Genomic DNA, 57,744 nt, shown 5'->3' with positions numbered 1-57,744 from the left:
TAAATAAATAAATAAATAAATAAAATTATGTTATGCCCTGTTGCATCTATACATTTACCTTGTCTGATGGAGTATCTTTATCTGATTTGCAAAACCCCATGTGCATTTTGGACAGTGCTTTATAAATGGGGTATATATAGTTTCACCACTTCAAAACATCAGCACAAGAAGATTCTTGCTTTGGAGCACAGACAGAAGACAGTTTCTGGTTTGCAGTGCTCTGACAACTTCTATTGATATACCTGTTTCCATGGTCAGCCCACTCCTCCCTATGCACTCCGGGGGCAGGCTCACACACCCAGCTTCAGCTGGGGCAGTGTCACAGGCTGATGGCACTCTGGTGCCAGGTTATATCCTTATGCACTCAACAAAACTCAGGATGATCCAAACCAGGACCAGGAAATTTGAATGTATGTCTCTGATCTTATCTTAATCTCTGTGGCTCAAGGGGAGTAAATTCTGCGGTCAAGCATCCGGAAACTCCATGGCAACATCAGTTTACTTTGTCTCCACTGAATGTCATTTGTTTGCACTCCTTTCACACAGAACCAGGCGCACACATACTATGCTCATAGATGAAATATCACACAATGTACACTCAGCCAGGAATTATTTCCCGTTCTGGGTTCACACTAACCTCTTTTCTCTACTTTGTTCAACTCTTTGGTCATTTGCAATTTCTATTGTGACTGCACAGCCAGACTTAGACCTTCCCTCTGCTTGCCTGCACTATGCACACCAGAGTGTGCACATGTGGAGGTGGGGACCTCAAAAGTTCAATATCCCAAGTTTTCCAGGCTTCTGCTCTTTTTACATGCCTGCCCAGTTGGTCTGCTTCATTTCTGGCTTCAAGCCTAGCTTACAGCTTGCTTACTTCTATTACACAGCAAAAAGAAACCACAGTTTGCAATTTATGGTGCCTAGCAAGAGGCAGTTCCAAGCAGGTCACAGCAGAGCCAAGAAACAGAAAACAAAACCAAATGCCCGACTGTAGCACATTAACACAGTCTGCAATAACAATGCTAAAAACTCTTGCCGCATCCTTGAAGAAAGAAGGGCAAGAAATGTATTTTTAAAAAATGCTGATTTTGAGACCAGAACACAGCTCTATGGCCTGGAAGTGTTTATGGGCAGGACATAGGGACACTCACAGTCTTGCAAGAGCTCACCTTGTGAGCCTGCGCAGAGCTTGTCAAGCACCCAGGTCTGAACCAGCACTTCCTGACAGTTCAATAAACTGTGCTGAAAAACAAGACATGGAACTCACTGAAGAGTTCAACTATGTGCCAGATACATAAGATGAAAAGGCGTCTGCCAACAGAACCATATCTGACATTTACAGCGATGTGGAAAAAAGTCGTTTTTCTGTGGCTCCCTCAGGAAAGATTTAGTGAACCGAAGCATGTTCACCGAGACAGCTTCTTTTGAGGTAGTGTCACAAGTTCACAGCACTGAGGTGATATATTATACCGTTGAAATAACGACACCAAAACCCATAATTCTCCATCCCTTTCTTTAACTTTTAGCTGCTGTACATGGGACAACTCACACGCCTAGTACGACGCACGGCATTACATGCCACACTGAACTACAGCTCAGCTTAATATATATACTTATTGATAAAGATCTGATTTTGCTACCGTGGTTCCATTAATAACGATACTAGTCCTCACACACTTTCACACTGAAAGTTGTTGACTTTCAACAACATACGCAAAAGAATCAACAATATTGATAATTTAAAGCACTTTGCTGGATTATGGATGTGATATTTTGCCCATTATAAGAATGAGGACTAAGAAGCATAAGTGAAAACCTAAGTAGTTTACTAAAGGTCTACTGCAAGCCAGTGGAAGACCCAAAAATTTTCAGTCTCCATATTTGACACATTATCACATTATAGCTTTTACACTGCTGTTGGTTTTAGAGTTAGAACAAGTAACTTTTTTTTTAATACATTTATTATCAAAACTATCTGAAGCATTCTCTTCTCAAGTGTTAATTTGTGCATTTGAAAACAGAGAAGCAAAGTACTAGAGGCAACAGTTTACCAAGAAGGTAGCTTTGGTCCAAAGGACTTAGCATGTAAATTACAGAGTATTTTACTCCTTCAGTACATACCAGAAATCCTGTAAAGTTAGCCCCCCGCCCCCTTCCACCATGGCTTCCTACCACGTTGCAAAGACTAGGCCTTTGAAAGACAAGGCAAACAGTTACTCTGGGAGTGAAGCTTATAAAAAATGACTTAAAGGAGCAGAAATAAGTTTGCTATTATTGGAGAGATTGGCTGCCAAGAAGGAAATCATAAACCAAGAACAGGAGGTGACAGGAGTAAGAGAGTAGAGAATATTAGTTTTCATAAGTCTTCACTCATTTTTCAGGTTGCTGCTCTGAGTCATGACCTATTTCCAGCACAAAAATAAATGATGACCCCCTAGAGCAGTACAACTTACAGCAGAGAAGGATCATTCAGTGTTAAGAACACAGGTCAGACTGTGGCTTTGTGCAAAACAACCCATGTAACCAAAGGGTACTACCAATTAAATTAATATTAAAAAAAATAAGTTAGTATTTGAAAATTCATAAACTGTATAGCAAAAAAACCTTACTTTAAACATTGCTGCTTGAGGCTCCCCTAGTTCATGAAATGGAGGCTTGCCTGTTGCCATTTCAATAATGGTACAACCTAGTGACCAGATATCAGCTGGTGCACCGTATCCTCGTGGTCCTTTATCAATGATTTCTGGAGCCATGTACTGCAAGGTTCCTAGCCAGGGCAAAAAAAATAGTGAAGTGTTACAGTCTTCGTTCTTATTAAAGAGAATTAACACACCACTAAGCAAGCTAATAATTGCCAAATGCAACCTGCATAGCCAAAATATTTTATTTCCCTTATCAACACTGAAAACTAGACAGAAACTTATGTTTTAACATCTTTTCTGTAAGCTTTTTTCCCCCCCTTTCTAATATAAGGCTTCAAAAAGCTGAAAGTATATTCACCACATAATCTAAATGCTTCTTCAGAATGTAAAATTTTATCAAACAATTTTTGCAAACACTGAATTGTAAAGATTATGCATGTAAGAGGTGATGAAAACCTGCAAAGTGACAGATAGTCTTCATGAGAATAATTTTTCATATGTTTACCCCTATGAGAACACTAGTGACAGGGAATTTCAAGAAGTCAGTTTGAAAAGAATCTACTGTTGTAAATATAAGATTATAAAGAAAAGAACATTAAAAAAATTCTCAAGTTTTACATAAAAACAATCAGGGTTGCAAGCAAGGTAAATCAATTACACGGTAACTGAAAAAACAAGGGAACCCATCATAAATTGCAATTCCAGGAAGTCTTTTGGATGTGCTTGTAACTTCTGACATCCAAGGTTAGTGAGGAGGGGAGTGATCTCTATTGAAAGTTCAATAGCTATACATGTTGGCAAAATCCTGCCTAAGCCTATGGCTGGCTCTTACTATGGCTGGCTCTTAACAGACAAATCTGAATGTCTCTAAAGTTTGCCTGCAGACAATCGGACTGTAATACCAGTTATAATGCTGATAAACAGAACAATAAAAATGAAATAAACGATGGTCAATTTGGAATCACTGATATCCAAGCATCTACTAACACCACTAACAAGAGGTCTTTACAGAGACCAACAGATTTTTGGAAATGTTTCGAACACTACCAGTACTTTCTCCACATGAATTCCTACCAGCTTTGTTATGACATCCTTAAACTAAATAATTTTTCTTTGTAAGGATGCAATAAAATTACACTGTGCTAAAGCTGTGAACTATTAAGTAAAGGACATCTGGTGAAGATAAAAGGGATTGGATACTACTATGTTCATTAAACGTGACTGTTGTAGTACAAAAGTTCAAGCCACAGCTTTGCCCTCGGGCTGCATGTCTTGAATGGAGGGATATAACGTTTAAACCACCACAAGTCTGATTCTTCAAATCATGTGATTTTATTGCATAATGACTAAAATACACAGAGTTTATGCACTGACTTAAGGAACAAAACAAATTGGAAGAGACCTTTTAAGACCCTCTGGGCTCTAGCTACCTGCTTACTGACTTTAAATCCAAAATGAGAACTTAATTAAAATATTTATTCTCATGGTAAATTACATCTCTGAGGCACAGACTGTAAACATGCAAGAGAACAAAGAAGAAGGGAACAAGAAAAGATTTACCTCTTTTTATTAAAGTATGATGACTTTTCCTCAGATACAATTTTTCCATATATCATCTTGCTTTTACTACCTTGTTGTATATGAAAGCTTTTCTGTAACATACCAGCCTAGTATTTTCGTGTAAACTGTTGTTTCTACTGCTGTTAACACCAAGTTATCCAGTTGGTTAGGTTTTATAATTATTGGTTCAAAACGGAAAGTATTTATGTTTGCGTTTGGTTTTCTGCACTTTTAGACATACCTCAAGAAAGAGTGCATGCATGAGTTACTAATATCAAGATTATTAAATGAAAAAGTTGCTGTATTCAAGTGTTTCCAGATGTAATTGCAACAAATCAATTGCTACTTAATGAAAAACACTTAAAAGAAAAACTATTACCCCATCACACTTATGAAGTTAAAAAAAGTAAAATGGAAGATAATTACACTAAAAAAAAAGGAAAGATAGCAAGCCTGTGTTTACGGTGATCATGCTCCCATTTTCACTTCCCTGAAAAGAGAGACCTCATTGTGTTTTCATCACAAATCCAAAGAGGCTCGTGGCTCTAACTCTAAATCTATCATCAAAACCCTTATAAATGCTGCTACGTTAGTCTTACCTGTAAATGTTTCAGTGCATGGATTGATTCCTGCCAGCCGTTTGGAAGTACCAAAATCAGATATCTTTACCACGCCACTATAGGTGTTCACCAAAACATTATCCCCCTGTGGTTTGGATGAGAGAGAAAGAGAGGTAGAGGGGAGACAGACGAGTACAGATTCAAAATCCCAGTGTCTAGATTCTCCTTCAAATTTGTTGTTAGCTTTGTAATATACCTTTCTACAAAGGAATTTTCCAGGAGCATCAGGGAGAAGGGGTTGTTTTATTCTTTCCTTTTGTTTTAAGCTTCCATGAAATCCTATTAAAAATCCTAGTTCAGGTTAGAGTAAGACTAACTGAAGTAAATGAGATAAAAAGCATATCACACAAGACATCCTAAAGGAAAATTTACCTTTATATCTCTGTGTACAATCTGGTTCTCATGGAGATACTTAAGGCCTTCCAGAATCTGCCTGGTGTAAAATTTAATTGTAGGTTCTTTCATTGGGCCCCATTTAGATCTTAGGAGAGCGGAGAGGCTGCCTACAAGAGTTGAGAAGAAAATATACCAAGACAGTAAAATCCTCAAAATAACACGAAACATTTAAGTCTGGATTAAGCCTTTGCTTGATATCTTAATACAACAGAAATGCAGTACGTATAATTAAGACAAATTCTTCCTAGATCCCTCAAAGCAAATAATCTGCTGCTGCTCTTGACTAGTTATTTCTTGCTTGCCAGCTCAGCTTCCACCTCCATGACAAAAATAAATGTTACAATAGGGCTGGATGCATCTCCCTCACTTCAGTCTAACAACTGTTGAAACTAGGACTATCAACCAATTAGCCCTTAATGAAATAAAGACTAAAGGTAACACTGCATGCTATTATACACTATACTTCATGACCACACACATGGGCAAAGAGAAGCTGATTTACTCGAGGTGGGGAGAATTAAAAAAGGAAATAGCCTTTTCCTTGCAAATATGGGATTAACTTCTGGAAATGTTCAGAGACAGAGGAAAGAAAGCTCCTGAAAGAAACCAAGTAATGGATGTTCACAGTAGGAGATGGGTCATCCACACTTCCCCTACTTTTAATCTTTTTTTAAATAACAGAAGTACTTTAATCATGAAGCAGAATAGACAGTTTTGCTTTTTCTGCTCATAATAAACCAAGTGCAGTGGGTCTATTTAGTGCCAGACAAATTCAGCTAAACGGATTTTTCAACTGCTTTCAAAAGTGAAATTTCCTCAAAGAATCTTGCGTAATCTGAACAGCTGGTTCCTTTTTAAGGCTGCCTGCAGAGTTTAAAATATATGAAGAAAATGTCTGAAGATCTGAAGAGCTACAGTCAACGGCTTGATGTGCAAATGGAGACCAGTGACAAGTGGTGTCAGTATTGGGACCGGTGTTGTTTAACATCTTAGTGGGAGTCATGGACAGTGGGATTGAGTGCACCCTCAGCAAGTTTGCCGATGACACCAAGCTGTGTGATGTGGTGGACACGCTGGAGGGAAGGGATGCCATCCAGAGGGACCTGGACAGGCTTGAGAGGTGGGCCAATGCAAACCTCATGAGATTCAACAAGGCCAAGTGCAAGGTCCTACACGTGGGTCAAGGCAATTCCAAACACAAATACAGGCTGGGTGGAGAACGGATTGAGAGCAGACCTGAGGAAAAGGACTTGGGGGTATTGGCGGATGAGAAGCTTAACGTGACCTAGCAATGCACGCTTCCAGCCCAGAAAGCCAACCACATCCTAGACTGCATCAAAAGCAGCAGGACCAGCAGGTCCAGGGAGGTGATTCCTCCCCTCTACTCTGCTCTCGTGAGTCCCCACCTGGAGTACTGCGTCCAGCTCTGAGGCCCCAACATAAGAAGGACATGGACCTGTTGGAGTGAGTCCAGAAGAGGGCCACAAAAAGTATCAGAGGGCTGGAGCACCTCCCATATGAGGACAGTCTGAGACAGTTGGGGTTGTTCAGCCTGGAAAAGAGGAGGCTCTGGGGAGACCTTATAGCAGCCTTCCAGTACCTGAAGGGGGCCTACAGGAGAGATGGGGAGGGACTCTTTATCAGGGAGTGGAGCGATAGGATGAAGGGTAATGGCTTTAAGCTGAAAGAGGGTCGATTTGGGTTAGATATCAGGAGGAAGTTTTTCCTGTGAGGATGGTGAGACACTGGAACAGGTTGCCCAGGGAAGTTGTGGATGCCCCATCCCTGGAGGTGTTCAAGGCCAGGCTGGATGAGGCTTTGAGCAACCTGGGCTAGTGGGAGGTGTCCCTGCCTGTGGCAGGGGGGTTGGGACTCCACGATCTTTGAGGTCCTTTCCAGCCCTAACCATTCTATGATTCTATGAATTGATTCAATAATATCTTGACATTAGCAACTAATCACAGCACACTCTACTGTGCATTATGAACAGGAAAAAAGAGGTATGTAAACAACACCAGCTGATACTTTCAACAAGTGCAGGAGAACAAGTGGCAGTACTAGTATAAACTTATCACATCTGCATGCATCACACATGTCAAAGTGTCTCAGCTTTCAGGTGAGAAGGTCACAGGATTACAAAAAATTAAACTTCCCTATATTGAATGCTTCAGATGTATTTAATTACACTTGGATGTTTGTCTTGACCTTCCCTAGAAAACCTGAACCTTTTTTCCTGGTTTTCTTATTTCTGTTTTTATTTTGCAAATTCTATTCACACAAGAATTTAACACTCATTCTGACACATCCTTGACACTGAAGAGCAAACAGCAAAAAGAAGATGGAAACATAACCTAGAGAGAATATAGAGGGACTTCACATCTTAAAATGTAGAAAATGCTAGAGGAACAAAACTGGAAATTATTAGCAAGGGAAGCATTTAGCTTTTATCTCTAATCTACCTAGGAAATAATAGTGCTCTGTATATAGCAGATACAAAATAATATTTAATTGCTCAATCACTATTAACGCTCAACAGAAACTTATCCTAAAAGCTCCAATCATCATTCAGATGGTCAGGCTAAATGGACTATACAGCTCTAACTCCACTATTTTATAACACATGAGTATTTGACACCAGATACTTTTAAGGACTTTTCTCTAGGTTTATAATTATTTTAGAAAGGGGAGAGGGTATTGGGACCTGTACACTTCAAATCTCTTCTTTATATGAGAAGAATGCCACCTGTAGTTAATGTCTCAACAGAAAAGCCATATACAGAGCACAAACATACTAGGTGCACATCTATTGGCTTTCACTAAGTTTAGAGTCCCAACTGCTTCTGATTCCTTTGCTCAGAATGATACAAACCTCCTGGCACCTGCTCCATAAAAATTTTAATGTATCCGTCTTCTGAAACAGATCCAAGATACTGGACAATGTTCCGATGTTTTAAATATTTATGCAGTGCTATCTCTTCATGAAGAGGTTGAGAATACCTATTAAAAAAAATAATAAAGGAGTATCTCATCATGCAGGAAAAGGTTCTAGGCTATGCTTAAATGCTAGTTTGCATACATAATGGATTTTAGGGATACTGATCCAATTCTCAGCATACATATTGTCCATGACTTTCAAAATGCAGTGTGAGTGGCGGCCTATTCAGAAAAAAGTACAGCAGCAGATCTCAGAGGAACCCTGAAGAAGAAACATGCCCTCAAAGAATCTATACATGCCTTTCTTCTGTATTGTTATGTAGCGTTGTCTTTGCCCCCAAAACTCCTTTTATGCTTTTCCCTGCCCCCAAAAAACACCAAATGAGATACAACTGCAATTGAAACCCCCAAATATGTTTTATTCTAGAATTTATGGTAGACATGTGGATGATCAAACTGTATTATTTATGATATACATAATATATTTTCCAAAAAATAAAAAGTCCTTATTCTGAGAAGGGTACTGTTGAATACTAGGAGGAAATGATAATTGAATTTTAGTATACTGGGATTTTATAAACTAACCACACAGAAATACACACTAAGAAGAGCAAAGTTTTCAGCAAGCAACTGCAGGTTCATTAGCAACATGTACATAACAAAAAACTAGGTCTTACCTGCTGTCTCTCTCAGGTATTTCTTTGATGGCTATTCGGACCTGATTGCTAAGGTCTCTTCCAGCATAAACTATTCCATAAGTACCTTTCCCTAGAACTACCCTGTCACCATTCTCATCGTAATCATATTTGTACTGCAAGATAAACAAAGAAGCACATAAATTATTATCATTAACATTTGATATTACAGAGACCTTTAAGAACAGTTAGGTAATATACTGAGTTAGTACAGCACAGAGTAGTTAGTACAGTACAGCTGTAGTACAGCAGGTCACCCACCAGTCTGGTGAATTATACAACTTGTATAATTTCCATGTTACTTGCTTCACAAAACCACCTTCCCTAACCAACTTTGAAAAGCATTCCCCCAAACAAGGAACACAGCATTAGACCAAACTCGATGATAGAGTGCTGTCAAAAGATCACGTTTAGGTATCACCTCTAAGAATTCTGAGCCTTCAGAATATGTAAATATATGGAACATAACCTATAATTTTGAAACCAATGATTTAATAAATAGATAACTAAGTGACATTCTCATTACAGTGGGTGGACACTGTTTTAAGACCCTGAACTCTCATTTGAGCTTAGCCACAGCAAAATTCATTTCTGACATGTTCCACTTATTATGAGCTTTTCCAAAATGCTCATCTTCTCCACAGATGATCAAATATATGAAGTGGTGGTTCCCACTGCTGTTGAAATGTACTGGGTCATATTGCCAGCTGACTAAGGCACTGCTGGTTCACTGACTTCAGTAAAGCTACACTAATTCACACCACCTCATGGTCTTGTCCCATATGGTGATCTTATCACAGAGCTCTCCTACTACAAAGGACAGTGTAAAAGCCTATTGATGAATGACACTTGATGAAAGCACATCCCAGACACTAAATAAAACCAAATTTCTTACAGAAGTTGGGTTAAGAAGCACACCCCTGATTCAAATTGATAAAGGATAATGAAAAAACACTTTTGCAAAGAGTTAAGAAAGGAACTGAACAGTTTCATAGCCTCATATATTACCATGAGTACACAGACCTTCCCCAGGATCTTCCCAAATCCAACAGGATACCCCCTATGGGAAAACTGCAGGGTATTCTCTGTGGCATCATATGATTAATTTTTCAATTCTCTATTGAAAAAAAACCAAACCTGACCCTTTTTACAATGGCCATAACTATTGACATTTCTGTCAATGACCACTTTTTCTGCTTCATCCAATAAGACTCTCTTGTACAAAATGCATCCTTGAGATCTTTTTCTTTGAAGTGTCTTGCCAGTACATATTGCAGCTCTGGTATTGCAATGTCAATGTGTCACTGACATTTCCCCCCTCTTCTCCTCAGCAAAGATGGTAACTTCTATGCTGCTGTGTGGAAGGTGCTAAAGAAAAACCATCTGTCATTTATCCTAGCAGCACATTCTGCTCAGCGGAACTAAACTTGAGTTAGCACAGCTTTAGTACAGTTTAATTTTCCATGTTTCAGCACTTCACGGTTCATAACATAATCTTGTTATATGACAGGCATAACTGACACAAAACACCATATGTAAAACTTGTCAGGTTCTTTGGTAGGAGTATATCCAGCTTTCACAGCTATCATATGACATAGAACTCTGCAGAAAAAAGACAGCAGTCACATTGCAGAATTTAAGATTGACAGCAACACTATCTGCAACAGACTGGTTCTAAGCCAACTCTATAATTACTGTGGAGAAACCTATGTTCTCTAGTCTGGGTCCCATGATATATGAAAATTGTTGAGATTTATAGTTCAGTGCTAGTTAGTAGACAGTTTAATAGACTTACATACTTGATGCCACTTTACATTTGCCTCCTGTCTTTCCAACAGCTACAAAGATTGAAAAAGTCACTACTGGTTGCCAAAAGTCTGGATATGTGATCCACTGGATGTGCAATTCAATCATTAGGTATGAGTGAACATGCATTCATAGCTGACCTTCTGTATGAACATGGTAGGGTAGAGTCTGATCTCTAGGATATCCTATTTGGGGTACAGCGGGTACTCTTAAGGTGACAGGAACTTATTCAATACCAGTATCCAGAGGTGAACACCCTAAGATAGAAAGGACTGCCACACTCAGTCTCCTTCCAAATCCTCATTAGCTGTAGAACTAAACCGTAGTTGCTCTCAAATAACACAGCAATCCAAAATATACAACTCCTTGGGACAATGTTCTCATAAGAATACTGACTGAAATCAGATTTTCTTCCCCCCAAAATGTGCTCAGGGTTATTTCTTCCTCTTCCCCAATGAGAAACAGTTGTTTTATTAACAGTAAGAACTTCTGCTTTATCTGCTTGTCAAGACCATCAAGACCATACAAAGCTGCATTTTCCATGTTCTTAAATGCAAGATCTCAGGCTGCAGAAAGACACTAACTGTCTTAGCTCATTTATAAGCCAAATTAATTAAGCCTCCTCTTCTGTATCTTGATTTCTGTTTTAATGTCTTGACCTAAGACAGTAAGTACAAGGTGATAATTCAGAAAACTTCAAGATATGTAGAATGATATAGCTCAAAGATTTAAAATTAATTTCTGTTGTAATTTCCCCATAAGTCGTTGATTCATGCAGGCTTGTTTTCTGCTGTGCATTCTCAAATTATTTTTCCAGGTCAGTTTTTAAAAGGCTCAAGCCACAGTGAGGTCACTTCCTCGGAGACTATTACACAGTTCAATAGACTGTGCTGTTTGGAGATTTTCCTGCTGTTAGCTCAGTACATACGTATGTAATGTAAAATCTGCGGCTATAGATAATACCCTGTCTTTGCCAAGGCAGAGCCCTGGCCCTATGCTGAGGCCACAGATGTATGTATTAAGCTGGGCTTAATAGACATGCATATCTTGTCCTTTTCACTTGAGGAGAGAATTCTGTGGCCACTATGCACAAACTTCAGTGCAAAAACTTGTCTTCCCCACCATATACAATTACATCCAACAGTACAGTAGAGGGTCTTCTACTTTCTTAATCCTCTTCTGAAGCCTCAGGTACTACAAAAGCTTCACTATCATAAAGAGCTGCTCTGGATTGTAAGCCTAAGAGAATTACTGGAATGAGACATGGTCAGAAAGATAGCCAGCTCAAACAAACCACAGCAGGGTTTTTACACACATTAACTGGATTGACTGAATTTGCTTGACCACAAATAAAAATTACAACGTGCTTTTTATGATGGCTTTTTTTTTTTTTTCAAAACAAATAAACAGAAGCACAGGATATATACTTAGTGCTACAAATTCAGACATTTGCTATGAGGCAGTGGGTCTTACGAAGACATGGATTCACCTACCCTAACCTGAGCCCATGTAAAATGTGAATAACTTTTTTTTTTTCCTCTCTACTGATTATAAGGAAAACCTGCATCTACTAGGTTCCTAATGTATCTGTTTCAGTGATGAATAAAAAGTACAATGGTTTAATCTGATCCTAAATATCTGCAAATCTCTGTGACAGAAAAAGCCTGTCAAATGAAATTACCTGGAGTAGTAATAGTATCAGGCACTGGATAGAAAAACCAAAGTACCTTTGCTAAATGGCTTTTTCCTGGAATTTAGGTAATATCTTATCTTTTTCATCCATTTAAGTCAGCTGATATCAGGTGATTCTCATCAATAAGTTGTTTGCAACATAAATACAAGATCAGTAACACCCTTCATTAGGGATTTATACAGTTTATAGTAGTAACAGGCTCACTTAATCAAAAATGTGTTTTTTCAAATGAAAGCAAGTCTTACATACAAATAGTTTTGTAAAAGTTGAAATTTCATATACAATTAAGGAGTTTAAATTATATTTATTATCTTTCTAGTATACTAATATGAAACTGCAGGGAAGATTGAGAAAAAGTTTCAGAGTTCTTGGATCTTTTATCCTTGACATACCTCCAATGTGTCTCCATCTATCTCTCCTTCTAGTTCCAAAGTACTGCCAACTGCATCAGACAAAATTTCTTTCACCAACCCACAGAATCTAAAAAAGCAATAAATAGCACAGGGTCAAAGAAAAATTTTCTTTTGGAAGCAGGTTAAACAGATTCTTCACAAGGTGGGCTTTGCTTTCAAGCTAATAAACTAACTAGCATGATCCTAGGTTCCTTTCATTGCTTACTTTCCCCGTGTTTGTCCTATTTTAAATGAGGAAGAACATAAAACACACACTGAAAAGCCCAATTATTTATAAAATTATGTTACTTGCTGTAGTAGAACCCAATCCTTGCTTGTTATTGCAATTGCATAGTAAAATCTTGGTAGATCCAACTCAAATATTTTTGCTGTGCCCTTTGATGGAAAGTGCTTAGTATGTCCTTGTCTTTACAAATGTAATTAAAGAAAAGGCTGAGACAATAAAAAATTAAGTATTAACTTTCAATGGTTCAATTCAGTAGTGTTAAATTTGCGACATCATATCAGGTGATTCTCCTTCTGTGTAGCAATAAGAATTGTATTACCTTCAGTTTAATTCAAATGTTGCTATGGGCTTTGGTTGCAAGTGTGATTACTCAGTATTTCTGAAAACCATATTTTGTGGTTTCTAGTCAGGCATCCAGAAATCCAAGAATGTAAAAGTAGTAACATGGTTTGAAGAACAGAGTTTTAACTAATTTCATCTAGTTCTCTGGGATGGAGATCCTTAAGTACAAGACCATCTTTTCTTGTAGTTCCCTGCCTGAGCCACTCACCTTTTCCCAAAATCTATATCAAATGGTTAACAATTATTAAAAATTATTATAAAATATTCACATCTATTTCACTGACTAAGAAAGACACATCTCTGGAACAGACTCCTGTAGTGTACTGAATAAGGCATAAAAATGTGACTGTGTTTGATAACACACAAATTGAGATGCCAAATTAAGGCTGAGCAGGCATCATTAATTTTAGTGTTTCCTATCTTTTATGCAGTGCATTCTGCAGAGCTAATAATTTGCTTTAACCTGACTTTATTCCACACAATAGATAAATAACAATTTTGCAAGAAAAATAAATATACCATCCAACTTCAAATATTAAGTGTATTAACAAATCACTCCTACTTCATTCAGAAGGTTTATATGCCAAATATCAATCACAGGAAGAATTCAGTCTGTGAAGATTTAAGCCTGAAATTCAGTTACCATGCTTACTGTTTAAAGACAACATACCATCACTAACAGGTATCTGTGACACAATATAAGCCAGACATTTCTATTAGATCTAGTTGCTCTTACTTAAATCAAACTGAACAGGTACATAATGGAACCTAAACCAATATAGTACCTCACATGACATGGCCAAGACACAGAAAAAGCAGATAATAGTTATAAATTGGAATAAGCTACCTAAGCCTTTTGTCAGATCTAATGACTTGTAGGTAAACTGATCAGAACCTGCCAAGAAGTGTAATGGGACATTGTTCTCATCACCTTAAATATCACTGAGTTTGGTTCATTGCTTCTTCATAAAGAAAAAACTAGTGAAGAAATAAATAATTAATTTCTCAAGCAAGAATGTCAGCTTTCAATCTTTACTAAATCAGTTCTATTTAGGACATAGATCTCACATGCAGTACCCACACAAACTGAACTCACCTGCTACATTGGTTTTCTGTAGAAAAGTAGATTTGAAAATCGTCAGAGTTGTCATGGACATAAAGAAAACAACATCGTTCATCAAACTTGGAAATGCTGTAAAATTCACATTAAGAAAATATTATTTTGGATGTAACTGTTACAAGATTTAGAGCAAGGAGGAGTTAATTTTTCGAATTACAAACACTTAACAAACATCTTTTTCATAGTGAATTACCTCAGAGAGGCAGTATGCAATTATATTTATTTTTCCTTACGACTAGAAGCTTTGAGTTTATTTATGTGTTCTATAATCCTATCTCTAATTTGATAAATGATTAAGTTACTGCTTACTTTGGTAAAATACTAGTTTATCTGAAGTGTCTTGAAGTTCATTTGTTGTTCGCCTCTCCTTCCATTTCTACACAGTTCTGTCAGATTTCTTGGTATGACACCTCAATGGAAAGTGAATTGCTTTGACACTAATCTAGCTATCAGGAAACCCCTTCTTTTAAGCTTGACAAGTACTTCTGGTTTTTAGAATTCCATTGCTCCTACAGTAAAACTGAACTGGGAAATACCTACATAGTGTAGCAGATCCCTCACAGTATATACTTTTTGTGGCCTTAATACTGATAAACAAGTTTTGGGATAACCAATATGTACTCCAAACGGCAGCAACAATTCTGAAAAAGTGATTATTTATTGCATAGCGTGTCTTGCCAGTGTCATATATCCCATCTAAATGTGCTGAAGCAAAAAGTGAAGCCATAAAACATAATACCAATATGAAAGTAAATATAGGAATTAATCTCTTATTCCAAACAACTGCACTTCAGTATTATTCGAAATAAATGCCATGTTGTTATGCTTGTTAAGGTATTCTCATATTTTTTGTGCATTAAATTAATAAAATTTATTAGATACTTGCCTAATCTGTTTAGTCAAACTCTCAGATTTTGCTTAGCTTCTGTTAAGCCAGTTAAAATACATGACAGTAGCCTACAGTAAAGTTGCAGAATGTTACAAGACCAACTTGCTGTGGCATCATTAACAGCTACATGAACAAATGTTCCAAAAAATCAGAATTCTGACAGAAGATTTTTGTAGAAATATGTGAAAATACACCTCTCCATTCTGTAGCTTCCTCCTAGTATAGCAATTTCTAGCCTAGCAAGGCAGATTAACACATACCTGACATAAGAACTAAGTGACAAAGCAAGATGATTCTTCTAAGGGTAAATATAGGATGGACAAGACAGTATCTAAGTAACAATACTGTATTATAAACAGTGTAATGTATGTGGTGTAATAGATGAAGTGGTTAGCATAAATACAATTTAGGGGTTTTGACAGAGTATAAGTTAACTGAGACCACTATTTTTTTTTCTAAAACTACTGCAATTTCAAAAGTATAGTGACTAAGTTGTCACACGCAAAGCAAATATCTAATACCACTGTTTAAAAAGATTGCCCCTTTGAGCTTTGTAATCTCTAGCAGTGATTAAGAATCAAAGCAAATGAATTGCTTGCTTCCATTTAATTAAAAGTTATATTTCTCAAAGGTTAATTTTTGTGCAATATGTTGACTGAAGGTAATGAATATTTCAGAAAAGTTATGCTGAGTTATGCTCAGTCAACTCCACAGACTTCAGTAATGAGAAGTTCACATCCACTCACACTGCATTAGAGTAGTAGAATAAAATAAAACATCGAAGTAATTTAAACCAAATCCTGCTTCTTTTAGAAGAAAATACTGAAGTTATGGTAGAATCCAAATCCACAACTGTAGGCATTCATAGCAATCACCACTCACCTTATTCAGAGAAATACTTTTTCACTGAGCTTGTTTGCTTAAGCAAATTATGTAAGTTCAGAGAAGACAAACTTGGGACCTATGACTTAGGTGCTCATGGTCAAAGTCACAGCCCAGAAGCCCTCTGCTTTGGGAACTACAGAACTCATTAGGTATCTGAATTTATGCTTGTACTTGAATCAGAAAGTTTTTCAAGCACGTAAGCTTATGCACTCACACAAGTGGCCCCAGCCAACAGCCATTTACGTCCCTAGAAAGGCCAGATCCACCAACACAGTGACTCACAAACTCAGAGAGAAGGCAAAAGCCCACCTCGTGTTCCCTATGCTTACGGCTCCTCTGGTTTTTAGCTACAGCCTGCCTAATGTAGACAGGAAACAAGAATGCCATAGACACACTGACAAGCTGTACAGATCCATTTCATTTTGTTTTCTGTCCTGATGCGCTGCCTCTCACCTTTCTGGCAGCAAAGCAGCCCAACTTAAGATACATAAGCTAGCTTCTAAATGCAGTAATGTATTTTGCAGTTGTTAATACCAAATGTGATTCTTTTCTACCCTTTCAGTTCTCAGAACAATCCTGTTGTTTCTATACAATATTCTGATCTTCTTTTGTAGTAATGTTTGGACTCCTTTACTTGTGACTAGTGTTTCCCTTAATATAGGCATCACAAAATGAAAATAACTATTTAGAGGCTAGTCCTCGAGAAACTCCACTAGCAGTCTTCTTCCAGATCAAGAATTCTTTCCTTAGCACAAACTACATCCATGCCTCATTTAACATTTCTCTAATAATCCAAGTTTTAGCTAGTAGGTTTTTAGATAGAGTCATATCAGAAGCATTTCTGAATTACAAACAGAAAACAGATACCGCTGTTTCTTTTTCTTAAAGAAAAACAGACAAATCCTTCTTTCACTTATGGAAGGAGGCAAGAAGAGCTAAGGGCTCTTCTTTCCTTCTGCCCTCCATGTTTTTAAAGGCAGAGATGGCAATAACTTCACTGAAAAATTTAGAAAAATCTATAAAAGGTACATGACTGAAAACAAGGAAATCTACCAGAGAATACACATGCTCACAAAGCTCTCTTAGACAAGTATTCCTACGAGAAATGTACAGCTCTGCCCATGAATGCAAAGGCAAACTCTTTTGTGTTGTCATTTCAAGGCAGGTTGGACAGAACAAGCTTTTATAATAGGCAATGCAAAGTAGAGATTTAAGGCAGAATCCAGATTTCCCACTTAAGGGAAATATAAAACATATCCAAAAAACCACTTAACTGTTTTCTGACATACCAACCTTATTCCCCTAATAGAAGAAGCTGTAAAATTCCATTCGTGAATTTGTTTCTGTAAAGAACACAGAACTATAATCAACCAACTTTGACTTATTATTGAAAACAAAGTCACAGCATGGTAAGCAAAAGAAAGTTCTTCCAACATGTCTCTTTTCCTTTCTTTCTTTCTCTCCCCATCCCCCCCCAATTTCAAATAAGATTGATGTACAGGTAAAGAAAGGGCATATGTTGCTGTTTTACTCACCTGAGGAAAAATGAATATAAATGGCACAGGGTGGAAATGAAGGCAGCATTTCTTCATATAAAATTAAATTTGAAGAATAACCTTGAAGTACCATTTACCAAACATCATATTTTGACTAAATACATCAACATTTCATATTAAACACAGAGCAGACTATGCCCTACTCTTATCTATGCTCAAAGGGAAAGGAAATTCCATACATCTTCCTAAGAGGTTTTAAGCCAGCAGCTTTGGCCCAGGGAGCACAGTGGATGCAAGACAGAGGAAGGACAGCCTGTGCCTAGGACCACAGCCCTCCATAAATCTCTAGCTAATAGCTGGATCTTAATTAGCACTGACAGATATGCACCAAGAATTTGTTCCATAAAGCAAAGCTGTGTCAGACACATTCACTTGAAGCAGTGAAGTAGAACAGTGTATCGGAAAAGAAGTTCGCAGATCTGGGTAATTATGTGGTCTTGCTCCAACATGCTTTTCTTCTACACTTTGCCTCTTACATTTTTAATCTATTCTCCACTTAGGTTGTTCTGATATCAAGAAGAGGTGGTGAAATACATTCCACATTTCAAGTCTTTCAATGTGAAACTGAAATGATTTCTCACCTTTAAGAGACTACACTGTCCATTACTGTGCCTACTCCTTTACTAATCTCCTGTGCCTTATCCAGGACACCAGGACATAATATAATAATCCAGGACACCAAATATTTCATGTCAACACTTATTTGTCACAGACTGCCATTTTTTTCTAGTTTCTAACCTTATAATTGCAAAATTTTAAAGTTTCTAGAACATTAAACACAGTACTGGGCTTTACTTCTACCTTGTATCTAGCTTTGAGCTGCATCTTAATAAAAATCACAGAAGTCTAATGAGAAATATGAGTAAACCAGATAACCCAAGCACTTCGAAGAGACATGGTCAAGATAAGTGAAATCTGAACTACAGGTCAAAACAACTTGAGTTTTAATCGTAGTCCATCCTTTTACCTTCTCTGTAAAAAGTTAGCTTTCATATCTGCACAAAAGAGATATTGAGGCTTGTGTTTCACAGAAATGTAGCAAACTTTAAATTATTGTACAGTGCTCCAAAATCTACATGTAGAAAAGTGACTTTAAGCACAATGAATCAGAACACATGAAACACATCTGCTAGTAGTTTTACCATTTCAGTGGGAGAGACGTGCCACAAAGAGAGAGATCTCTCATCTGCTTCATTGTTGATTGAAACATATGCAGGCTGGTAGACTTTAGTTGGTTCAATCACCAAAACCTGAAGAGAGAGAACACTTTTCCTTAATAAATCAGCAGCTAATACATGATAGTTATCTTCAGATGCTCTGATACAGAAAATGGGTAATCTCAAAGTAAAGCCCATAAAATTTCTAGGGGGAGAGAGAAGAGCAAGATAAGGCAGGAAGAGGCTGTGTTCCTACATACAAGACAGTCTCATCATGATTTTTTGTAGGAGACTTAAAAGTGTTTCTTAGAATGCTTTTAGAGTGGTGGGTTAAATGGTTTTTACAAAGTAAAGATTAGCAGAATACAGGGGTTTGGTTCATGCAATGAAATAACATGCACTTATGTATGTAAGTAGTGTGTTTAGAGTCTTCCAATTCTTTTTATATCCTATCCAGAAACATAAGACATAAAAAACTTTTTTGGTACATAACATCTTACTGGAAATCTCAGTCCATTAGTTGTTTCTCTCGTTGCCTCAAAAATTATATCTAGCCAGAAAGTCAATCTTTCTTGTTTAGGAGAATGTTCTATGGTGAGTTTCTTGAAACGCTGAATTAACATCACATTCTGAACTAATGATTTCAAGTACCTAGAATGTATTGAATTAGTGAGTTAACAGAGAGAAAACAAAATTTGATTAGATTCTAAAAACCACTTAACTGAGTTATCTATGAAAAAAAATGAAATGTAAATTGAAATGTACTTTAAAAGCTACCATTATGGAAATTATTGTGTTGATTTTTACAGATTTCTGGAAAGAATAGCAAATTTAGTCTACACCTTAAGTCATAAGCTCACACGGACATTCACGAACAATATCTTTTTGCAAATGGGTATAGTTACATGAGTAGTTACATGGTGATTAGACAGGATATTATGGGCTAGTAGATGGCGGGGGAGGGAAGCAGCAGCTAGCTAAACCCTGAGAAGAATGGTTTTACAATCGTTTCACAATTGTTTCAGGAGTAATCATCACTAATTTCCAAACTCTTTCTTATAAAAAATGTGCTTCAATGGGATATAAATGCAACAGTAATGGGTAACTCAATTCCTTACCTTCCCCCTTCCTTCCCAAAAATAAAAGAGTGTAAGTATAGTACAAAGTCAGATTTACAAATGATCTAAGATGGAAAAATCCAGTTAAGTTATCCAAGGGGCTACAAGATATTTTTAATTTCTGTATTTCCCCATAGTTGGGTACTCGAGCTACAGCCTCCTACCACATACCACACTGGAGGTTTCAGCTTAAAAAGTTTCTCTGCTGCTTGTACTGCTTTACCAACATCATTAGCCAGCATGCTCACACTGAAGAACTGTCCCACATCCCAGTAATTGTTCATTTTATCTAGGCTTCCTTTTCTTCCCAATAAACTGTTTAGCCGTACACCTGTAAAATTTCAATTAAAAAAACATATTTTTCTATCAGTAAAACACTAATAAGTGTTTTTTTTTACTGATAAGTCTATTGGTAAAAGACTAATAAGACTTGATTAAGCATTAGCAATAAAAATAAAGTGGAGCAAGTTTTCCCCAGAAAAAAACCATTGCCCAGCACAGGGGCTGGGTCTGCAAATAGCATCCCCAACAGATGTAAGACAGTCAGAACTCCTACCACACACACTGTTGAAAAACCTCGTGTGCTATCTCTCTGGGATATCTGCCTCCTGATTCTCAGTGTAAGCTTACTCTAACCAGAGTAAGGTCAGGGGAAAGATTTAAAGCCACCTTTGCATTCTTCCCCTTTAAGGTTCAAGTATGTGTTTAAAACAGGATCTGATTCCAAATATAATTCTCAACTACTATCTTTCTAGGAAGAACAGTATATCTGTTTCTATCATATTATTTCTTTATGGATGTGTAGCAGTGGGTTTTAGTCAGTGTCTACATGGAATATGTGAATCTAGGTAGACAAGTAGTTACTGTCCTGGTAGATCCTTCCAGGCAATACTTCCTGTGGATCTCTCAGTTCAGGGACAACAGAAACCCTATGCATCCTTCCTTGGCATCCCTGAGGAGAGCTGGGCCATGCTGTCAGTTCCTGTCATTGTCCTGTTTGTTATGCAATGGGATAATCTCTGTGGTATAGTAAAGGTAGTTTACGGGTGGTGCTGAAGTTGGTCCTTCCTTACTTCTCTCCCATCTATGGGACCCTTTAGATGGGCCAATTACTAGAAAGCTGCTCCAAGACAACAAGCAGAAAAACGGTCCTTCAAGATCCCCGTGTTTTAGCCTGCCATCCAGGACCTGACACTAAAAAGCCTCAACTGCCTTTCTGTCTATGTGACCCATCACTGTAAGTATTTTGTTTTCTTCATAGGGAGAGAGGCAGAAAACTTGTCCGTGGCACAGTGTGTGGATATTTACCTATTTTTCTCAGTTCCATTGAGCTTTCAAACTGTTGTCCTGCGACAAGTAGCAAAACTGCAAGGTTAATTCCAGAATACAGAGTTGACTGGAGTTCAAATCCTTTGCGATACCTGCAGACAAGAGTCAAGAGCTCACATCTCACCGTAAAAAAGAACTGAAATACTGCCAAGTTTTGGGAGGTAATTTAAGCTACTAATTTACTGTAAGGACTATATGGCAAGTTGGTACCAATGGAACTCGTTGCAAAGAGCACTTGAAAGAAAGTATCTTTTTGTCTTATTGTGAGAAAGAAAAACCACTTAGTTTTATGTCTGGCCACCTTGTGTAGTTTTGTGAAAATGAAATGAACTGGTTACTGCAAAACTCTTACATGCAATAGAACCTAATTTTATTACATTACTCATATGAGAAAAGCAATGAAAATAGTAGACTTACAGAGCAAGTTTTTAAAAAGGCTCCAAACCCTTTGTTTTAAAGCTTCACATTCACTAAAGATAACCGAGACAGCTGACAAAGGCTGAATGCATGCCACTAGCTGGTGCAGGATGAAGAGATCCATCTGAAGATTTTAAGTGCACTACTACCTAATCCATGTTGCACTAACCATGATGAGGCAATTTGGGGTTGGGGAGAGAGAGAGGGAGAGGGGGCATATTTCAGTTACAGTACAAACCCACATAGCTAACATATTTATACTCAGCAGTAGTTGATATGATTATACAAATGTACCTATGTGAACAGTATGTCAGTGAGAGCCTCTGTAGACATGCATGCCTTACTGTCTTAAGAAAATTCATAATGCAGTTTATCAGTATATTTCCTTATACACAGTAGATCATTGCATTTCCTGGGGATCCAGCATAGAAACTATCCTGGCACAGAGGACCAACCTAAGTCCCATGATCTCGCTTGTACTTTGTTTTTGGCCTTGAAGCAGATCAATTGTATATTTTTTCTACAAAGACATGGGTGAATCATTGTGTGTGTGTCCCCAATAAACTAAGTGTATCATTCTACATTCACAGTAGCCTATAAAGAGAAGCAAGGAAACTCATATCCAAAGATCTGGTGCTCAGTAAACCAATTACTCAAACAGAACCCTGAAAAAAAGAGGTAAATGGAACAATTGATCTTCTAATTCTTACAGCTCTGCTTTTCGTAACGAGAAGTAAAAGTCTGAAAACATTTTTAATTAGATATTTTGGGGTTTTTTCTGTTACCATTCAATGGCATGATCTCGACTATTAGTATCTTTACAGTCTGAATCAAGAAACATATCCTTGTAGATCCTCCCACATAAACAAAACATATCTGGAGCAGGGTGATCACACGTCTGCAGGACTTGAAGCATAACTTGTAGTGCCTTCTCTCTGTCACCTGCATTATTTCTTCTGAAATCAAATACAGAGAATAAAATAAATGAGTTCACATCTGAAACAGTGACTGCAAGACGGTGGAATAACATTATCTGCCATCTAACCCACAAGCCATCCATCATTACTATATACAGACTTGACTTTATTTACACTGATGTATGATTGTTGGTTGATTGATAAAAACCAAATGTATTTTATCATGGGACTCTACTTCTAGCTCACATAAGAACGGATTTAAGCGCAGAGCTCCTCTATGAAAAAAATCTGCCATCTGTTTCCTCCCCATATAGGCAGGCAGACTCTGCACATCCTGCAATGAGAAACAAATGCCCGGTTAGTGTTCTTTCCTGACAATACTTAACAAAACGGGCCATTTTCAGCATTCAAGCTGACAGCTCATTCAGCTGTGCTCAAGATTTGTAGTCTTGAATCCAGAGGATTCAGAGCCGATACCAGGCAATACTGACTAAGTACAGGAGAAGCCAGGACAATCCTATTTAAGCCAAAAGAATGATGGAGCTCAGTATGGGGCCTTTAACCTACAAGAATGAAAGGGCAAAACTGAACTTCTTCAGATTAGAGAAAAATTTGAACAGTTGTCATAAAGCTTCTTTTGACAAATATTTAACAATTGTATCAATAAGAAAACAGTGATTAAGTAACATTTCAGTTCCATATTATTATTAAACACAACAGAATATTTGCCTCCCTTTACATTGTTTTTGTAAGTTTAGAATTCACTATTTACTGTAAAAAAGCCACTTAGAACAAACAAAAAGTCTATTTGCAAGAGTAATGCAAACACAGCTTAAGAGTTTAATAGCCTCTTCAAGACATTTTCTTCATCACCAGAGAGATTTAAAATATTTACTAACCCCTTTTCAGAACTGTTTACCATTTTTTGATCCCTACCTAGGTACCCAGGAGCAGGCTTGCAAGTACTATGATTACTTTGTCAGCAATACCAGCAGCTAAGTTTCTGGTAAATTTATTATTTGCATGCTCTGAAAGGATTAATATTTACTGCAAAGCGGCTCAGTTCCTTAGGTAACCATCTGATGTAATAAGACCAATAACAACACATCTGTAGCAAAATTCAAGCTTCTGTGGATGTTAGGTGATGGAGAACACTTAATAGGATTAAACAGATTTATAGCTAGTTGTGCAGGCTTTATCCTGCCTTTGATGTCACTGGCAGGACCGGCAACTTTCACAAGCACTTCAATATTTTTTTTCAAGCATTTTTTTCTTCAGATTGACTGTTGTTCTGAAATTAATAATGGTCTTCCCTAATGAGCACACAAGGAGAAATTTAGTATCTTCTTTCAGGTTTACAAGAAATAAATAGAAGTTTAAAAGTGTGGGGGTAAATCCATTGCACAGGTCAGCGTGCTGCAAACAAAACTGTTCCAAACTAACTGGATTCTCTCAGTAATAGCACCCACGTTTCACTGTTGTTAATAAGAACACAGAGAAAGTGTGAGCTTAGACACAGAACTAGAAACAGAGCTTAGAACAAAACTAGGCCCTAAAAGGTAACAAGTCCCAGGTCACGTGTAACATGGTCACAGAAGTCAGCATGTGTTCAAGGTTTTGCTAAAAACACAAGAAATGCACAACTAGTACCTAACTTACAGAACTTTCACGTGGAAAAAGAAAATTAAAAAATCACTGCTTCCCAGACGAGAGAAACGTTAACTCAACTCTGCCTTGTATTAAAACAGGTTAAATATTAATGATAATATTAAGAGGTGTTATGTTCTGATTGAAAAAGCATAACTTCAAAGAAAAAAAATAAAGCAAGACCCTGCTTAAAATAGGACACTGTGCAGATTAACACTTCTGGACATCAAAGGATGGACCTGTACACACCAAATACAACATTAGAAGCATTTCAAAGGACCAAGACCCAAATAAACAGTGTACTAGAAGACTCGAAATAAAATTAAGGGCTTCTAATTCTTATAAAGAAAATATAGCCATTAAAAATATATTAAAATAAACAAAATTTAACACATGACAAGTATACACTAATCTAACAGAATATTATTAAACAAAAACCAATTTAGACATCTTTATATTAAACTTTTTTCTCAGCAGCAGAATTTGATGCCCACTGCACAATACAAACCCACCATACTATTTACAATAACCTACAAATTTGGGAACAGTTACTGCCTTCTAAAGCAATCCCAAAAAGAGAGGGCTAACCAAGAAAAATCCCAAGACAACAGAAAAATCACATAATTCAGGCTACAAGCAACTTCTCTAAGTCAGTATGAAAATACATTGTTGGATAATATGCAAAACCCGTTATGCTGGACCAAGGCAGATTTTGATCTCTTATTTCATACCCCACGCTTTGTCAGATCTGCATGTCTGATAGCTTGCAATTTGTTTCAAGGTATCTTGAAACAGGTCTGTGGCACTACAGTAAAAGAGATTACCTTAAACCCTCAAGGCTGTAGCACCGACTTCTATTTTTCTTACACAACATCAAATATATTAACTTCCCCACCCTCCCTAACCACCATTTAAAGCCATAGTGGAGTGAATCTCACAAATGCAGGTTGGAAGGGACCTCTGGAGGTCATCTAACAGAAATCCTGCTCAGAGTCAGGCCACCTCCTAATACTAGACCACGGCAGCCTTCGCTTTGTCTGAAAGGCTGAATCTTTTAAACCTCCAAGGATGGAAATGCCACAGCCTCTCTGGTCAGGGAAAGCTGAAGTACTGTATGTTATGACATACAGTCACGAGAAGGAAGGCAGAAAATGTCCTCTTTACGCAGCAAACCAGTGCACCACGTAAGACTGACTGTGCAAAGCAAATCCCCTGAATAAGCCAGAGCAGAATCTCAATAGGCTGCTACAGAAAGGACCCTACCTTAAACAAGTCTGCATACACATACAGCGAAAAAATGAGTCACTCTTCATGGTTTGTCCGGGTTTGGGGGGAGCAGTTTTCAAAATCATTAATCATAATCTGAAAATTCTTTCTAAATACAGTTTTACTTTACAAAATATATTTTAATGGTAAATGAGCTAGGAAAAAAGAATACTACTACAATTTATTCAGAAACTATATTAAAACAAGCAAATACTGTGGGAGAGATAGTGATAATACTATTTTTCACTGGTTTCTTTGTTAGCACGTTTTAGTTCTCTCCCTACAAACCTTGCCTTGGCTAAAACTTGCACAGCAGCCGAACAGAGAAAATCAGGCTAATTATGTGAACACAATAACTGGAAAAGCTACTGTAGCCAGTGAAGAAAGAGATCTTCAAGTTACTTCTAAATACTAGGGCAATAATGAAAATATCCTAGTGCTCAATGAACCACCACCAAAATCCCACAACAAGCAACATGCCAGGAATTAAAAGGAAATGTACAGAAAATAAAAAGTTAAAACATCATGATATCTTTTTACAAATACCCGGCACACTAATCTTCAGTACTCTGTACAGTTTTAGGCTGTATTTGAAAAAGAAACTAAACTATTAGGATTAGGGAAAAATCAAAGAAGGGAGAGAAGAATGATCAGTGGAATGGAATGGTTTCTGCATGAAAAAAGCTTCAATAAGCTAAGGCTTTTCAGACAGAAATGACTAGACAGATGGGGTGTTTTCCCCAAAAAAGGTTGTCCTGCGGGTCACCTCTGTAGCCTCTAATCTCTTCCTCTAAATTACTCTGTGTTTTCTTGCCAGTTTACTTTTGCCTGATAGTCTGCATCCTCCAGAAACTGCTCACTGATTCTCTTGACAGTTTGCTAATATTGCCACATGATTTATCTGTCTGCTTACTCTACCATGCTCTAACTGCAGAAGCAGTCTTCTCACTGCCCTGTCTATACAAGCCTCTTTTACCTGTCTCCCTATCCTACCACACTATCCACTCCTCCTTTATCTCTCTGAATTGCTCCTTAGGCCCCCGAACCTGATGAAAACAGTTTAGCACATAACAAAACTAAATATTTAAGCATGGGAATATAAATGCACATACTAAACAAGCAGAACTGAGTTACAGTCAAATTATGGCACAACTTCAGTTTTGTATCACATGTTTTACATGGCTGCTTTCCACTCCATCCTGCTGTTATATTTTGTCTGAAGTCAGGGCTGAAGTTGGACCTTCTTATTTATAAGAGGTATTCAACTCAAAAACTCTCCTCTGAAGCCAAGGGACTAGTTGTAAAATGAAGCAATATCTCTTCTTCCAAAAAGTAGGATAAATTTTAAAACTTTCTACTACTAAGTTATGAAAGGATTTTTTCCATCTGTCCCCGCCCCATCCCCACTCTCTCCTCTCCTTCTCAGAAAGAAGGTGCTATTCCATAACCCGGCAATTTCAGTGACCAGAACTGTGGCTTTGTTTGATTGTTTCCACGGGGGAAGAAATACACCACCAAGCAGTAAGTCCTAGAGGATGCACTCATGATCTCTCCTTGTGTTGTATGCACAGCATCCTCCTTAGCTATTGATAGTTAAGGGATCTGAGACATTCTCATATTGAAAATTCATAAACTGCTAATGGCACCAGAAACACTGCCTTTGCATATTGGTCCTGTCCCCAACCACCACCCCCACAGTTCTCTAGGCCTCTCTTCCTCCAAAGCTCAAGAATAATTTGCTGAGGTTTGCTTCAGTTCAAGTTTTCTCTGAATTTGTACTAATGGAGGGAGGTTACAAAAACAGCAATCAGTCGTCTTTTGCAGAAAGCAGAATCACTTTACAAATCTCTCCTCCTTTTCCCTTCCCAAATTTACTTGACAAACACAAAAATTACTAGTGCTCTCTCAGGAAGTCCCTGAACCACAAGTTGGTGGAAGCAGTGGGAATATTTTGGGAGATTTATTACTACACATTTTCCTGTCTCCATACTCTTCCCCAGGTATCTGCTGTTGACTACTGTCAAAGATAGAAATCCAGGCTGGAAAGAACTGTGCCCTGAAGCAGTACAGCCATCCTTATTGTCTCCATACTCTTCCCCAGGTATCTGCTATTGACTACTGTCAAAGATAGAAATCTAGGCTGGAAAGAACTGTGCCCTCAAGCAGTACGGCCATCCTTACACTGTTTCTCTCCCCTAGCTCTCAACCGTCATGCAGAAATCATATTCATATCACAGCCTCTCACCTGGAATAACACTTCCTTACAGCCAAAAACAAACTTTACTTCTAATTCCTTTTTGATTTCATGGCTTCACACTTCCTTCTTTCCCCTCAAATCCCTTCTCCAAATCCTTCTCTCCACTGCAGTCATTATAAGGAGTTCTAGTTCTAAATATCTCTAAACCAAAAATTCTTCTTGCTTCACAGTCTGGTTTTACTGGCTTTAAAGCATTGGCAGGGTTAAGGAGTCAGAACTACACTCGGGTGAACCAAGGCTTTGTCCAACAAAATTAACAGGAACAGCATGGATTTCACTGGAACAAGAATTAGGTCACTCTGTAAGTAACAGCTGATATAAGCTTTTTTTAAATCTTTTTAGGTCACTCTGTAAGTAACAGCTGATATAATCTTTTTTTTAATCTTTTCGTTCACATATTCCCCTGTCTGGCTTGTTTCCATCTACCTAGCTGAAGAAGACTATATACTATAGAAAAACATATGTCAGTGAAAAGTAAATTGCTCAAGGGAATCCACCTTTGGTTTCTTTCATATTTCATGTTGACTTATTGATTTGATCTTCCCTTATTATTTCAGGATCTCTATAAACAAATAGATTTATTGAAGAGCAATGTCCAGGGGAATAAATCAAACCATAATAAATAATTCTGAAAACGTTTCCCATAGAACAGTCCATTTGAAATGAGTAACCTATTTTTTCCACTTTATTCCTAGATGAATCTTGTTTATCTTCTGATTCAGCCTTGAAGCAGCTATCAATAGTTTATTGCACTTATTAGCAATTTAAAGAAACCCCCTGATCTCGCTGTCACATTGCAGAGTAAATGTCAGTGAGACAACTTAATCAGTTAGCATGAATACAACCATTCATAAAATAACTGGTCTTCATATATGTTACTGTCTTCATTTATTATAAAGTACAATACATTTGCTTACAGCAATGATATGCAATTAATAATAAAATATGCATTTAGTTTATTAATTTTCTTTCATAAAAATAGGACACTTAGGTAAGTATGATTTAATGACTCCACAGCAGATGATCTGAGCTGTTACTGAATGTAGAGAAATCTACAGCAAAAAAGATTTCAAAAACATTCTTAATTATTGAGAAATACAACAACTATTTTGAATTAGAGTTATTACACTTGCACCCTCACTTGAAACAAGAAACTAATTTGTGAGTTAAGACACATTTCACTGAGGATGCAACTTGATTGTAGAATTTTCAATATTTGAAACAGTGAATAAGGAAAACAAGACCCTAAACTGGGCTTTGAGACTGGAACTAAATTTGCAAGTCTCCCATTAGATATGACAATGAAAAAAACAGGTGGGTTTTTTTTTCCCCCGATACAATCTTCAGGTGCTTCATGCAAGCCACTCAAAAAATTATGAACTCCATGGTGTGTTTTTTTACTAAATATGAGTAATCACGGAGCAGAACATTTTAAATAATGCAGTGTTTTTCAATGGGAATAATTTCCAATGGCTACTATTATTCACAATTACTAGTGATTTTCTACTTGCACCCTGTTATACCCTTTACTTGCTAATTGTCTTTTTTTATTATTGTATTGCAATATGATGCTTGTTAAAACACAACATGCTGAGTTAAATAATGACTGCAGCTGCCCTCCTCTTTAATATAAGTGAAGATAGAACTGCCATGGGAAATGACTGAGGTCTTCACAGCTCTGGCCTCATGGTAGGGCTGGGTTTAGTTTTAAAGTCTACTCTGTTTTGAACAGAATTTGGCATACCCTTTGGCCTTTTTGCAAACTTCCAGAACTTGGTAACTCCAGTCCTGGTAAATACAGCCAATTGGAAAATACTCAAATGTAAGTGCACTGCAAATCATCAAAAACTTTGCTATGCAGACCTAAATTATTGAAGTAGATCCTAAGCAAACAGACATCTGACAAGCACACTTAGCATTTGAATTAACTATAAATATCTGTGCTTTATCTTTCTACTCTATACCACAGCAACAGGAAATAAAATAATAAAGAACAAACTAGCATCCTTTCTTATCACTCTCTTAACCTGATTGCAAGCAAGTAAAATACACAGAAACAAACTGCAAACTTTCCTGTCCCATTGGCTTTGATCATGATTTGTACTGCTCATGTGACTTGCTCACTGCTTTTAGATAATTTGAGGCAATATGAAACACAGGATAGGAAATGGTTAATTTTATTCTAAAATTATTAAATAAGAGAAAATATTCTAGATTTTTTTAATGCTTATCACAGTTATTGCTTTCTACAAACGACTTGGTAGACAGCAATAGCAGGTTTTTCCAAAAAAACTTCAAGATCTTTTTTCACTGTTTGGTTTGGGTTTTTATCCAGGTGGAGCAAAAGTTTAACTGTTGCTTACAATTAATCCACATAATACTTTAAAAACATTGAAATATTGTGATTCCAAACAAAAAAAGGCATTAATATATGCACATACAATACATTAATTGAATCACTTTATATGTCAATCTCCCTTGAGAATAATCTTGGATTTTTTAATTTAAAAAAAAAAAAAAAATCATTGACCAGCTCCTCTGTGTGGGAATCTAGGAATTCATCGATAAAAGCACTTGGCAGACCCCAGCTATAAGAGCAGTACACAAAAGAGCTCATCTGGCAAGAGCCAGGTCCTAAGGCTAGCAGAATTAGCTTCAGTAAGTCCCACGAACTATAGCTGTAACTCACACAGGAAAGCAGAGTGGACAAAAGTAATACAGCGACACGCACACGATGGCACAACACACAGGAACACTCTTTAAAACTGCAAAACCCTCAAAATTTCAGAAAAAAAAACCCCAGAAATTTAAAGTCATTGTTACAACATAAATCCAAGCTCCATATGTGTACTTGTCAATGCAAAACTGAACTGTGTGATCAAGGGTTTTTGTTTTCTTTTTAAAGGAAACGTGACTATTGCTCATCTTATACAAGAGCTGGTTTTACTGTGAGGTTCTGCCATGAACTTGCATTTCCTATTGTCATTGAGGCCCTTGCCTTGGGAGCTAGGATGTAGGTAGAGCAGAGGCTGGGAGCTGCAGCAGAAAGGACAACCATACACCTGAGGCAGCTGGAGGTCCTCCAGCATGACTGTCTTTCAGCTTTACACAGGTCCCTTCACCCAAAGACTTGCCACATAAATGTGCAGTCCTCATTTTATAGGAGCACTAGCTTGAGAGCCTGAAGGCTAATTAATAAAGGTGCATTTATATTTATTGTAGAAGGCAATGGGATTTTTAAATACCATCATTTAAAGAAATGATAAATAAATTTCTCATGCTTTATACTTTAAAAGAAAAATCACACCATAGACACCTCAAGCTAAGAACCTTTAATGAGTGGACTTCATGTATTTCTGTGTTAGTTCCACATCTGTAAACGTAAGTAATCACCATTGTTATGTTTCTCCATGATATGGTGATAAATTACTCAGGCATTGCAACAATAAAAATGAAAGGACCCATAAGGAACTAATGATACTTCATGTGTGGGGTGGCGTGGAGGGCTGTGCCATATAATAAATGTGTAGTTATTTATCATACAGCACTGTCACACCTTTAATAAGCAGATCAACACAAAATACTGAGATATTGACCAGCTGACTTCCAGCTACTCCAGTGCACCGTATCAGGCAAAGCTGTCAAGGAAAAAAATCAGACAGTCTTTAATTAGACACACATTTAAAACAGAGGAAATTAAATGGTAATCTTAATTCAGTAATTTCTTAGCTTTTAAGAATTTGGAACTATGAGAACATTCTTTTATAGCAGCTCCCATAGCTCATCTTCTCTTTACACAGTGCATGCCTCCCAGGCTAGGAATACCCATGGACTGAAGCAAACAGCCATCTACATCTGAAATACCCAGCCCTCAATTACACAGCATCTTACTTCATGCCAAAGCTGTGAATACAAATATTGAAAACATTTATGTTGCACATTTGGGCTGAACTTATACCTAAAGATGTGTTCCATCCTATGCCTACACTACTATACAATCAGACCTAAATCTCAGCAGGCAGGCAACAAGGAACAACGTCTTAAACCAACTCATGTTTGTATAAAAGAGAGTACTCTGCTTGTGTGTGGAGTCAAAATTAATTAGCTTAAGACACTAGTAGAGGAATGGCCTTTTGGTCCCTAGGACTTCTAAACAAGTAGCCAGGAGGGTGACCTGTTTAGATAGCCCAGCCTTGGAAACAAGCACAAGCCTGTCACTGCAAACATCCCTTATTACCCTCTGTTATTAGACATCAGACACGACAAATCTAGGGTGCTCTCAATGGTCTGCTCTGAAGTGTAAACCAGGCAGTAAGATAGTGATCTAGGAGAGTGGCTGTACTTAAAAACCTGCTATGTGAAGCAGGGTACCAGAAAGTAGCATGTAAATGTCTGCCTCCCATACATACAATAAGAGTAAGTGCTTTAGTCCGTTTCTGCACAGGACTCTGCAGGCAGGCCAAGGCTTGCTTTGCTCATGATCCAAGCCAGGTCAGACCTAGGCTGGCTCTGACCCAGAAGATGTGCAGCGAGGCTGGAATGGTGCTGAGTCTAAAGTAAAACATCCCTGTCCCTTCCCTTAGCACAACTTGTTAACTCGGACCCAGAACTGCACACAACTGTGGTTCAGATAAGGTTTGTGTCCACCTCATGTACCAGCAAGACCTGAGGCTCCCAGAAGCAATCCTCTACCGCTTGCCTGCCACACCACTAGCTCTGTGCAGTACTAGAATAATACTGACTTGACAATGCTAGGTGAAATTAATTGCCAGCAGAACACGATTACAGAGTCCAAGAGGAAATAAATTAATTACTTTCTCTGTTGATTTTGATCACAGTTCTGGCACACTTTCATAACGAAATTAAGCAAACATTAACTTCTGCAGGGTCAGATATTCTTATAGCTGATAATTCTGTTTTGCTTATGATGTATTTTGTTCCTGGTGGGCTCAGTCAGTTGGACTGAGCAATATTAATAATGTTCTGTATGCTGAAATTAACAAAATATTACGTGAAAACATTTTTCTGTATTTTTTCAAATAGATTCTGATAGAACTCGCCATAAAATAATTTGTTTTTAAAGCAAAAAAAAAAAAAAGTGATTCAAAAAACCCAAGGAAGTAAGATGCTAAAAGCAACACTTTAGGAGTAATTTTGAACTAAATGGACTTGTTCTGAAAATGTTAAAGTCTGAACTTTTGACTTTTGTCCATAATTTTGTTTCAAGAAGGCAAAAACTTCCATAGAAGCTAAATTCTGCATTCGTACTGATGGAAAACTAGTCATTTATTTCTGAAAAAAACATTCCATAGAAATGTTTAAATTGTTCCCAGAAGAACACAAGAAGAGTCATGCTAGTTCAGGCTAGTGATCGATTTAATTAAACCTGTTGACAGAGAAAGCAAGTTCACGAATAATTCATTTTGCCTAGTCTTACAAGGGCACTACTGGCATTGTCAAAACAGAAAATTTAATGGCATGAGGTTCACATGCTGCTCAAAATACAATGAATTTAAAGACAGAGAGTAAAGGAGCTTGATAATTTTATTATGCACACCCAAACAAAAAAGTTTTTAAAACTGATTAAATCAGGATATTTTCCTAAGGATAAGGTATGATCCTAGCATTATTCTTACTGGCAAATTTAAACATCTTGAGTCAAATTCCTGAAATAGTAAAGAGTTGGACAAACTTCTGAAAAAAAGGGCCAAATCCTTTTTGTTGAAATAAATTCTCAAGACATGAGCATCATATCTTAAGGAGACTTGAATTTCAGAAGTTTTATAAGATCAAGCCTGCAATTTTTAGGGGTTGGGTGAAAAAAAGGTGGAAAACCATACCATTCAATAATAACAATAATAACTATACAGCTAGGAAGACGGTTTATGATTTACATAATCACAAGAAACGTCAAAACACTGTCTTCCACTTTAGAATACTGCCTTGTGTTGTACAGTAAAAATTTTATACCAGCACATTTTTTCCTTTTATTTTTAAGTACCCTAATGAGAAAATTATCTTTCATTAGGTGTGATAGCTACCAGAGCAAACTACAAGTTATATGAATGGATTCTCTCTGTATTCATATATTAAGATCAAAATTTTCTGAAATATACACTTCAGCGAAACAAGTTAACAGACTCAGTAGATGGCTGATCAGCTAAGATTCAATGGCCTATGGTATCAAGAATGGAGATTCAAGATGCCCAGTGTTCCCTTTCAGTCCTAAAAAAAAAGTACATAAGCTGAATTGTATGTAGGAACTATGGCCACGTGTTCAGTATCATGAACTAAATATTAATCATTTATACTTCTTATTAAAAAGGCCTTGTCACCATTTAAATTTGGTTTAAGATGCCAAACATGGGTCTAGTTATCTTTTTCCGTGAGAAATTTGGGCATTGTCTGGCACCTGACACATTTCTTCTCACAGAGGTAATTCTCCTTGTAATCAATTCCCTTCTCAGAACTTACTGTTTTTACTTTCTTTGTTAAATAAAAAAAGGCATTTAAAATAGGCTTGATTCCACCCTTCAAAAACATCTCTATAGCTAGCTGTCATGAAAGCACGGGCACTAGAATTACACGCAGTACCAGTCACACCTATGCTGACTACTCTATATACGCTGTATTCCTCACTACTACATTCGTTCAAAGATCACTTCAAGGTACTTGCCACTGCACCAACCAGATGATCACTCAGCCTATTAACAAACCACTGGATCCTTTTCAAGAACCATTGCTTTCTATGAATTTTCTGTTGGCATGTACTGCACTCTTTATTCCTATGTGTATAACCTTGCACATGGTTGCATGAGAATGATTTTTTTTCAGAGAATACAGTCTATAAAATGCTGTGAAAAGACTGCTCTTTGACACAGAACTGACGCAGTGATATATAATATTTTCCTGAGCAATGATTTTGCATTTACTTCTAAGTCTGATGAAAATGTTGAATGGCACCAGACTTACTACCACTTTCCATAAAATGTCACAGGAACTGCTTTTCTAGATCTGTTGCTTAGTTTTTAGTCCCTTTAACATATGCCATCTTTGTGCTGGCCAGTGCTAATTTTTAGTTAGTTTGCAGGTCACAATTTTTAACAGCGTGTTGATTCCGTCTAACCAGTTACTTTCATTATTACATGTTATTTCATTTGTGTAAGTTCTATTTTCCACAATACAATCTTAATATAAATCCTTTAAAAATGAAGTAACCATTATACATAGGCACTACAGAAATCTGTAGCTAACTAGAAGAGTCCAATAATCTGTCTGTGCTTCCTAATCTAGCAATGTGGCTGTAGGTCCAGCTCATGTTTCAGCCTTTGAAGGAAGCTGTATCACGAATGTGTATACATGGTTCAAGCAGTGCTTGTTACCTATTACTTTAATAACTCACCCACAACTCTATTATGCTAGACTTTTCAAGATGTTCAGAATAATCAGTGACTCAGAATAAACAATCTCAGCCTGACCAAGAACCCATTGAATCAAGGTATCATTGAATTCTTTCACAATTACTCAGGTGGCCTTTGGAACAGATCCGCTCTCATCAGGTTGTTGACAAAATGATGGCTGTTGGAAAACAATTATTTCAAAAATTACAAACCACCCTGTTGTACAGAAAGTATGGGATTCAGGAAAGATGACTGTGGTGAACATCAGTGTGTGCAGAAAGCAAAAAGTATTTTATATTGTATGCACTATAAATTTACATATAAGCCCATATCAAACAGCAATAAAATGAAACAACCTCAATCAATCATCCTTACCGATTCAAAGCAAAAGCATAATGAAATTTAATGTTGTGTTGATCAGCCAGATCACAGGTAGGAAGCATTTCTAGTGTTTCTACCAGCTTCACCATAGCATCATAGTCCTGGTGTGAATTAAGAGAAAAAGAAAAATGAAAGAAAATAAAAGAAACAGAGAGCAGAGGAAAGCATCGCTAAACTGAAATGTGTCATGACTGCTAGACAGTGGCTCAGCTGCCCTTCCTAGAAGAGTCTGTGTAAGGAATTAAACAGGGATTTCGTCCATCCATCTCAGTACTTGGCTCTTCCTCACCTCAATGCTACTGCCAAAATTACTGAATCCCTCTGGCCAGTTTGATCGATTACCTCCCAGCACAGGGAGGAGCGGTGATGAGTCTGGCTCTTTCAGGCCCCATTACAGACCTCTGGTGAATGACACTTCATCAGGTCATTGCAGACCCAAGCACAGGTCACTCTGCAGTATGCCAGCCAGTTGTGCATTCATTTTGGTTTCTCAGGGGTAACCCTTATATACAATGCTGAATAGGCCAGTTTACTGACGTCACAAATGGCCTCACATTACTTTGTTTGTTCAAAGCAGGTTTCCAGATGATTACACTTCTCAAGGAAGATCTTTCAAAAGAACACAAGTGATCACCAGAGGCGATCAAAATGAAGTCAGATAAAGTGCTACAGAAAAATATACATCTCAGAATGTAAAGTTGGGTTACGCAGGTTGATGTGGTCACCCACTGCTCTCACAACCCATTTATTCTTATGAAATAACTAATTTAGCTCCTGATGGAAAAAAATTTCCATAGAATGTTTGGGAGTATATTTTAAAAGGGATGTCAAACACACAGATTAGCAGTTTGGAAATACAGTACACAGGCTGTGTTTTAGAAAAAGCAGAACTTGTATAAAAAAAAAAATCAAGAAAAGAGTTGCAATTATATTTAAAACACAAATTAATGTTTCTTTGAATGACAGTTCTCAGCCTGGGCATCTCTGGCCAATACAGTGGCCACAACAAATACATTTTCTTCATTTTTAAATATATTTGACTTCAAGGGTGGGGAAGGGAAGGAAGGGAAAAGCAAACGTCTCGCTCAGTAGGGGATTTTTTTTGTTGTTCTTAAGGCTAAAAATTACTAAAAACAAAGGAGGAGACCTCAGGAAGTCACCTAATCTATGTCTCTTGTTCATAGGCAAAATAAATAAGAGTGTAAAGCCCCTTAAGTTGCACAACAGACAAACTGTTAAACAATGGAACAATTTACTGTCAGCTTTGGATCACTGTTGAACAAAAAATGAAGTACAGAAGAACAAGAGACAAAATCCCATGGTAAAACAATCTTGCTTAGTCTTTAGGGACATACCTGAATATCTCTGTAAGAAAGAAGAAGGTTTATGACAATGTCAGAAGTCAGCACTTCAGTATTATCCATACGAAGCTTAATCCTGGCCAGTTCCTTAGCCAGTTCATCTCCTTGATACTTCTCTCTTGCTTTTCTAATGTCATTTAGCAGTGTTTCTTTATAATAGGCACTAAAGAAATAAAAGGTAAACATACGGGAAGAAGACTGTTAGATATTTCTTACGCATGGTTATATTTCTAATAAGAAGCATAACTTACAACAAAAAGTACCATTTCCTCAGAGTGAGGTGTACATCAAATGTTTCCACATTAACTCATTATATATATTCCACTTTGCCCCATCTCAGACTGTCGGGATATGTATCCATACATTTACAACCAGGATTGTGAGATTGATTGTGAGTAACAGGACAGACATTTCTTTGCCCTGTTACTGACCGTGACAGATGTGGTACTTTATCTGTATCCTAAATAAGGCAGCAATTGGGATAATAAAGTGACATAGAGAGGAAAGACCAGTGTGATGCAGGGAGAAGGTAGCTCACAAAAGAGGATTTTAACAAAGAAACTAAAACAAAACCACCAAAAGTTGATTTGGTTGCAATCTATTTGATTAACATAATAAATAATGTAGGCAGGATCTATGTAAAATCCCCCAGTAAGTGCATCTTATTTACACTAACATCAGTGCACAATGCAGCACAGGAGCTTTTGTGGAATTAAAAAAAATCACACACCCATTATCAGTACGACAGTTATAAATGACCTGGGCAGGCTATTTAGAGGTAACTTTATCTGGAGCAGCTTATGGAGTCTATAGTTTGGAAGTTAGCAAATGTCACCTGACAGATGCTCAAGTGCACAGAATGCCTTTTTTGTTTACAAATGAGCATTGCAAAGTTTTCAGCTTTGCTTAGCACAAGCCCTACCCATAGCAAAGAAAACTAAGTTCTCTGTCTGATGCACATTATGACTCACATATGAGGTGTAAGATATGTTTATAATGCAAAGCAGCAAGGCCACAGTAAGCGCTATTGGAAAGCTTTTAGAAGTTGTTCTACTGTCAGAGGAGGTCAAGCCTAATTCACCATGGATTTCCAGTCTCAGCTTTCTATCCAGCATTGCCTTTTACCAGGCTAATGAAAATGAGTTCTTCTTGTGCTAACCAAACCAAAGGGAGATACTGGATAATCTTTTTCAAAAGTATCCAGATGACTTAGGAATAGAAGTCTCACTTTCAAGAATGATGCAACACTTCTTCAAACTTATTCAAGCTTTTGGCAGGAATGAGGGATCATCTAGCTACATCTTTCTCTTCACAGGGATCTACCACAACAGTGTCTAATTCTGCAGCTGTACAAAAGCCCCTTTCAGACACTTCAGCCTGAAAATGGGAGAGAGAAAAGACACTTTACTGTAGGACTTCACAACACAATTATCAAACCAAAATCACCCACAACCCTGGTCATAAATGTCAGAGACAAAGCATACAGTTAGCTTTGGACAGCTGGTGCCCAGAGTACCATTTCAAAATGACGCAAGCCCTACGCGGTACCAAAACTTATTACTACCAGGATCAACTATGCTACTAGTTTCATGAGTCTGTACTGCCAAGCATAGCTCTCCTGTATGCTGACCAGCTTTGCTGAGTTTCTGCCCCTCCTCTTGTCCCTTTCCTCAAAGTGGGCTCATGTTGCTGGCATGTAGCCTCCCCTCTAGCACTGCATTGGAGAAGCCTGCACTTCTTCAGGCCAGCAATAGCCCAGTCACTGCCCAGCAAGGTGCCAGAGAATAGCAAACCTGCTATGGCTGGAGGTGTAAGGGACAAGGTGTGTGTGGGCAGGGTCATCCACAGGATCCTAAGAGTGGGACCAGGTGAGAAAGGGAGTTTTTTAGGTGAGCCTTTCACTTGGGTGGGATGGCAATGAGGAAAAAGAAAGAAAGAGGGCCCTCACCACTACCTCATGCTTCAGACACTAGGAAAAAGAAAACCTAGAAGCTCAGTCTCTCCCAGTGTTTTCCAGAAATACCAACAAAATCAGACTAGCTGCAGAGTACAGGGTGAGCAATCAAGAAAGAGATTTCCATCTCCAGCCCCAATCCTCAGAACTCCAACAGTCCCTTGTAGAAATGGCTGAACATAATGTTTATTAGGTAATATCAGAAGGGTAACATTAAAAAGAAAACCAACCAACCAAACAAAACGAAACCAAAAAACCAAACCAAACCATGGGAGTTACATTTGATTGCCCATTGCTGCCATATATGTGTATATATACATATATATATATATGCAGAAAAGGACAGTCTTTGGTTTTGAACTCTATGAGAAGACTGTGATCTTATCTCATGTAACAACCTTATGTGCTGTAATTTATACTTAAGTACTTTACCTTACCCATAGCCTTTGCTTACTGATATTTCAGAAAGTAACCATAAATCACTCTCTAGCATAACATGGTTTGTTAACTGCAACAGCTGCAGGACATCAACACAGAAAGCAGTAAAGTTAGCAATTGCTTTTAACACTATGTCAAATGCAGTGAAAAATAAGAAGTGAAAAAATAAATCAATACTATTAGAGATTTTGCATCTCTTTTCATAACATTAAAAAGAGACTATCAAACATTCTGGAGATGTATGTGTTGTAAAATTACCATGATGTAACATGAATATCCTTGAGCAGGCTGATAAACTTGTCCACCATTGGGACACAAAGTGGTCCCAGGATATTGTCCCAGTTAGGTTGCATATACTCAGAAGCTCTTCGCTGGGCATCGCTTTCACAGCAAAAGTAGTCACCACAAGGTGTGACGATGTATGGAATAAAATAATAATTGCCACTGGAAGCCTAAAAGAGAAACAGGCACAGTTTAGAAAACAAATTAAATTGGAAATATGCTTGTGTATGCACAGAGTCTTTTGCTGTAAGAAAAAAAAAAGCTAGATTAGGGCTGGGGCACTGTGAAGCTTTAGGGCACTGCTTAACACAAGATTTGCAAGCATTAAATTCAAGGAATTTTACATGGAAGAGTTACAAATATTAACAAGGGTGATGCGCAGAGCCACAAAGATGATGAAGGGAATGGAGCATCTCCCTTATGAGGAAAGGCTGAGGGAGCTGGGTCTCTTTAGCCTGGAAAAGAGGAGACTGAGGGGGGACCTAATTAATGTTTATAAATACGTGAAGGGTGAGTGTCAGGAGGATGGAGCCAGGCTCTTCTCTGTGACATCTAGTGATAGGACAAGGGGCAATGGGTTCAAGCTGGAACATAGGAGGTTCCGCTTGAGTATGAGGAAAAACTTCTTTACAGTGAGGGTGACAGAGCACTGGAACAGGCTGCCCAGAGAGGTTGTGGAGTCTCCTTCTCTGGAGACATTCAAAGCCCGCCTGGATGCGTTCTTGTGTGATCTGATCTAGGTGTCCTGCTCCGGCAGGGGGATTGGACTAGATGATCTTTCGAGGTCCCTTCCAATCTCTAACATTCTGTGATTCTGTGATTCTGTGAATAAGGGTCCAGATCTGTTAAGAGACAACACAATGGAACTGTTCAATTTTTTTATGTGATGTTCAGAACCTAAAAGGGTCTGACAGTTACAAGCTAACCTTCTGCTCCCAAATTTTTTGGGTCAGAGATGTACTTGCATTCTCTAGGCTCAATCTGTGCTAGGAAGGATATGATGCAGAGCTCCCCACAAAGAGATAGATAAATACAGAAACACAGGCATTGGAAGGACTTTATGGAGATGTTTAACCCAGAGGAGCCTACAAAATATCTGCTGCATGCTGCCGTCAAACAATAAACCAACCAACCAAACTTTGAAACATTTTGTAATATATGTAAGACTTTTAACCCAAAATTCTAGAAATAAAAACCAAAAATCCTCAATATGCCACATAAAAATTGTAAACATGATCAGGGTGCTGAAAGGGGAGAGGAAACAGGAAATGCCCTTCAGAGCCCAAAACCAGCAAGTTCAGAATCTTCAACTCCTGAGCAAGACCCAAAAAAACAGACAACTGTGAAGTCTTCCACAGCTACCAGAAGCACCAGTATCCCATTTTGAGCTACGACAATTCTCTGCCGTTCAAAAGAAAAGTAAACTTTGCATTTCAGAGTAACTAGATAGGAGCACTGAAGTGTGGGTCAGTATAATACATCAAACATAACCAACTACTGCTAAATCCCCTTCAAGTGCAACCTTTGGGATATCAAGGCAGCAAATACATACAGCAAAAACATACCTTTAATTTTGTCATGTCACCTAAGCCTGCAGTAAAGCCATAGCCATTTAAAGTCACCTTGAACAATGGGAGAATGCTGAGATGATGGAAAGAATGGATATGAAAATCACACATTTTTATATGCATTAATAAACTACACAAGAGAAATTAACTGTTCACAGGAAGTAACAATGTAGGGTATGCAGCTACTAAAAATACAGATGGAAAAAAACCTGTATCAGTGACATCCTCTGCTGACCTGAGTCTGCAAGGATATAGAATTTTAAATGATTTCTAACAGATAAAGACAAAACCACATTTCTTCCTCATAAACCATACAGTACAGCATCTCTGTTGTAACAATATAATTATCTTTTGCAATGTTATCTTTACTTCTTACTAAAAAAGTCAGAAAACTACCAGTATGTTAAGACAATTTAGTCTCAGGTTCATTCAAATAAACATTGAGTTCAGTGCAACGCAAAAGCGTCTTGTGTATAAACTCTTCTTAAACCTGCGACAGTGAATTAGCTCTTCCTGCAGTGGAAAAAAAAATCCAATTTGAAAGTATGATGTATCTAGTGATGCAAAGACAGATGCAGTTATCTACTGAAAGAGCAAAGCAATTTTCAGAAAAAAATTAAATGACGAGTGTGAAACACTGTAGTAATCTTATTCAGCCAACGTTTCATCTATTTGGCTTTGATTTCTTCCCTTTTTTTGTATAGCGAAATCCATGCAATTAAACTCATATTTTTATCCACGACAGACACATTTTTGTGTGCAGAAGTCAGGAACCCTGCACGTATTTGAGCATTTCATCTTGTCTGAAAAGCAACCAGCTCCAGTTTTCTAGCATCTCCTGTCCAATATTTACATATAATAAATTATAAAGCTTCTTCATACAGGGTATGAGGCCTTTCTAAGAGAGTCTTTCTTATCCTCATTATGTAAAAACCAGTTGCATCCATATACTTTTCTTACATCAAGGACTAGAAATGGCAGAAAATATCATCCTTGCTTCTTCAGACTGTCTACTCAGGAGGCTGGTCTCCGACATCAAAAGCTAATTAATTGTGAAAATTACTGTCCTGTCATACACCAGCTATTGCTTTTTAAGAAATAAATAAATGGCACAGGTGTGTTTGAAGTAACATATATAGCAATTCTAGCTGCAAATATATATAATCTAAAAATTATGACCCATGTAATTGTATATTATAACTTCATACCTTATAAAGACTGCATGCTGAGTTGGTTTATTTCAAGATCAGTAGCTAAGCTATTTTTATTGTCTTATTTTTAGAAATTTTTAAGTTAAAAAATAGAAAAAACAAGCAGACTGGAAAAAAAAAAAAGCTCTCACTGGCTCATCTTCCAGCAAATAATGTATGCCTAATATTCTCACAATGAAACTTTTCTATTCAATCACAACACTTTAAAATCTACCACAAAAAGAGCCAAAGTTTTGGAACATTTAAAAAAAAGGGGGAAATAGCTGCAAATAAATTGAGAGAGGGACTTGTTCTTCGGAGGACAACAGTCAAAGGAATTAAGCACAGAGCCATGCCTTTGCTGAAGGGTTGAAAGATTTAGGCACTTATGCCATTTTTAGGCTCTAGACAGGCCAAATTTAGAGGGGTTTTTGTCTTAAAATACTCCTCTAAACATTTTGCTGATGCTGTTAAAAGCAAACTCCTGACCTTAATAACATAAACTGTTTTTTTTTTTAATTGTACTGCTACAGTTATTCTGGTGCAACTGTCACTTTGTGACAGAGACGCTACACTAGAATTACAGGGCTTTTTTTTTCAAATAAATAATGTTGAGTAAAATCTCTGCATTATTAGAGAGGGAACTATGCCTGCACAGCTAATAGCACAATTGTTTTGCTTGAGCCATGCAGCTCATTTAGCTGCTTACTCAAGCATCAAGAGTATTAGGAGTGCTTACCCAACCTTACAAAACAGTTAGAAGGAAAACACATGGGATAACACAAAATGACCCACATTCACTCAAAGAAGTCACCAACTTTTGAGTGTTCAGGGAGTTTAATCCACCGTTGTCTTAACAATGAAGGCTTTTACAGTAGTCTTCTGTGACATCACATTCCTATCCATCTTGCAATACAGGTGACTAAGATGTTATAAACTTTCAAAAAATACTTCCTCTTCTGAAGTTGAATATATGCAGGATTTTTATGTAAAGACTGTGGATAGAGATTATCACAAGCCAAACACTCTAAATTATTGGGATCTAGCTTGCAAGGAATGAGTACTCCAAGATTACAACCACCTTGAAGGAAAGACCCTGCCAAGCACTCTTCCTAAAGGATCCTTATACATTTTTAAATGCCTAGAAACACAGTAATAAGATGGCATATCTATTCATCAGAAAGCAGATTTAAAGTAATACATACTTCACCTCTCAGTTTACCACTGTGGTATTCAGGGGATACTTGAACCTCAAGAAAAGCTTTGTGGTTGGCAGCTTACTCCAATTTGAAACAAAACAGCAAAGAGGAAAACGTCACCACAAAACAGCATAAGAATCAAAAAGACAAATGTGACACATTAATAGAGAAATTATTAAAGAAAGAAACAACAGAAAATGTGTACAGAAATAGCAAGTCCATATTTAAGAGGCCAAGAAACCAGTGCAATACTTTGCCACCCAGAATGTAAGACTTCTCTATCTATATACATGATTTGTCTATACCTCTCCTTGTGTCATCATTAAGATGCTTTCAAGTCTTACTTTCATGAACATATCAGATTCATTACCTGGTTAGTTAACTACAATCCAACCAGTACAAATGTGCGTCCCTTGAGATAGTAACATTTCCATGAAAACTAACTTTCATAAATAAACTTTAAAAGTCTTAGTTTTCATTATATTACTAGTAACAGCGGCATATCTCATTACTAGAAACATTAAAGTTTATTGGGTTACCTATTGCCTTTGTACTATTCTCCCCCTAAAAGGAAAAATGATTGTCTGTATTTAAGACATTCCTACTCCTCTTTCATCCTGTGACCTTTTACAAACTCTCTTAATACTTCGGTTACCTCAGGCTTTTTTAGAAATATATCATCAAATGACCACATCACATAAACTTTTATATATTGTAAAAATAATCAGCAAATAAAAAATAGAAAGTGACTCTGCAATACTACTTCTTCAGATTATTAAATTCATATAATGTAATAATAATTTAGAGTCTTGGCTCTCATTTCAATCCATTGGGGTTACTAAATTGGTGAATATGAGTCCAAGTGCCAAAATCTTTCTGTTTAGTTTTCTTAAATGTTCATTGCCTTGAAACAGTAGATACAGTCTAATTTATACAGCTACTGAAACTCTGAAGAGATTTTCTGCCAATTATGTTAAAAAGCGATTTTTCAACATAAAAAAATTCCTTGTGGCAAGGATAAATTGCAGTCCTGTTCCCTTTAGATCACGGAGAATTTTTGCTAATGACTCCTGCATGGCCCAGATACTATTCCCTGCTTACTATAAGAGCTGCTACAGGATTTAATGAAAAAAAAAATTAAATTTCTGAAAATACTCCACCAGGCCCACAGGCCTAAGTATACTATAATAAACCTTTTGGTTTAATAGCCAGCTTACTCTCCTTTAAATACCTTCCCTGAAAGCAATTAACAGGGTTATTCAAATTTCTTCAGGCTTACCATCAACTAAAGAAAAATTAACCATTAAATCTTTCTCCTTATATTCTGTATGTGCCATAATAATTTTTCCAGAGTGGCAAGTTCTAGTTTGTATTCTCAGTGCCACATTCGAACAAACCACATGGATCAAAGCACCTATCTCAAACTATGTGCAACCAATGCTAGAACAACTGCCAGAAGGACTGTACATTTTGCTTCCTGACTCCAGCAGCTTTTAAAAAGCCCCTTGGGCATTTCCTTCACTCAATCTGGGACTTTTTTATGCCCCATTACTTAAAATCCTGTAGAGGGAGAGGGTAGCAACAAAATGTTGCATCAAAATAGAACAACTTTCCCAAGGATTTTGTGTATTGCAGTGGTTTGGGGGAAGACTATTTTTTTAAAGCATTTTTTTGCTTTTGAAAATCCTTGAAATTTCATTTCTCCAGTAAACCAATGTTTATCTGACATCTAAAGAAACTCCAAAGCATAAGTCCCTTTTCCACAGATAAATTTATTTTCCTGTACCCTACAATCCAGTAGCATCCACTGTGTCTCAAACATCAATTTTTCCATAATGACACAGGAAACAAACTGTTCTGCAAGACTGCACGTTTGCAATTTATTTTATTGATGATAATTTTGACAGCAACGAGGAAGCTGCGCATATACCCTAAGTAAAATTAGCAGAAGATGGTCAAAGTTCAGAGGAGCTCTACAGAAAGAAACCTAACTGATAAGATGCAGAATCTTGACCTTGAATTTCATGCCAAGGCAGTTCTTTCTTGGGAACTGAACTCCCATAGCCAATAATTCTTTCCTTTTGTATCCAACTCTGCAATAAATTAGCAATATAAAATTTTAATTGCTTGTTTGGGGGAGTCAAGTGGAACTGAATCACATTCCCCATCTTATCTTACCCCTGAAAACTTCATTCCTGCATTATAGAAGGAAGTTCTCCCACTCTTACACTCTTTTTTTCAGACAGTAAGTTATTAAATCTCTCAGATTCATACCACCACAGCATGGTGCTGTATAATTTTCACTGTTAGATCAGCTGTACTCAGGCCAAATCCCAAATGAATTGCTGACCTTTTTTCTATGCATTGTTTACAGATGTATGTCCAGTTTCCTCACTCTTGCATCCTCCTTAATGCTGAATTAGCATAACAGTTTCCTTACAAGGAAAACATACATTTTCTTCAAGGTTCATTTGTAATACACAAAAGAAAATCACCACAAAGGACACACTAGACATTCATCTCTGCATCTTTAATATGGCTGCACACCTATTCCATGCTATGATGTTTTTGCACCTTTGTACATGGTTTGAGATTTGCAGGACAAATAGCAAAGGTGAGGGTGGGAAACCTCAGAGAAAGCTCCTAGCTACCGTAGCCTGCACAGGAAGTTTCACTTGTGCTGCTGGAAAATTGGTGTGCTGTGCCTGCTAGCAATCTCAGGTGTCCCCTTTCCCTTACACACTGTGCAGATGTGTGGACACAGAGCTTGTAAGATGTGAAGAGGACTTCTCTTCATAAAACCAGCAATTGTATTCCTGGGGCTGCTTTGGAGTTGGAGAAGGCTTAGCAGATCAAGTATCTACCCTCTTTCCAGAATGTTTCCAGACTGTAGCAAAGAGTGCATTTAATCTCTTTCTACTATTCCACAGCTATGGCAGAGGCATACCCACACTTTTTAATCAGGAAAAATGAAAGGAAAATACAAACCTGTAGTACAGGGGTATTAACCGCTGTATTTAATATTCAGCATTTAAAATGAAACGGTTATGTAGCTATGTACTTGATTGAACAGTAAATTTACACTAATCCTGTACCTACTTAACTAGCACAGCATCCCTCATTAGCAATTAACTTCAAACAAGACATTGCCCATACAGCTGTAAAATATTTAACCAAGCAATGAAGCAGTGGCACCATAATGGAGCAACAGCAAACTGCATGCCTCTGACATTGGATCTCAAAGGAGGGGAAAGCAATTGCCTATTTGAAGTCCACTCCAACTTAGAAAACCATAAAGTTTTAACCTATTAACTATTTAGCTTGTTAATTAGTTTGTTGTAATTTCTCTTTCAAAAAATTACAAAAGAATGCAACATGGGACTACATTAGTCTAGTAAAAGAGAATATGAACAACTTCAGATAACATAAAAGGGTCAAGAATCCATACTTAGTATTTAAAGTCATTTATTTTTTCCTCACTGTATTTTATTCACAATTATTTTCTTAATTTAAGCGCTTGGAGAAAGTGGGTAAGACAATCCATCCCTTTTAAAGGAGCGATCTGGATCCTAGTTTCAGGCTGCCTCCCTGCCCCTTTTGCGAGCTGTGTGATGTTTACAGGTCTAATACCGGGCCCTGCTATAGAAAGCACATCACCAAATCCCTTTTCTTCTCTTCCACATGAAGGTAAATACCTCCCTCTGAGGGAGAAAGCATCTGCCAAAAGAAAAGACTGCAGGCTGCTATCCTGATCGTGCTAGGCTGAACTTGCCACCATCCTCTTTGCCTTTTACTCCATTTCTGGAATTGCCACCAAATGGCTCAGCCACAATTCTCCCTCTTGCTCTGGAGGGGAAAACACATGCTTGTGACATTTTGATCACCCACCAGTTGATGGATAGTAGTGTTCACAAGCAAATCTGCTTCATTCTGAGGCCCCCCTTCACAGACCTACAGACCAGTAAATGCAGTTCACACTCTACAGGTGAAACTAGTTCAAAGATCACCAAGACGGACAGGAAAATGACTGGAATTTACTCATGTGCTCAGCCTGATCTATCTTTAGCCTACATGCAGTGCTGTGTTCAAATATAAACAGCAGCTCAAAATAAACTGCTGTGACTAATTCATTATCTCTTCTAGTTCTATTTTAAATTATCGGCAAACTCTAAGAACATTTTATTATTTTAGTCCTGCTCTGTATTCTTCAGAAGAAAATAACATTTTGGAAACGGAAAGGAATAAATGGAAGTTCAAGATTTTTGCAAATTCTGTAGTCCTCAAAATAACAGTGTAGACTGTTTAATGAAAATAACCACTGACATGATGTGAAGTCTGACAAAATATATCACTGCCTAAGATACCATGGCATATTGTGATAAGCCTAAAATAATCACTAAAATCTTGGTTCATGCTTGCTTACTTGTTTGGTTTGACTTGCATTAGACTAAGAACATTTTTACTTTGGGAAATAAGCTTTTTTATTCCTAAGTAAAATCTGTGAATCTGGGAGGAAGAGGATGGGTATACAGTAACCGACGCTGTTTGAGATACAAGAGACCTTATTAAGGCATCACAAACACATACACATTTGCACAAGTGGGTGAAAGTGGTAAAGGGAGAGACTTTGAATTTCTGAGTTTACGTTTTGATCTATCAACCTACACATGTAACATATATCTACTGTAACTTTTCTAGCACTTAAAAGGGAACTTCTAAAGAAAAGTAATTTTTAAATCTAGCTTTACTTTGGAAAGGACGTCAGCAAGATTTCCACTAGTTTGAATTGTATATATGTAAAACAGACTTCCTTCAGTCATACAGAGCATATATATGTCTGGCAGCTTTGTTATTAGAGTTGTTTCAAATGCAGTATCTTAATTTTGTGTTTTAAAATGAATGTGGATTTAATACTTACTGTGTTTTTCTGAGATACCATATCCTGGGGGGAAAAAAAAAAAAAAAGAGAATAAAAATGTTTATTCATTTTTACCGGGAATTATTATTTCCAATAAAAAGAACTAGTATACATGTATACACACACACATACAGATGTGTTCTTCACAGCATAAACCATATTTCCTGCCACAGCACATTCCAAGTAAAGGGACAGATTGACATCAAGAAAAATCTTGGCAGTACAGGTGAGGAAAAAATTAATGACTCAAAGAAGAAACCTATTTAAAGGACTTCTCAGAAGATGAAGAAAGTTGTACTTTCCAGTAACTGGAGTTTCTCAGTTTGGGCACTCCACATACTCAGTCACACTCTGTGCATTTGTGAGACAAAATCATTCAAAGGTGGAAATTTTTTTTTCCCCTGAAAGAGTATCTTCAAGATACCTAGGCCTCTTTCCTACCTGGATGGGCACAGACCAACACACTCCTCCAACACTCTAATTCTTCTCACCTCAAAATCCAGAGAGATACTGAAACTATGAGGCAGATGACAAACTAATGGGCATGTAAACCAGACCTCAAAGATTTCCAGTTGCTGGTAAGTAACCTCCCTCCTTCTAGTGATGGCTTACATGGCCAACGAACACTACTTGCTGAAACTAAAAAAATCTCCAGGTAAGTCACACTAAAAATGTTAGATATAGACTTGTTTCTAAGCTAGGTTATTGGTGTGATTTAACTGTATGTGCTCTGACAAACTAAGATGATTCTGCTTGAGCAACTTCACATCTGACAGCTTGAAATCCCCTTGGGCAACCACTGCACAGAAATGGTTGTGCCCAACTCGTACCCTTTCACCAACAACAGACAAAATAGCAGGGACCATCTAAGATGTTTAGTTCTGCAAATACAACCTTTTTGAAGTGTGGATTATATATTCTTTTATATGCTTGGAACTAGGTTGTTTTTGGCAAGAACATTGGTGAAACTGAAGAGATAACTTTTGGGAGAATTTCAGGATGGTTCCTAAGAAATAAGCTATACGAGGTCAGTCTGCCTGAACTTCACAGATCTTCCCAGTAGAAGTAATAGCAGTCATGACTACTGCCTTTACAATACTTAGGCTAGCCACTCTAAAGAGGTATGCACAGCGATCTAGGCTCAAGTAAAGTAATAAATTCCTGAAGGGAAGGGAAAAGAACCTGAGAGTAAGGAAACACCAGCAGATAGTCGGAAATACATATTAAGGTACCAAAACCTAAACAGAATAACTGATTAACTTAAACCCCTGATAAAATACCTCAGAACAAAAGTGATGGAAGGCTTAGACATCTGAAATATCACATATCTGAAAATTGATATGTCTACCTGGATAAACAAGTATCACCAGTGAAGCTTTATCTACTGCAGATAAAGATCTTTCTCAGCGGGGAGAAAGGAACTCCTCTGAGAACTACCCAGCATCTAACCCCTGAAATGTGCCATGAACTGTTCTTCACTGAAAGACTCCAAGAACAATTGCTATCTTTCTTCTGAAGTATTCCTAAGAAAGGTGTATTAGCATATTTAAATAGTATCCACACTGAACTGGGGGTCAATTGCAGAAGTGGTATCAAGGACATCAGGGTAGGACTGAAGCATGTCCCAGTGCCCTGCTTAAACTACTCTAGCACTTGATCCAGAAGATCTCTTCTACCTGGTTCCAGCAACTTAAATCAAGCCCTCTGATCCCAGAAGGCCAAGGAGGTTATGCAAAAAACTGTGAGATGCAGAAGAGACCAGTGTCAGAGTTCCTAGCAGAAAAAAGATGAAGGCAGGTAACAGCTTTTCTAGCCTTAAGTTACCCAGTCATGTTCCAGTATTCTCAGGTTCCTGGACTTGTCCTTGAGCTTTACATCCTTGGAAAAAAAGCCCCAGAACTGATGCTGCAAAGACTTGTAAGTTCTGGCAACAAACAATCTGAAGACCCAACCCATGGATGCACCTAAGTCTGGAGATCATTCAGCACTCCAGTTATGGAGCAGGTGCTTGTGTATGTGCTTAGCACAAAGTGCAGAAATCAAAGCCGTCCACACAGGTCCTCATTGGGTAGAGACAAACAGAAGAGGACTAGCGTGTGCTTCCAAAACTTTGGCACATCCTTGGGAGAACCAAGTTTATCAGAACATCTGAGTGACAGCATAAAAGAAAAGTAAAAATGTGTTAATGAAAAATAAAAATGAAATATTTCTTTGCAGTCAGGCTTCTTAACAACGCAGGATGAAGAGTTGTATAGCTGCCCACCCAGATTCGGTAGAGGAATGGAGGGCATGCAAGTATGCCTTAGCACATATCCACATGGATAACCTCTTTGAGCAAAGAGTGCGAGGGGCTCCAGCTCCGAGTTCTTGTGACTCCAGGTCACGTGGAACACGAATGTGCATGTGGACCTGAAGAAAGAAAGTATAGGATACTAGATACATCAGAGTAAAATCGATGACATTGAGAGCAGAAAAGAGGAAAGAGAAGATGTGACAGAACAGAGCTTTTCTGGGAAAAGAGAAGGAGACTCATACAAAATTAAGATTAAACTTAATATTCTTATAGGATCAAAAGAGGTTGGAGAATTCCAGAAAGGAATTCTGGACATTGGTGGTGTGAAAAATACAAAGTAGCTAGGGGCAATAACACAAAATAAGGGAAAAAAAGCAAGCTTGAACAACACTGCTCTCAGTGAAAGCAGCAAGAAAATGGATGATATTAAAAGCAGCAGTAGGTGATGATACAGAGGATAAAAGTCTGAATGTGATCTAAAACAAACCACCTGCATTGAGAAAGAGAGAAACATCCACAATATATGACTAGCATCCAGAACAGCAATTTCAGGACTTAAGTGTGTAGCATGTATTATCCCACTATAAAAATGAAATGCATGGCTATAAAAAGATTTGGTGAAGATGTCTTTTTTATCTTCAAATAGTAATAAAAAGGAGATTCCTGTAGTCTTAGCAACTCAGCACCTAGGAGATACAAACCTAATTCGACAGAAGCATTTCAATAGTAGCAGTAGCTTGTAGTACAGCCCTTGTTGAAGCGTCTTTATTATACAGGCCATAACACTTTTTTACATGTACTGTAATTAAAAGAGGGAAAGGAAGGAAAAAATCAGATCTGCACTTTCACTTCCAAGTCTAACCATCTGAAGCAAAGTCAGTACCCTATTATGGACCTTCTCTTACAAACAAGCTTTTATACTATTCTAATTGTTACTACTTTTGCTAGCGGCTGCTTTTCTTAGCATGATTTTCTTATGTAGCTATCAGGAAATCACATTCAATGGAAGTTTCAGAAAAATACAAATATTTGCAGGATTAGGTATTTAAATATATTTCTGAAATGAAGCAGATTTTGAAGTGAGAACCTTACTTTGAGAGACTGAGCAGTGTCAGCATCAGTGTCATGGTAGAGTATAACATTATTAGCCATGTCAAAGCTTTCACGCACGCCAAGGTGGTAGAACAGTGAGGGTTGCTTGGAAATACCACTCATGTCCACAACTGCAACATCTGAAATGAGAGAGGGAGAGGGAAAAGTGCCAAAAAAATAATCATCTTAAACCCAATTTTATTCTTGCACAGGATTTAAAATCAATCTTGAAATTACACACACATTTGGTCAGACAGAATCTGTATATTCAAGTAAACAAGATCATTTTCTCACAGTACAAGCAAGTTTTACCATTCATATAGAGAACCTTCTCAGGAAATTATCACAGTGTCACAGTAACCAGAAGGCAGAGTTTACAAATTCTAGTTGAGGTTTTGAAGTCAGTGCATCAGGAATGCCTCCGGTGAAGAAGCAGTTCTGTGTTTGTTGTCTGAGCCAGGCCTGACAGCCTGAACACCCCATAGGATGGAAGGCTCCAAACCTTCAGGTGGAACCTCTAAGAACAATAATGTAGCAGAAAATTAGGGAAAACTGCAAGACCAAGTTTATCTTAAGAGGCTGAGGTTTGGAGAACTAAACAGTAGGGAAAAAAAACCACTATGAAAGTTCACCCTTAAAAGCTACAGGCAAGATGTTCAAGACGGGAGGGTGCAGGAATGAGAGGATTCAACCACAAGTAGCCAGAGCAAGACTCACACTGCTCTTGGGCAGTGTTCCAGCCAGAAACGAAAGCAATAAAAAACTTATGTCAGTAGAAGATGACCTGTACAGAGAGCTAAAGAGAAATATCCCATATTATGCAGAACAGCTAAGATACAGGCAAAAGATTCTGAGTTCACCGTTTGGTTCTCATATAAGCCTGAAGGCCAGTACAGAGAGAAGAGGCAACTGGAGAAGAGGATGCTTAATGCTGAGGTTTTTTTCCTTGGTCCTTATACCCACTGCACTAGCTAAGAAAACTTTGTTTTAAAGACTTTTAAAGGTCTGTATCTACATGTCTGTCTGCTTTCACTGCTATGGGATAGATGGATGAACTTAAATCCAAAGTATTCATAAGACTAGAGCCTTGGCATTGAAACCACAGGGGAGCCTGAGATTCAAAACAGATTCCAGAGACCCAGTGTAACTGGGCAGTAAATCCTACATCTCTGAAGGGGTAACAGTTGGTGTCTGTACCTATGGGGAATGACAGAGAAGGGTGAGCTACTAGTAAACAAGAAATCTTGAAGCAGATCTGATGTGTAAGATACAAACACAGCAGTCAGTTTACCTGGCCTTCACTGAGGTTACACATCACAAGAATCAATACCACATATCTGGAATACAAATTCTTGGAAAAGCCTGCAATGAGCATACGATCCTGTACAATTCCATCAGGCTATGCCGGGGCCAGCCAGTCACTTGGATTACTAACAGACTCAAGGAACATTTTGAATCCAAAAACAATGACCTGCCTTAAGACCAAACATCACCATTGAAGAGAAAAAAAAAGAAAAACCCAAAACCCAATAAAAAAAACAAACAAACAACTCAAAAATCCAAATATACCTCGCTTTTCCCCAAAAAACCCAAAACCCCAACATAAATCATCACAACATAGTAAAATGCCCTTATTCCTGTGGAATCTCAAATCCTGAACCATCTACTGATGATCCTTCCAGTTACTGTTTAGCCAGCTCTCTACAGCATGGACAAAATTCTTAGTATAGCACACACTGTAGGGTCACACAAGCCAAGTGGGCTTGAAGCAGCAAATCCCAGCTCCATATGCACATCCAAATCTAGATTGCCTCAATATTACAAAATCATTTTGGAAAACAGATTATCTATAAAACAAAAGTTAAGACAAACTAACAAGCAGATCTAGAATCAAATACCATCTAGAAAAAAGAAAAGTCTAAGAGCTTAGATTGGTTTTAGTGCTTGTATAAACTGTTTTTGTGGAACTACAGTGCTGTGAAATAAAAATCACTATCCTGGTAAGAGAATTTAGACAATGTGTTCACGTAGCACACAGATATTGCATTTTACAATACAACACGAGCAATGATCCGTAACAGAGTTTATTGAAATGAGGCTACACACGGTTCATTGCCACATGCAGTAGTCTACAGCTGAAACTTGTCTTCTATTAACTGCTGCTAGGTAACAATGTAAGTAGCACCAGAAACACATCAAATGGACATAAGAACAGAAGTAAGCACCTACATTTAAAAGGGTAATTATTCATCAGTTAGAAGTTTATTCTAAGGTAATTATTCACACTGATAAAAGAAGATTTATGAGAATGCGTTTTTCTTATTTGTTCACACAAACAAACTAAAGACTAGCAGAGGAAATGAAGATGGTATCACAAAAATATGCATGCAAATGAAAAAAAGTCCAGGAAGATAACTGAATGGATCCAATCTGATCATGGGAATCAAGGGATGACACAGAAGCAAATGAGAGCAGACAGAAGCAGAACATTGGGAGTGCTAGTGGCTGTGGGCTAGACCATTCCCAGGCAGCTCTCGAAGCTCCCCTCCAGCAGGAACAGCAGCAGGCTTGGAGAAGGGAGGAAAGAGATCTGCTTACAAACCAGCTCTACTGATGTGGCAATGAAATGTAGCTTGAGTCCAGCAGGCCAGGAAATGAATGCAAATTTGGGTGGAAAACAGATGACCAACAACAAATGCTTATTAAAGAAGTAGATCCCTAAGACGCATTCAGCGCACAGGGTGCTGAGGTTACAGTGTTCAGTGTCACTGATCACTGGGTCTGAGCGCACCACCCAGTACTACTGTCTCTCTTCTTGGTACAGGCAGTTTTGTGAATTGCTCAATGAACAATGCTAATATGTGACATGACAAATATTTCTGTTTCAGTTGTCCTGTATTTTTCTTACAATTTGTGCTAAAATCTTTCATCTACAGTTCTCTAAACAGACATGGGGCCCTGTACTTCAACAACGTATTTAGTATGGCTGACAAGAAACAGACAAGAATTCCCTTAAACTTCCTGAGATACATAAAAATAAATGCTACAACACTAGTAACTGCTTCGCAAAGCTTGATTTATTAATAGAAACATAAGTCAATCACACTTCATCCTCAACTCCCACCCTCCATATCAGGAGATCCTGTTCAGCAAAACATATTTCTGGGCTTCCCCTTCCAAATTTAGGTTCAACCTCCTCCATTATGGAGAAGTCTGAAGCAAGAGCTAATGCCAACTTTGATCAAACCTTCTAATGAAGGAGGAATTTTACGCAATAATGAAACATTTCACATAGGTCTACAAGACCAGTGGGTATGGTTTCCTATGTTCAGAAGGAAAGAAAGCAGGGGGAGATACAGCCCCTCTGGTAAACACAGGCTGGTTCCGAGTGAAGTACGAAGAACTTTACAATGCTTCCACCAGAGGCTGTGGAGGGGTGAGGATGTGCTTGATGTTGCACGTGACCAATTCTGGAACAGAAGACTTAAACTCATTGCTTTGTTTCTGCAGCAACAACTCACATTCAAAAGGGCATACCCATAAAAATGTATCTTCCTCATTTCTTCTTAAGCATAAGAGATCTTTACAACTTTGTGTTCTCTCATAGTTATGCATGAAACTATTTTCATACTGAAAATAGTTCTCTTTTGTCACAAACCCCAAAACTGATTTCACTTTATTAAGTATCTGATTGCAGTTCATTTGTCTGTTTTTGTTTCCCCTGTAAAACAATTATGCTATGTGCATATTTTTTAGTGCATGGAGGTAATTCATCCATATGACTAGTAGAATCTTGATTAGGTCTCTGCAATGTTGCAGCAGATGGCACATAAATAATTTCTTATACTACAGTTTACATATTTTAACACTAGCGTGTCTTAAGAGACCAGACAGAGTAGAGATAAATAACTACGACAACTGAAATGAAGATTAGAGATCATTGTGGTAAAACAGGAGACTATGAAACTAATAAATCATTAACAGGAAAAACATTTTCACACTGGTTAAAACCAGAGGACTTATTTCTCTATCTGGAATGCACCTGAAGGCATCATATAATCTAACGATCCAAGCAAATCACTAGTCTTCACGTGACTGTTGTATGATGTATGGCATTGCTAGCAAAAACAAAAGGAAAATTTTGGCACTAGGTTTTGGGATTTGTAACTTAAAAGTAGTAAACAAGAGAAAATTAAGAAATAGCCTGAAATATGCTGAAAGTTACATGGAATTTAGGAGGCCTAACAGAAAAATGTCAGAAAAAGTCTGTACTGCTTTCAGCTTCTAATTTAAGACTCACCTCCATCCAGCCTTATCTGTGTGGAGAGCAAGAACCTTAGCCCATTACTATGGATTAATTGTTTTTCAGCATTTTGAACCTATCTATACATCATAGATTAAAAAAAAAAAAACCAACAAGCAAACCTTAACATGATAATAGCAACTAAAAAAAAAAACAACAAGCAAACCTTAACATGATAATAGCAACTTTATTGGAGAATATGCAGACCTCTGCCCCTTGTTTTTCAGTAGCATCCTGGTAAATTATGAACCCTCAGATTACAATTTCTTCAGATTATTGGCTCTTTGCATCAGTGTCCTTCAAAGTTAGTAAATAAACAGATGTGTTACCCTTGCAATCCAGTGGAGGAAACTGTTAAAGTTATTCTTCAGAAGAACAACAATGTTCCTAAAGAAAAAAAGATCATCATAACTATCCTTAAGAATCCATAACTTCAGGATGCACATTCCTTTTTTTTTTTTTTTTCCTGCATGCCTACATGGTCCTTTAAAGGAAAGAATAACAAGGTTTTTAGAGGGAAACAATTATGGTAAAATTTGAAGTGCATTTGAAACTAGGAACCCTTTGCAGCTTTCACTTAAGCTAAAATGAAAGGCACAACACTGAACTTCAATACACCCTGTACACCCAGAAACTGGGAGAGGGAATAGCTCAAGGCAATAAAGCATAGCAGTAACTACCAACAGAACTACTAAGGCAGATTTTCAGCACAGTTTGTTACACCAGCAAATGGTCAGTGCCTTCCATTAGATCCTAAGCACAAGCCAATTTTAGTGTAAAACCACTGTCAACATCCATGATGCACTCTCAACGCATTGAGTTTTATTAAAATCTCACTGCTCTAAAATCATTGTATCCTGCAAGAATCTGCTTACTTTTCTTTAAAAAAATATGAAGAATTTGTTCAAATCACAATCACATAGTAAAATACAAAAATATAACCAGAAGTTGCCTTAGAAGGTAAACGTCTCATGAGACAAACTTTTTTCGAAATTTAGGAAATTCTGTCTGAAAACAAGAGTATTTCAATTCAACCTCTCTTCAAGTTTGCAATATTCTAGAATGAACTTTGCTAACCTCACTGGTTTGCTACAGGGACAGAATTGGTCACAAAAATAAAAACCAACTAGGCAGTAATGACTCATCTTGCAATATAGGCTTGCAAATATTATAATCACATTAATAGCATATTTCAAAAAAAATGCATATATTTCAGACTAGGGTTAACTTCTTGTAGATTAAAACCAAGTGCTGCACTTCTGTATAAATACTAAAATTAAAATTAACTGTAACAGTGCAGAAACTGCTTACAAAGCACCTTTAAGAAGGAAGATTGTTCTCATAAGCTGCAGTCAGCTTTTGAACAAGAATTCAGTTGTGGCTGGGGTCTGACTACAAGTTTCAGTCTACTTCCTACTGCAGAAAAGGAAACGCAAGCACGCACACTGGAGGTCTGAAACTATTTGATACAGTGAAGGCA

General features: G+C 37.6%; 1 protein-coding gene across 1 annotated transcript; it reads right to left on the bottom strand.

Annotated features, from left to right (window-relative positions):
* Positions 1-1,169: 1,169 nt before the first annotated feature.
* On the bottom strand, positions 1,170-52,087 carry LOC104467376 (mitogen-activated protein kinase kinase kinase 15-like; the record flags this gene model as incomplete). The annotated part of the gene is made up of 20 exons (XM_010081134.1): positions 51,962-52,087; positions 48,573-48,600; positions 43,665-43,735; positions 39,678-39,871; positions 37,022-37,190; positions 35,661-35,767; positions 22,584-22,754; positions 21,361-21,473; positions 20,224-20,383; positions 19,435-19,585; positions 18,920-19,027; positions 17,515-17,564; positions 14,424-14,519; positions 12,739-12,826; positions 8,830-8,963; positions 8,088-8,215; positions 5,195-5,325; positions 4,802-4,907; positions 2,610-2,767; positions 1,170-1,242 (listed from the first exon to the last, which is right to left on the bottom strand). Coding segments are annotated over exons 1-20 (2,359 nt in total), but the record flags the coding sequence as incomplete, so codon positions are not given.
* Between the last annotated feature and the right edge of the window lie 5,657 nt (positions 52,088-57,744).

This window comes from Pterocles gutturalis, unplaced genomic scaffold (assembly GCF_000699245.1).
Source record: "Pterocles gutturalis isolate BGI_N339 unplaced genomic scaffold, ASM69924v1 scaffold7454, whole genome shotgun sequence".
Lineage (NCBI taxonomy): Eukaryota > Metazoa > Chordata > Aves > Pterocliformes > Pteroclidae > Pterocles > Pterocles gutturalis.
This window is presented reverse-complemented; position numbering and strand designations above follow the sequence as displayed.